General features: G+C 47.6%; 1 protein-coding gene across 1 annotated transcript; it reads left to right on the top strand.

Moving 5' to 3' along the window:
• The first annotated feature begins 14239 nt into the window (after positions 1 to 14239).
• Positions 14240 to 59428, top strand: SRRM4 (serine/arginine repetitive matrix 4). Its single transcript, XM_069557942.1, has 12 exons — positions 14240 to 14760; positions 16261 to 16347; positions 22080 to 22151; positions 25302 to 25328; positions 27644 to 27694; positions 30814 to 30912; positions 33707 to 33863; positions 46720 to 47024; positions 49643 to 49846; positions 52914 to 53024; positions 53986 to 54126; positions 55887 to 59428. The coding sequence occupies exons 1-12, from the start codon at positions 14552 to 14554 to the stop codon at positions 56158 to 56160; spliced, it is 1737 nt and encodes a 578-aa protein (XP_069414043.1). The 5' UTR covers positions 14240 to 14551; the 3' UTR covers positions 56161 to 59428.
• Positions 59429 to 71478: the final 12050 nt, after the last annotated feature.

Below are 71478 nucleotides of genomic sequence, written 5' to 3'. Positions count from 1 at the left end.
CAATCTGGCAGTAATGGGTTTGACTTTTAAAAGGCAGGTAAAAGTCCCAGTGGAGAGACAGAACTTTCCCATCAACTCCTTAATCAGAATTACTGTGGAAGAGCCATCTCTTACAGGTGGTACAGCTGGATGCCTGGGCTGGCATTCAGAAATGGTCACTTCCAGGTAAAGTCAGAAGGCTGGTCTCTCCAGGGATCCCTCTCTCCCACAGGAAATCCTGTCAAAAAAGAATGATTAATAGCAAAGGAGGGGCCTGTGGGACAAGCTTAGCTGTGTCCGACTCTTTGTGACCTCATGGACGGCAGCACGCCAGGCTTCCCTGTCCATCACAACTCCCAGAGCTTACTCAAACTCATGTCCATCGAGTCACTGATGCCATCCAGCCATCTCATCCTCTGTCATCCCCTTCTCCTTCTGCCCTCAATCTTTCCCGTCATCAGGGTCTTTTCCAATGAGTCAGTTCTTCACATCAGGTGGCCAAAGTATTGGAGTTTCAGCTTCAGCATCACTCCTTCCAATGAATATTCAGGACTGCTTTTCTCTGGGATGGACTGGTTTGATCTCCTTGCAGTCCAAGAGACTCTCAAGAATCTTCTCAACACCACAGTTCAAAAGCATCAATTCTTCGGCGCTCAGCTTGCTTTATAGTCCAACTCTCACATCCATATATGACCACTGGAATTAGAGGAGAATAAATGGGAAGGGTGTGATGTGAGAACTTGCTGATGATTGGTGCGGGAGCTTCAGAGGCGGAGTCTTCTAAGAACTTTCTGAAATGCAAATCAAAACCACAATGAGGTACCATTCCACACCAGTCAGAATGGCTGTGATCCAAAAGTCTACAAGCAATAAATGCTGGAGAGGGTGTGGAGAAAAGGGAACCCTCTTACACTGTTGGTAGGAATGCAAACTAGTACAGCCACTATGGAGAACAGTGTGGAGATTCCTTAAAAAACTGGAAATAGACTGCCTTATGACCCAGCAATCCCACTGCTGGGCATGTATACCGAGGAAACCAGAACTGAAAGAGACACAAGTACCCCAGTGTTCATCACAGCACTGTTTATAATAGCCAGGACATGGAAACAACCTAGATGTCCATCAGCAGATGAATAGATAAGAAAGCTGTGGTACATATACACAATGGGGTATTACTCAGCCATTAAAAAGAATACATTTGAATCAGTTCTAATGAGATAGATGAAACTGGAGCTTATTATACAGAGTGAAGTAAGCCAGAAAGAAAAACACCAATACAATATACTAACACATATATATGGAATTTAGAAAGATGGTAATGATAACCCTGTATGTGAGACAGCAAAAGAGACACAGATGTATAGAACAGTCTTTTGGACTCTGTGGGAGAGGGAGAGGGTGGGATGATTTGGGAGAATGGCACTGAAACATGTATAGTATCATATAAGAAATGAATCGCCAGTCTAGGTTCGATGCAGGATACAGGATGCTTGGGGCTGGTGCACTGGGATGACCCAGAGAGATGGTATGGGGAGGGAGCTGCGGGGGGGGGGGGGGGGGGGGCGGATTCAGGATGGGGAACATGTGTACACTCGTGGAGGATTCATGTTGATGTATGGCAAAACCAATACAGTATTGTAAAATAAAGTAAAAGAAAAAAAAAAGAACTTTCTGTTGATTGGTGGAGTTGCAATGGACCAACCTGTCCATTAATTCTGCCACCATCATCGTCATCATCACTATCATCACCAACATGTTCATCAAATAACATATGTTGAGCCTTTGTTATGTGTCCAGAAAACATGCTACGTTTTACATGTGCTAAGTTTTTACAACAGTCTAAGGAGACAGATAATATTAACATACCCATGAACATTTGCCATCCTCAGTTGGGAAAACTACGGTTTGATAATACTAAGTCACGTCCTCTGGGTCAACACAGCCTAGGAGCAGCAAAGCAGAGCTTCAAACCCATGTCCCTTTGACTCCAAACAATGCAGTACTTAACTATTGTTTTGTATTTATTTAGTAGTTTGTTGGAGGAATACATCGGAGAAGGCAATGGAAACCCACTCCAGTACTCTTGCTTGGAAAATCCTATGGGCGGAGGAGTCTGGTAGGGTGCAGTCTGTGGGGTCATGAAGAGTCAAACATGACTAAGTGACTTCACTTTCACTTTTCACTTTCTTGCATTGGAGAAGGAAATGGCACCCCACTCAAGTGTGCTTGCCTGGAGAATCCCAGGGACGGGGGAGCCTGGTGGGCTGCCATCTCTGGGGTCACACAGAGTCGGACACAACTGAAGCTACTTAGCAGCAGCAGCAGAGGAATATATGGTCTGGGTCTGCCTTTGATGGAATGCACAGGGTATTAAGCCTGAGACAGCGATTTGGATGCACCGACTTATTGACGGTATACTTTTAGAAGGAAGGGAGTGAGGAAGCAAGGTAGGGCAGCACAGAACACTAAGGCAAGGTGTGGTTTCAGCTGGAATCTAGCCTTAGCCTGATCCCACAGGGAGCTCTGGGTGTGAATAGCATTGCCTTGCTGCAAGGGAGATGGTTGTTTGTACTCCTAAGCCAGTCCTTGGCTGTGGGATGCCCTGCCACCCCTCAAGGGTGGACATAACCTTCTTGGAAGGGGTGCTCATGAGATATTTGCAGCGAACCCACTCACCATCTGACCAAGAGCTCTCACTACAGCTACCAAAGGACTGATTGGTGGTCCCTGCTCAGCCCCTAACTCACCAAGTGTCCTTGAGTGTACTGCTGGTCCCCTCCTCTGGACCCCAGCTTCTCCTGGGTAAAGTTCCAAAAACTGGCTTAGCTCTGCCAAGTTCTGGCTCTGCGGTCTAGCAACACAGTCAGTGCCCCCGGTCTGCAGTCTCTGTTTCTGTAACCCGGGAGGAGAGATGGGGCCCCTCGGATAGTTTCAACAGTGTAAGGCGAGATGTCTGACAGCTTCCCCCACTGAAGCTCTTTATCTCACTTCTCTGCTGTGTTATTTTAAAACTAACATGCCCAGACCTCAGGAGCTCACTGCCTGCAAGATTTGTGGCTTGTCTGTTCTGTCCTCTCTACAGATTTTAGCGGCAGCGTACTCTCTGCTTGTTATGAATTTTCTACCAAACCTCAGCCCCAGGAAGTGGGGATAGGTGTGCCATGCGTGTCTGTAGGAACACAAAGTCCAGACGGCACCACACTCTCAGATGCTGCCCCCACTGCCGCCTCCACCTCTGTGGTTCCAGCTAGTGTCCAGCTGGTTGTCCCAGGAGGACAGGGAGACATCAATTCACTCCTGGGCTTCTGAGAGAGAAGAGCCAGGACCCAGCAGGGAATGCCCCAGGGCAAGGAGGGTCTCCAGGGACACTCAGGGGCTCCCCTGAGCTCCCTGTTCCTCCCTTTCCAAGAATCCCGTCTAGGGCTGTTTGGGAAAAGAGGATGAGAATCAGCAGTGAGGCTCGAGAACAGTGTGATCACTCCCTGGTAAAAAGTGCCGCCCCATGCTGGAAACTAAGTGCTGAGCACACACTATGCCATTTCATCCTCAAGGCCATCCCGTGAGGGGCCAACAAGTTGTGATTTCACCAGAGAGGGGAAGAGACTTGCCCAGGGTGAGTGCCTAGGCAGAGTCAGTGTGAGGATCCTGGCACCGTGCTCTGGCAGCCCTCCCCAAACAAGCAGCTCGCCCGCTCTGTGCCATCTTGTTTCCTGCAGGAACAGATGCCACCTCCCTCTACTTAAGACTTCTCTCTCGGGTCACTTTCACCCCACACGAGAGTTTCTTATGTACCTGCCCCATGACTTCCTCTGAAACTGTGAGCTCCCTGAGGGAAAGACTCGTGTCTGGATCATCTTGAAATGACCCTCCACCAGAAGTAAAGTGATGCTTAGCAGATGAGTGAAATAAATCAGTGAATAAATGAATAGCTAATGAAGAAATACACGAACGCATGCATAAACAATAAATGAATCACTGCACCTAAAGGAATATATTGGAGGAATCAGACATCTTATGAATATATTTTAAGAGTCAGTCTGCCAGGCTGGGTGACTTCTTCTTATTCTGAAACCCCGCCAGTACAACGCTCTCAGAGCTCACCTATGTCCTCAGTTTCCTCAGCACTCTAGCCAGCTGCTCCCAGAAGGTCCAGTCTGCTGGCTTTCAACACCATCTACATGATACCATCATTCAAGGATGTTTGCCCAGCATTGATGTCTTCTCTGAACTCCAGTCTCAAGCACCCAATTGCCCACCTGCCATTGCCACATAGGCTGTCTAATCAGCATCTCAGAGTTGACGTGTCCGGAACTGAGCTCTGGGGCGCCCTTACAGAACGCCCCTGGCCTGCAGCTGTCCCCACCCAGCTGTCCGCAGCGTCATCCTCCTCGTGGCTCAGACCAAAACCCTTGGAGTCACCCAGAAGCAGACTTGGTTGTGTGCATGCATGCTCAGTCGTGTCCTACTTGATTCCAGCTTCAATATGTGTCCAGAATCCAACAGCTTCTCACCACTACTGCATTGATAACACTGATCCTGGCTCTCGTCTCCTCTCTTGTGGGTTGTTGCAATAATCTCCCCACAGGTCTTCCTGCATTTATCCCAGCTCCCTTGTCATCCTTGCTTAGCAAGCTGCTAGAGAGATCCTTTAAAACCTAAGTCAGATTATATCACTTTTCTGCTTAGAACCCTCCAATGGCAAGTCACCTCAGAGAAAAAGCCAAGTCCTAGCAATAGCCCAGCAGACCATGATCTGAGGCCTCCTCAGCCCTTACCCTTGCTCCCTTTGCTCACTCACTTCCATCCTCAGTGCGGGTAGTGTATTGCAATCTCAGGGTCTTGGCAATGGCTGTGCCCTCTGCCCATTTTGATCTTTTCCAGGCTCACTCCCTCATCATCTTCAAGTCTTGCTCAAAAGTCCCTTTCTCCATGAAATTTTCTGTTTTAAAACCACAGCCCTCTCCTGGTAGTAGCATTTCTGGTTTCCCTTATTCTGCTCCATTTTTTTTTAAATAGCTCTCATTGTCTTCAAATACTCTCCAAAGTTACCACTTATTTCTGCTTATTTTCTGCACTCCTCCTCCCTCTGCCCATGCCAGGAGAATGCAAGCTCTACCAGGCAGAGATTTTTTTCTGTCTTATTCTCTGTGTGTGTGTCCAGTGCCTAGAATATGCCTTATACATAGTAGGTGCTCAGTAAATATTTGTTGAATCAGTGGCTGGATGAAGAAAAAGGAAACAGTCCCAGACAGCACCTCCGGGACATTTTTACTCTCTCAGCTGTTGAACAAAGGCTCCTCTTGCTCCAGGCTGAAGGTTTCCTATTAGGCTGAGGACTTCTGCCCTCTTCTCAGCAGATCTTGCTTGCTTGGTGCTTTCTCTAGCAGAAGGCATAATGATTCCCTAAAGGGACTCACCTAGCACAGTCACTCCCAGGGCAAGAATCTCTAATCAGCAATTCACCCTCCCTGGAGCAATGCAAACCCTGTCTGCAGTTTCAGCTGATGGAAAGGTCTTGAAAGTGCCCTGGGCCAGAGCAAGAGGTGTTTGCCTTGCCCATGGTGACACAGCCTGGTAGAACCAAGGCTTGAACCCAGGTCAGTAGAACTGCAGGACCTCTGCACTTGCCCAGCATCACCAAGTAACCCTTTACAATGTGTTCAAGTGAGAAACAACATTTTGGAATTCAGCCAGTTCCCAAGTTTGGGGTGCCTGCATTTCAGACAGCCCCAAGAAACCAATCCAATCCACCTCTCAGCACTTTGAACCCTCACTAGGCAAGTAGGCAATTGACAGGCCAGCCTGTGAAAGGGGAAGTGATAGGGTGGACTAGGGCTGGATTGGGGGGCAGCAGGGGGCTGTGCTCTGTGATGAGAGTTCAAAACCCAGACAGGTTGGGGGCCTGACCTGCTCAGCTGAGCTGGGTAAGAAGTGCTGAGCTGATTTTTCTCCATACGGTTCTTTCATCTTGTGACCTGAACTTGGGAACTGGACAATTTTAGATGTGCAGCAGGGTTTACCATGCACACATACACACGTTCACACACTCTCAGCCCTGAGAACTGAACTAAACCATTCTCATCAATTACCTGAGGACAGAGAGTGCTAGAGGGCTGGACTTGGACTCAGGATCAAGTCCAAATCCTTTGTCAAGTCTGCAACCTGGCTACTCAGAGTGTGGTCCAGGGAGCAATAGCATCACCTGGGGATCTTGATAGAATGCAGATGCTGAACCAGTAGGTCTCTGCTAGGGCCTGAGCTTGGACATTTCTAGCAAATTCACATGCACAGGAAGGCGTGAGAAGCAGCTGTCCCCGTGGCCCTGAAGACTCTAGCCCTGCCTGCCTCCTGATCTCAGATCCTGTATTGTTTCTGCTCTCCCACATTCACTGCAGCATTATTTACAGTAGCCAAGGCATTGAAACAACCTAGGTTTCCATCACCAGATGAATGGATAAAGACAATGTTACATATATCATATCTATTAATATATCTAATAGATAAAATGGAATTCATTCATAAAAAGGAAGGGAGCCCTGCCATTTGCAACAACATGGATATACCTTGCGGGCATTATGCTAAGTGAAATAAGTCATCCTCAACTCTTCCGTCCTCCACCCCAGCTATCTCTTCCAACTTACAGCTTCCTCTGCAGTTCTGTGAAGTCCGTTGCTATGGCTCAGTACTTGGCCTTTGCACCTGACCAATTCCCATACATCTTTTAGGAAACTTTCCACAGCCATCTCCCCAGGCTGGATTAGGTGCTCTCTCTGTGGTCCTCTGAGCTTCTCTCCATTGGAGAATTACCACATTGTAATCCCCAACTGAGGAATCAATGTTCCTCTTCCAGGTTGGAAACTCCTTGAGGACGCAAATAAGTCTTAGTTACTTTGGAGTCCTTGAAATCTAATACCAAGTAGGTGTTCAGTAAACAGCTGCTGAATAAGTGAATGAAATGATGAGGGAAATGCCAGCCTCATAAAGCTTCTTTGCTTTCTCATTCAGTTCCTGAAGCTGAGCATTGTGGCCTATGCATCCAAGTGGTGTCTCCCACGGTGGTTCTCTGGAATCCCTGGTCTTCCCCTAAGCTCCTGTGCCTTTTTTCCAACTGCGAGATCAAAACTCAAAAGAGTCACAGCTCCTGCAAATTATCCCCAACGAGGTTTAATCAACCTTGAAAGGGACTTGGTACCAAGACCTCAGGCCAGTATAGTAACAGGATCCAGACCAAAGAAGGAGCCAAGGCACAAATTAGCCAAATCCATCTTGCCCAGGAGCTAGCTTAGCCCCACGATAAGCCTCAGGCTCTCTGGTGGACCCATGAGCTGAGGGTCTTGCACCGTCCTTCTCTACTGAAACAAGGAGGCGGTAGGTTTCTGGCTCAGTGCAGAGACAAGGGCAGGTCATTCACAACTCTGGAGGCAAATATAGAACAAGAACCTGGGCATGAACCTTGGATGGGAAGCAACTGCCTTTGCCTCCCCAGGTCTCAGTGTCTTCATCTGAGTAATGGGGATAAGTTCATCAAACTGAGCACCTTACCAAGAGCCTGTCAGCATCCATTGAGACACTGGATTTGCAAGTGTTCTACACCCTGGAAGAAGCTATTGATGGGCCGGGGAAAATAAGTGTCAGGGATGTCATAAATCTAATGGCCAAGTGCCATTTCTATTTGTGGAATATAAGATGCAAGCCAAACCTTAAGATACATCTACTTCTCCAAACCCATGAAGCAAATCCCTGTCTTACAGGAAAACTACTAAGATTCACCTTGTGCCCCCACTTATTATCTCCTTATGTTTTCAGAGTGTTTTCCAGATTGCTCTCCTTTTTATCTCAGCTGATTCTCATAAACAAGCAGGGCAGCTGGTGCTCTTGCCATTTACCGTTTCTGGGTCTCAGTTTCTCTGTCTGTATAGTGGGCGTTCAGAAAACTAAGATCATGGCATCCGGTCCCATCACTTCATGGCAAACAGATGGGGAAACCATGGAAACAGAGACAGACTTTATTTTCTTGGGCTCCAAAATCACTGCAGATGGTGACTGTGGCGACGAAATTAAAAGATGCCTGCTCCTTAGAAGAAAAGCTGTGACCAACCTAGACAGCATATTAAACAGTAGAGACATTACTTTGCCAACAAAGGTCCATCTAGTCAAAGCTGTGGTTTTTCCGGTAGTCGTGTATGGATGTGAGAGTTGGACTGTGAAGAAAGCTGAGCGCCAAAGAATTGATGCCTTTGAACTGTGTTGTTGGAGAAGACTCTTGAGAGTCCCTTGGACTTCAAGGAGATCCAATCAGTCAATCCTAAAGGAAATCAGTCCTGAATATTCATTGGAAGGACTGATGCTGAAGCTGAACTCCAATATTTTGGCCACCTGATGCAAAGAACTGACTCACTGGAAAAGACCCAGATGCTGGGAAAGATTGAAGGCAGGAGGAGAAGGGGACGACAGAGGATGAGATGATTGGATGGCATCACTGACTCGATGAACATGAGTTTGAGCAAGCTCCGGGATTTGGTGATAGACAGAGAAGCCTGGTGTGCTGCAGTCCATGGGGTCGCAAAGAGTCAGACATGACTGAGCAGCTGAACTGAACTGAGAGTGGGCATGGCCATGCTTGCTCCTGGGTTTCTTTGGAAGCTTAAATGAGATAATGTATGAGAAAAGCTTAGCTTGGCATCTGGTACAGAGTAGGTGCTTGATAAATGCCTGCTGTAATTATGATCAAAGGATGTGGAAAAGGGACTTCCCTGTTGGTCCAGTGGTTGAAAGTCCATCTTACAATGCAGGGTGTGTGAGCCGGGGGAACTAAGATCCCACATGCCAAGTGGCAACTAAGTGTGTGTGCCGCAATTATAGAAGCCTGTGTGCCACAACAAAGACCTGATGCAGCCAAATAAACAAAGGACATGAAAAGAGCACTGGACTAGGAGTCAAAAGGCCACATAGTTCAACCCAGAGTTCTAATATCTGTCTCCATGTGCTCCTTGTTTCTTGGGACCTCAGTTTCCTCATTCTGCACAGAGAAAAGTGGAGGCCGGGATTCTCACTTCCCTCCAACATTGTTTGTGTCTGATTCCCCAAATAGTGTTTAACTCAAAGTAGCACTCGAGGCTCCCAACCAGGCTGAGTGAGCACTTTGGTGGAGTCACAAGCTTTGATGGGGGAGGCAGCTCAGGAGACTTTTGCAGAAAGTTCAGCCCTCTTATCGGAGGCTGAGAATCTGCTGGTTGCCATGACTACGGATAGCCACATCTAAGCTCTAGGTCGCTGATTAGCAGGAACCTGAGCAGGGAGGCCTTGAGGAATTCAGCTCCCTCCCTCCTTCTGTGAAGCGGAGTGCACCAGCCCTTGACTTCACTGTTTTAGCTGTCCCCTGAAGATCTCACCTTCTTTTAAGTATTTTTTTTAATGCAACATCAAAGGGCTGTGTGGTAAAAAACAAGGCAGCTGCCGGTACTCCTCAGCAACGATGGAACACAGGATTTTTCTTAAAGCTCTGCAAGGATGTAAAGCTGGAAGCAAGGAAGGAAGATGGGTGGGGCCAAGGGGGTGGGGGTGCCATGGCTGAGGTCTGAGTCCTCTGACGTGCTTTGTGGCCTCAGACGGGTCCTTCTCCCTGGACCTCTGCTTATTTATATGTGAGAAGTTGCATCTGATCTATGGTTCTCACATGAGATCGGACATCAGAATTTATTTGTAAATTCCTTCCTTCATTCATTCAACAAATGTTTCTTGAGCAGGAAGGCACGCTATGCCATGCACTAGATCCTTAGGGACCCAGTGGTGAGAAAAGAGACTAGTTGCCACTCTCAGGAAGCTCACATTCTAACCCAGAAGACAGTTACCAAATAAACTTGGAAAATGGTCATTTCAGATATTCATAGTAATGAGTACTCTGGAGGAGGGAAGGTACAACAAGACTGTGATGGAGGCAGGTGACAAGAAGAGCCTGATTGCTTAGAGAAGTCAGGGAGGGCTTCCCTGAGGAGGTGACATTTGAGTGAAAGGAAGGAGCTGGAAGAACAGCATACCAGGTGGAGGGAACAGAAAGAGCAAAGGCCCTGCTTAAGGGACCTGTTCCATATGAAGAGTAGCAAGAAGGCCATGTGGCCGGAGCAGAGTAAGGGAGAGGTGGAGGCGTAGGAAATGGGGTCTTGAGTAGGACAGCATTGGAGAAGGAAATGGCAACCCGCTCCAGTGTTCTTGCCTGGAGAATCCCAGGGACGGCGGAGCCTGGTGGGCTGCCGTCCATGGGGTCGCACAGAGTCGGACACGACCAAAGCGACTTAGCAGCAGCAGCAGCAGCAGAGTAGGACAGAGACCAAATCAATCAGAGCTTTTTAATCCCAATGATCATTTTGGATTTATTGACCCAGTAGAAGACAGAATTACCTGGGATGTTTCTTTAAGATACAGGTTCCCACATTTCATCCTTAGACAGTCTGATTTATTATGGCTATGATGGGACCTAGGAATCTGTATTTTCAAAAGCTCCTTGGGGGCCTCTGAAACTGTGCCAAGTTTAGCAAAGCCTGGACTACATGCTCCCTGAGTCTCTTTCAGTTTTAAAAAAGCTAAGAGGCAAAGTGTTAGAACACATTGAAAAAATCTTTAATTTTATATGAGGAAGGAATCCTTTCTTGTTTTCCTCACCACTCCCTGTCAACCTGATAGAATTAATTCTATTCTTTGTTTTGTAATCCCGTGTGAAGTACCCAACACCAGGAATGGGAGACCAATGCTACTGGGAAAAAAAAATGCTACCATGTCAGGGAGTGTCAAGTTATAAACTATAGCAACTCCATTATACCTCTACTCATCAAACCATTGTCAGGGATTCCCCATCCCTAATTCTGAACAAAGCTGCTGGCAGCAATGGATGAGGCATTGTCCCTGCCCTTAGCCTCATCCCCCAGTGCCTGGCAATAGCATCCCCCAACTTTCCCCACACTGGAGATAACCCATGCCTCTATTAGCACAAGTCACTGATACCTTCTGCCCAATGCCAGCACTATTTGTCATTCACTGCCAAACTCATCGCATCAACTCTCAGTTTCTGCCTAGGACAAGGTTGCCTCAGGCACATATTTGTGTCTTGGTTTCCTGTAATGCTCCAGAAAGCCCCAAATTGCATTCTTGTATGTGTGTCCAACTCAAGACTCTCTTCAGCAATACACATCCATTGATAAGCACACTGATCATTTTTCTAAGGGAAATATGAGGAATAATAGAAAAGGCATTGATTGAGCCATCTGAGTAGACAGAGATATTGGCTGCGTTATTTCCACCAACTGTTACCATGAAGGGATTAGCTCAAGGCATCTCAAAAAGCTCTTTATAATTTTTTGAAACCAATGAATGTTCTCTTTAGTCAATGCCTTTGCCCTTTCATTTATTCCTTGAACAAATGTTGCTAATTGTTTATCCCACATTTAACCAGCAGCCGAGGATGCTAGTTCTGCTTTCAAACTATAGCAGAATCTAATCACATCTCATCACCTCCGCTGCTGCCACCCTGCTCTGGGCCTGCTCTATTGCCATGGTCTCCCTGTCTCTGTCCTTCCCTCCCTTCCTTTGAGTGTCCTGAGCTCAGGGAGTGAACCTTCTGAGCATCACCCATCTCAGCCACAGGGAACCCAAAGTTTTTCCCATGACCTGTAAAGACCTCATCTCTGATCTCTCCTCTTATCATTCTTACCCCTGCTTGCTGTTTCTTGAGTATGCCAAGTGTCTTTGAACTTGATATTCCTTCTGCCTGGAACATACTGCTTGCAGATATGTGTGTAGAAGTTACATATTGCTGAGCGACAAACTACCCCAAATGTTTGTGGCTTAGAACAACAATTAACAGTGTGAAGTTTTGCAGTTTCCTTGAGTTAGAAGTTTGGCTGGGTGACTGGGTCACTACCTCTCAGACATTAGCCACGGCTGCTGTCTCATCTGATAGCTTGCCGGGGCTGGAGGACTCACTTCCAAGGTGGTTCACTCACACGGCTGGTTGTGCTGGCTGTTGGCAGGAAGTCTCGGTTCTTTGTCACATGGATGTCTCCAAAGGGCTGCTTGAGTGTCCTCACTACATGGCGGCCAACTTCCCTCAAAGTGATCAATCCAAGAGGAAGAAGCAGAAGTTACCTTCATGACTTAGTCTTGAAAGTCACACATCACTTTTACTTCATTCGGTTCATTCAACTTGAGTCACGAGCCCATCCAGTATCCTAGGGGAGGGAAATTAGGCTCCCTAATTGATGGTATGAATGTCGAAAATTTGTAAACGCATTTTAAAGCCAACACAAACTACAAGGTTAGTCCCTGATCCTTCAAGTCTCCACCCTGTTACTTCCTAAGAAAGGCTCTCCATGATTATTTTGCTGTTGTTGTTGTTAAGTTGTTAAGTCATGTCTGAATCTTCTGTGACACGTTGTACTGTAGCCTGCCAGGTTCCTCTGTCCATGGGATTTCCCAGGCAAGAATACTGGAACAGGTTGCCATTTCCTATGCCAGGGGATCTTCCCAAACCAGGGATTGAACCCCCATCTCCTGCTTTGGCAAGCAGACTCTTTACCAATGAGCCACCAGGGAAGTTCCCTCCATGATTACCCAATATGAAATAACAGTCACCCCTCTCACTTTTCTAGGCCCTATACACTGATTTATTCTCTATATAATTTATTACTGATGAATAAGCCATATTATTACTTGCTTGTGCATTTATTACCTGCTTTTCCATGTATAATCCAAACTCCATGATCTCTGGGAACACCTGTGTCTTGTTCACTACATCCCCACACTTAAAACTGGCCCGGAGACACTGCAGGCACCCAGGGAATCAGAGCTGATGAATTTTAGGTTAGCCTCAGCTAGGACAAGAATGGCAAGAGGCAAAACTTGCTGGAGGCTGGGCAGAAATTGCAAGCTTTGAATTGTCTGAAAAGAGCCAAAACAGCATTCCACACGGATAGAGCAGAGGGAACAAAGACATAGAAATGGAACCCTCATCATGGGGGAAAAGTGGAGTTCTGGAAGCATGGAATTGACAGTGAGAGGGCTGGGTAGACCCCACTAGAATCTCCATCTTTCCTGGGCTTGAAGCATCCCCTAGCTCTGCTTCTAAAGATACACTGATAAGCGGCTGACGGAGATGGATGTGTTTTGCTGCCCTCCCTTCAATATTGACCAGGCTCGGCCTGCGCTCCTGGCAGCCCCAAGGAGCAGGGGGGCTTATCAGATGCATTTATCCTGAGTCATAAAGCCAATCTTGATGCGGTGGCTGCAGAAGCTCGGTGCAGGAGAGATGCTAGTGCCTTCGATCAGTGCTTGACCTGGGATCTGCAGGCAGGCAGGCAGGCGGGGAGTGCAGCAAGCGTGCTGGCTGGATGTTGCTAGATCCACCTGTGGCTCTCAGATTCCTGCCTCTTCCTGGTTAGGAGCCAGGAGATTTGAGTGACAGCCCCTTCAGAGACTAAGTAACTAGGCAATTGCTTTTCCTTCTCTGGGACTCAGAGAAGGAGGTGGGACACAGGTCATCTTTCTGTGCAGTTTGGACCTCATCTCAGAGGCAGAGGGGAGAACTTCAGGCCTTCATTGGAACTGCTATCCCAAATGGGTGAGCTCACACCTGCTAAGGACACCAGATAGGAGGCTTGGTTCACAGAGAAGTAAAGGAAAATGGAAATGACATATTTTAGGCCTTTCCCGTTTGCTTATATTATCTTATTTTATCTTCACTACAACTCAATGATATATGGACTGATATTATCCTCTATTTTATAGCTGAGTAAATTGCAGCTCAGAGAGGTTGAGCGACTAATCCAAGGTTCTATAGTTACTAAATGGTGAAGATAGTGTTTGAATTAAGGTATCTCTGTGCCACACACAGATAAGATAGAAAAATGGGATAGAAATGGCAAAAGAGAGTTTGAACTAATCGTAGCTCAGTCAGTAAAGAGTCTGCCTGCAATGCAGGAGACCTGGGTTCAATTCTTATTTGGGGGGGGGGGGCTTCCTTGGTGGCTCAGAGGTTAAAGCGCCTGCCTCCAATATGGGAGACCCAGGTTCGATCCCTGGGTTGGGAAGATCCCCTGGAGAAGGAAATGGTAACCCACTCCAGTATTCGTGCCTGGAAAATCCCATGGACAGAGAAGCCTGGTAGGCTACAGTCCATTGGGTCGCAAAGAGTCGAACACGACTGAGCGACTTCACTTTCACTTCCACTTTTGTCTTGCTTTTGGCCTCCGAAAACGTTGAGGAAGGAAGTGAAATGCTGATTCCCAACCCCTCCCTGTGATTAAGTCAGGATAGCCTAAAGCCCCTAAACCTCAGTAGCTTAACCTAACTAAGGCTTATTTCTGTCATGCAAAGTCTGATGTGATCCAGGCATCTCTCTTCCCATCCAGTAGCTTCACTGTTTGGAAGGTGTGGCCTCGAAAGTCTCTGTGACAGAGAAAGAGAGAGCTGAAGATGGCCCACAGATCTGACTGCCTCACCCCCACGCGGAGACCACTGACCCCTGATGATATTTATGACCCCAGCTTAACTCCAAGGGAAGTCAGACATCTGTGCATGCTTGATGAACATTAAGAATCTCTGTCATATCCTAATGCTTTTGCCTCCTTCTTTCTTCCTCTATAGGACAGAACCCCAGAGCAGCCCCATGGTCTCAGCTCAGGATGGACCCTCGGAAAAGCTGAGCCAGCATTTGGCCTCCAAGGTCTTGGGCACCAACAGCTGGGACAGAGGCAAAGCCTGCCGGGAGCCCAGTCCTGCCAGAGCACGCAGGTGAGACTCTGCCCCCATCCCCCTCTCTGATCTAACACGGAAGTTCAAGTTGAGGCTGAAAAAACGAAGTTTATTTCTCCGACCGCTCTTCCCCTCTGTCTCTTGCAAGTTCCTCTTTGAGATCCTTAAATCAAATCAAAACCCATTTGAGAATTAGTTGGAAGCTATGAGTACTAAGAACACCCTCCTAATTCTGTGTACCATTTCAGAGGATTCGTAGACTCCCGAGGCTAGTGAACAGGTGTCTAAGTAGTTAAATATTTACCCCCTGTGATTTTTATTTTTAATCTGCTAAGAGTGAGTCTCTTGAAGATATAGCTATATGATTTTTGTTGACTGGCAATGCAGAGACGTTAACATGTATTCTAATTACTTATATCGTTTTTTTTCTACTAACTGTAAATACCAGATTTTTAAATGGAATTAATTATGGCAGCATTTTTTGATGTTTTATAAAGAGTTAAGTAACTTCCAAAAGATCAGCCACACAAACAAGTTTGAGAAAGCAGCTGGTTTTGTGGGAAAGCTCTCAGGACAGTAATCACACAGGCCTCGATTCATATCCCCCTCAGACACTTCCTAACTGCGCAGCCTTGAGCAAGGCAGTTCAGCTTTCTGAGCCTGATTTTCTTTGCCTGTAGAATGAGACAGTAAAAATCATAACACCCTCAAAGTGCTTTTGTTAGTATCAAAGTATATAAAACATTTGGTGCATAGTAAGTGGATATACAGTAGCTGTGTTATTACTAATAATGACAATAATATTCTTATTAATATTCTCTTTTCCCAGTGAGGTTCAGCAGGGTTGGCCTGTTTCAATTCTCAAGCAGTTTTTCATCCAGAACCGTATCTTTTTGCCGTGGGATGGATACTGCTTTAAAAAAAAATCCCTGGAGCCTGCCCCAATTATAAAAGGAGATAACTTGACTTCATTTAACTGCAGCCTGAGCATTTGAATTTAATTGAACAGGAAATAATTATTCCTGAGGAGTGGAGGTTTTTGAGGTTCTGTGAAGCGATATGAGATATGTATCTCGTTACATTAGACCTTGGCAAATATACTTTTAATAATCAGCTGCTACTTAACCTGCCTTTTGCCTCCCATTTAATTTCCAGCAGGAACTACAGACACAATGTATTGGGGAGGGAGGATGCTGAACTGCCGATTAATTATTTAAAAACTGATTTATTTACCAAGGTGAGCCATTTGCAAATTCAATAATAAATCTATTAAGGAGCAGTTAACCTCTATAACTCTGTTTTAAATAATCAATTGGTGTTTGGGTAACGTAGAGCATCTGTCTTGTTAGGTCAGCGTTGGCTCCTTATTTGAGGCATTTAACCTGAAGTGCAACCAAATCAGCCATGAGGTGGTGATTAGGTATTCACTGAGGGTCCTTCACCCTCCCAGGAACTGGATCATCTCTCAGCTACAACAGCACCAGTTGGCGGCTCGGGGAACCCTGGGTCCTCTAACGCCTTGTTCTGTGTTCTCCTCAGTGCCTCCCGCAGCAAAGACTTGACGCCGCTACCTTCCTCCAGGGGGAAGAAAAAGAAGAAGAAAGCTACGCGGAAGAAGAGGAGGAGGTGAGGGCTCCTGAAGATGGGGGAAGGGACAGAAGGGTTCCTGAGCTAGGCAGTGACTCCTCTGGGGTTCAGATCCCCTCTTTGCCTCTCAACTTGCTGTGTGACCTTGGGCAAGTCACTTCACTTCTCTGAGCCTGTTTCCATTTCTGAAACATGGTAGAAATACCTACCTCTTGGGGTTTTGTGAGTATTAGACAAGAAAGTTGACATGGAAGCAGCTGCCACAGCGTCTGGCACACAGTAAATGATAGTTAATGTGAAGCATGACCGTGACCATTAGTATTTACTTCTTTATGTATTTTTGGAGAACTCACTTTATGTCAGTGCCATGCCAGGCGCTTTGATCTCATATAGTTATAGTTGTTTTTCTTGTGATGAGAAATCTTAAGGTCTAATCTTTTAGCAACTTTCAAATACACAGTGTTGACTCCAGTCATCATGACTCCTTTCTCTCATAGTTATTATCCCCACTTTAGAGATGAGAAAATAAAGGCTCAGAGAGGAGGTGACAGAACTTACAGACGCTTGATTCTAGGCTCCTCAGCTGCTTCTACCACTACAAAAATGCCAAAGATAATGGACTTTATATATTTTTCCAGCTATTGACTCTTTTGTACCATATGGATTTTTTTCTATACACAACCCTTTTAGTTTTTGTGCATTTAAAATTGTTTTCAGGCTTTCTTCTAGGCTGTGAATCCCTACACTAAAAGCAGGTTCAGTGTTCCAGACCCCAAAGGGTGGTCAGAAAGATGGTTCTTACATGGCCTCAGTTCAGTCGCTCAGTCATGTCCAACTCTTTGCAACCCCATGGACTGCAGCACGCCAGGCCTCCCTGTCCATCATCAACTCCCAGAGCTTGCTCAAACTCATGTTCATCGAGTCGCTAATGCCATCCAACCATCTCATCCTCTATCATCCCCTTCTCCTCCTGCCTTTAATCTTTCCCAGCATTGGGGTCTTTTCCAATGAGTCAGTTCTTCACATCAGGTGGCCAAAGTATTGGAGTTTCAGTTTGAGCATTAGTTCTTTCAATGAATATTCAGGACTGATTTCCTTTAGGATTGACTGGTTTGATCTTGCAACCCATGGGACTCTCAAGAGTCTTCTCCAACACCACAGTTCAAAAGCATCAATTCTTCGGCGCTCAGCTTTCTTTATGGTCCAGCTCTCACATCCATACATGACTATTGTGAAAACCACAGTTTTGACTAGATGGACCTTTGTCGGCAAAGTAATGTCTCTGCTTTTTAATATGTTGTCTAGGTTGGTCACAGCTTTCCTTCCAAGGAGCAAGCCTCTTTTAATTTTATGGCTACAGTCACCATCTGCAGTGATTTTGGAGCCCAAGAAAATAAAGTCTGTCACTGTTTCCTTTGTTTCCCCATCTATTTGCCATGAAGTAATGGGATCAGCTGCATGATCTTAGCTTTCTGAGTGTTTAGTTTTAAGCCAGTTTTTCTACTCTCATCTTTCACTTTCATCAAGAGGTTCCTTAGAGGGGAAAGTTCAAAACCCTCAGTTCAGTTCAGTTCAGTTGCTCAGTCATGTCCGACTCTTTGTGACCCCATGAATCGCAGCACGCCAGGCCTCCCTGTCGATCACCAACTCCCAGAGTTCACTCAGACTCACGTCCATCGAATCAGTGATGCCATCCAGCCATCTCATCCTCTGTCGTCCCCTTCTCCTCCTGCCCCCAATCCCTCCAGCATCAGAGTCTTTTCCAATGAGTCAACTCTTCGAATGAGGTGGCCAAAGTACTGGAGTTTCAGCTTTAGCATCATTCCCTCCAAAAAAATCCCAGGACAGATCTCCTTCAGAATGGACTAGTTGGATCTCCTTGCAGTCCAAGGGACTCTCAAGAGTCTTCTCCAATACCACAGTTCAAAAGCATCAATTCTTCGGCGCTCAGCTTTCTTCACAGTCCAACTCTCACATCCATACATGACTACTGGAAAAACCATAGCCTTGACTAGACGAACCTTTGTTCTCAAAGTAATGTCTCTGCTTTTCAATATGCTATCTAGGTTGGTCATGACTTTCCTTCCAAAGAGCAAGCGTCTTTTAATTTCATGGCTGCAATCACCATCTGCAGTGATTTTGGAGCCCCTAGAAATAAAGTATGACACTGTTTCCACTGTCTCCCCATCTATTTCCCATGAAGTGATGGGACCAGATGCCATGATCTTCGTTTTCTGAATGTTGAGCTTTAGGCCAACCTTTTCACTCTCCACTTTCACTTTCATTAAGAGGCTTTTGAGTTCCTCTTCACTTTCTGCCATAAGGGTGGTGTCATCTGCATATCTGAGGTTATCGATATTTCTCCCGGCAATCTTGATACCAGCTTGTGTTTCTTCCAGCCCAGCATTTCTCATAATGTACTCTGCATAGAAGTTTAATAAGCAGCCTTGATGTACTCCTTTTCCTATTTGGAACCAGTCTGTTGTTACATGTCTAGTTCTAACTGCTGCTTCCTGACCTGCATACAGGTTTCTCAAGAGGCAGGTCGGGTGGTCTGTTATTCCCATCTCTTTCAGAATTGTCCACAGTTTATTGTGATCCACTCAGTCAAAGGCTTTGGCATAGTCAATAAAGCAGAAATAGATGTTTTTCTCGAACTCTCTTGCTTTTTTGATGATCCAGTGGATGCTGGCAATTTGATCTCTGGTTCCTCTGCCTTTTCTAAATCCAGCTTGAACAGCAATACGGTTCACGTATTGCTGAAGCCTGGCTTGGAGAATTTTGAGCATTACTTTACTAGCGTGTGAGATGAGTGCAATTTTGCGGTAGTTTGAGCATTCTTTGGCATTGCCTTTCTTTGGAATTGGAATGAAAACTGACCTTTTCCAGTCCTGTGGCCATTGCTGAGTTTTCCAAATTTGCTGGCATATTGAGTGCAGTATTTTCACAGCATCATCTTTCAGGATTTGAAACAGCTCAACTGGAATTCCATCGCCTCCACTAGCTTTGTTCGTAGCAATGCTTTCCAAGGCCCACTTGACTTCACATCCCAGGATGTCTGGCTCTAGATGAGTGATCACACCATCATGATTATCTGGGTCATAAAGATCTTTTTTGTACAGTTCTTCTGTGTGTTCTTGCCACCTCTTCTTAATATCTTCTGCTTCTGTTAGGTTCAGACCATTTCTGTCCTTTATCGAGCCCATCTTTGCATGAAATGTTCCCATGGTATCTCTAATTTTCTTGAAGAGATCTCTAGTCTTTCTCATTCTGTTCTTTTCCTCTATTTCTTCGCAATGATCGCTGAAGAAGGCTTTCTTATCTCTTCTTGCTATTCTCTAGAACTCTGCATTCAGATGCTTACATCTTTCCTTTTCTCCTTTGCTTTTCACCTCTCTTCTTTTCACAGCTATTTGTAAGGCCTCCCCAGACAGCCATTTTGCTTTTTTGCATTTCTTTTCCATGGGGATGGTCTTGATCCCTGTTCTCCTGTACAATGTCACGAACCTCATTCCATAGTTCATCAGGCACTCTATCTATCAGATCTAGGCCCTTAAATCTATTTCTCACTTCCACTGTATAATCATAAGGGATTTGATTTAGGTCATACCTGAATGGTCTAGTGGTTTTCCCTACTTTCTTCAATTTGAGTCTGAATTTGGTAATAAGGAGTTCATGATCTGATCCACCGTCAGCTCCTGGTCTTGTTTTTGTTGACTGTATAGAGCTTCTCCATCTTTGGCTGCAAAGAATATAATCAATCTGATTTCGGTGTTGACCGTCTGGTGATGTCCATGTGTAGAGTCTTCTCTTGTGTTGTTGGAAGAGGGTGTTTGCTAAAAAATCTCGGAGGCAGTATTTGAAGAAGCCTCCAGGGGGCAGCAGAGAGCAGACTCGGGATGCCTTGGGCCCCAACTCCATGTTTTCAGGGGCTCTGTTTCCTTCACCCCTACTTTAGCCTAGTTCTAAATGGTGAGGCCTGAAGAGGACCCAGAGGGTAATGTGAATGAAGACCTGAGTTCCAGCCATTCTATGGTGAGGGGTAGACTTGGGGTAAGTGGCCTGAGCTTCCTGATTTTAGGGATGGGCAGGAGAACATGTCAAAGAAGGAAGCCAAAAAAAAAGAAGGAAGCCACAGGGATTAGGCTTCATTCATTCATTCCTTCATTCATTCAGTGTTTTGGGGGACAGGTGCTCTGATTCCCTACGTCAGATTGTCATTCAACCCTGCATCTCCACCTGCAGACGCGTTTTATTTGACCTGCAAATTGTTTTTTGTCTTTTTAATTGATGGCCATTGTTTTAAAACCATGAGATTTCATATGAAAATATGTTCTCTGACAGCTACTATTGAAAAGGCAAGTGCTCTGGAAGCCCAGGCCTGCATTCCTACCTGAGACCTTCAGCTAATCTGAAAAGAAGCCATCCTCCTAGGTCAGGTGCTCCCTGACTTACCACAGGCCCCACCACTCCCTACCATCTACCCCCCAACCCGCTGCATCCATTTAAGCTGTCTGAGAGGCAGGTCTCTCTTGGCATTGAGTTTGCAACTCCAGATACGTTTCAACCTTGATATTTCATCAGTGGGAGAATAGGAAACTTAGAGCAAGCAGTGACATGCCTGAGGTGTTCAGTTCAGTTCAGTTCAGTCGCTCAGTTGTGTCTGACTCTTTGCGACCCCATGAATTGCAGCACGCCAGGCCTCCCTGTCCATCATCAACTCCTGGAGTTCACTCAGACTCGCGTCCATCGAGTCAGTGATGCCATCCAGCCATCTCGTCCTCTGTCATCCCCTTCTTCTCCTGCCCCCAATCCCTCCCAGCATCAGAGTCTTTTCCAATGAGTCAACTCTTCACATGAGGTGGCCAAAGTACTGGAGTTTCAGCTTTAGCATCATTCCTTCCAAAGAAATCCCAGGGCTGACCTCCTTCAGAATGGACTGGTTGGATCTCCTTGCAGTCCAAGGGACTCTCAAGAGTCTTCTCCAACACCACAGTTCAAAAGCATCAATCCTTCGGTGCTCAGCCTTCTTCACAGTCCAACTCTCACATCCATACATGACTACTGGAAAAACCATAGCCTTGACTAGATGGACCTTATTCGGCAAAGTAAAGTCTCTGCTTTTGAATATGCTATCTAGGTTGCTGACTTGTGAGTTAATGGGAGAGTCAAGTCACCTGAACCCCAGCCTAGGGCATCTGTTTCCTGGGTAACCCCTTTGTGGCAAGGACCCACGCTGAGAACATCCTGGCAAGATATCCTGCAGAAGTTTGGTCTGACCAGGGAGACAACAGGGTGGGGCAGAGGAGAGGCCTTTAAAGCATACACAGTTTGGGGAAGGGCAGCAGACAAAAATAAATATTGTGGTCCGACCAGGAGGGCAGCTACGGGGTGATGATTGAGAACAGTGATTGAGGGCAGTGATTGAGAACAAAGCCCCTGGGATCAGAGAAGCTTCGATTTGAATTTCAGCTCACTCACTTCTTCGCTGTATTTAGGCAACTGTCTTTAGGGAAGTCACTTCACCTCTCTGAATTTCACTTACTTTGTCTGAAGAAGGAGGGTAGCAATTGTACCTACCTAAGAAGTATGTAGAAGGATTCAATGAAATAATACATATAATACATATAAAACACGCAGTAACATTTAAGACAAAGTATCATCCTTGATATGTGTTCCTGGAAGAGCTGAGGCTGTGTCTGGGAACTGGAGAAAGGACCGATCCTGGCCCTCAAAGCCTCCGTCTCAAGTATGTCTTCTCTCCACGGCAGGTCCCCATCTTATAGCCCATCACCTGTCAAGAAGAAGAAGAAGAAGAGTTCCAAGAAACATAAGCGACACAGGTAGTGCCCTTCCTCTTCTGCACACAGGGATGTCTCAGGTGCGGTTGGGATGGGGGCAACAGTGGGCGGCACTGAAAGGTCACTTGGAAGCTTATCATTCTGTTAATGAAAAACACTCATCTGTGTATGGGCTTGTATTTGTAACTTGTGTAACTTGGGACTCGTGTTGCAAAGACCAGAAACCCACTAACACTAACTCAGGCCTGGGGGGAACTTGTTCTAAGGAGACCAGCCAGGTCTCAGTGAAGAGCTGGAACCGAAGCTAACACAACCCAAGCCCAGCTCCATAGTGCACACAGGGGCACACAGACCCTGTACACTGTTCCCGTCTCTTCCTGTCGCAGGCCCGATCACAAGAAGATACTGAATCTCTCTTGTTTGTTATTCTAAATTCCCACAGAGAGGCCTTTCTGATAGATCCAGCTGTGTCCTAGAGAATGGGATCATGTGAAACATTGCTTCAGGATTGCCCATGTTTTGGGCATACCTGTAGACATCTACTTGTGGACTAAGAGGCATTAGTGACTAAACACACATTCCAAAGGGCTTCCCAGGTGGCTCAGTGGTAAAGAATCCACCTGCCAATGCAGGAGCCACAGAAGACTCAGGTTTGATTCCTGGGTCAGGAAGATTCCCTGGAGAAGGAATTGGCAACCCACTCCAGTATTCTTGCCTGGAAAATCCTATGAACAGAGGAGCCTGGTGGGCTACAGCCCATGGGATCTCAAAAGAGCCGAATACAACTGAGTGACTGAGCGTGCACACACACATTCCCAAAGGTGCTCACTATACACACGTGCATGTACACACACACACACAAGTTTGTGTGGAAAAATAAAAGACAGGAACGCTGTACATGAGAGGTCTCAAATCTGTGGTTCATGGGCCAAGCCAACATTTTACGATACAAAAAATTTTCCAGCACTTCTGTAAAACCAGAAGCTGTCTTCACTGGGCCGATCTTTCCACAGGCAGCCATCCGCTGGAACTGAGGACTTGCTGTGCATTTAGACAGAGCCAGGGGGCCGCACCGTCCCCACCTAACCTGCCTCCCCCATCTACACACATTTACAAAGCTCGTTTGACCCCTGGAGGGCAGAGGGTTTATCTTCGAAAGCTATTTGCTGTGGTTGGCTGTGGATGGCAGGGAAAGAGTGGTTTATATTTTATTTTTGCTTATCTGTATCTTCCAATTTTTCTACACCGGTGGTGGATTACTTGTGCAATTAAACAATCACAACAGAACAAAAGGTAAGAGGTCATTTGGGTTCCCCGCCCCGCCACATCTCACCCCCAAGAGGCTTTTCCCAACCCAGGGGTGTGGTCAGCTTTCAGCCCTTGTTGCCAGAATGGCCTCTCCTCAGTTTGGTCTCACAAATTATGTCCACCACCTGTCCAAACACGCCCACTGATGCTGTCTGAGTTTGTGCTCAGTACACGTGTGAAAGTGAAAGTCACTCAGTCATGTCCGACTCTTTGCAACCCCATGGACTATACAGTCCATGGAATTCTCCAGGTCAGAGTACTGGAGTGGGTAGCCATTCCCTTCTCCAGGGGATCTTCCCAACCCAGGGATCAAACCCAGGTCTACCGCGTTGCAGGCGGATTCTTCACCAACTGAGCCACAGGGAAGCCCTTGTTAACCTGGGGTTTGAAATTCCCAGTGTGGAGTCCTTTGTTGAGGTGAGGGCCTGCCCGTGACCACAGACTGCCAGCTTGTCACCTTCCTGTGCTGAGTGATCTGTCGCAGTTTAGGGGTGGGATGGGAAGAGGGAGCATTTTTCTCTATGGATCTTGGGAACCAAGTGGCGTCTCACTCAATGGCTTCTCATAGGAAAGCGACTTAGCCAGAGGATTAGAAACAGACTTTCTTTGGGGGGCTACAGTTGGCCCAGGGGTTGTCGGAAGTTTAGAGGGAAGGAAGACCATAAAATGGGAAATTAGGAGCAGGAAATATGATCTGATTCTTCTCAACCCCTCGTCTACTGAGCATCACTCTAATCTTAGTCCATTTTCGCCAAGTTCTTGAAATGTTTGGTTAATGATGGCTAACTTTTTGGAACTGGAAGCTAAAGGTAGAGGATGCATTGAACTTTTTCTTCTCCTTCAGTTAACTAAGGTTTCAGGGTTTAAAAGAAAAATCTCTTATTCACATCTCTTTATTGACTACCCATTATATATCATGAATGAGGAGATTCTGGGCCCCAGGAACAAAGCAGTGACCAGAACCCAGTCCCTGCCCTCAAGTCGCTCACATCCTAGTGGGGACAGTGGTAGTCATATTATGAAGAAGTCTGTGCCACAGTGAGGCTCAGCTCGGCAGCTCACTCGGGGCTTGTGGGAACAGAGAGGGGACCAAACCAGCCTGAGGGGACTGGAAAATGCTACAGGAGGTGACATCCGAGAATGAGTTGGAGTTACACAAGTGAAGCTGTGTGGTCCTGGGCAACTTAATTCCTCTGTCTTTGTCAAAGGGCTATCAGTAGTACTTTACAGGTTTAGGGGGAAGACTGGATGAGATTGTGTGTGAGCGATGCTTAGTACAGAGCCAGGACCCCAGTAGGAGTTCCACATGTGGAAACCGGTTGTCCCTTGAAGATGTTGATGATGGTGAATCCACAGCTAGAGAGAGAAAGAACCAAAGTGAGGCTTGGGGAAAGGGAAGAGGCAGAGGGACTCTCTGTCCTGGCCTCCTCATGCAGCCTTTTCCAGAACGGGCTTACTGACAAATTTGGGTGAGGATTGAAACACTGATAATTCAAAATGCAAGCCAAGGTTTCTTATATGATCTTCAAATCGAAAAGAGGAGGAGAGCTCACCAGATGTCCTGGTCCCCGTGTAGCCTGACCACAAGTGCACTGATAGGGAATCCCCCGGCAGTGCAGGGGTTATGATCATGCTTTCACTGCAGGGGGCATGGGTTTGATCCCTGGTGAGAGAACAGCCCAGAAAAAAAAAAAAAAAAAGTTATAAATGTGCTGATACAACCATCCCAGGAAAAGAAACTCAGACTCACATTTATTTTCTTCCCCCACACCCTCTGTTCCTTTCTTCTCTCCTCCTTCCTCATCTTCCCTCCCTCCCTGTCTCTCTCCCTTCCATCCTCTTTCTCTCTCTCTCTCTCTCTTCCTTTTTTTCCCCCTCAATCAGGTCATTCTCCAAGAAGAGAAGGCACAGGTAAGCATCTTGTTGCCTCTGGTTGCTTGCTCGGCTTTCTGCTTTCCTAACCAAGTTTAGGTAGCATCTAGGGTCCAGCTCTCAGCCTCCACCTCTGTGTTCACTCCCTCTTCATCTTCCTGGGCCTCAGTTTCCTCCAAAATGAAGGCCATGATCGGGTTTCCCTGAAAGTTCCAAGCCAACTTTCAATTTCCACTAGGCCATATGGTTGCTGCTAGGCCAGTTCCTACTGACCCTTCTCCCTGGCAAGTCTTACCACCCTTTCCAGGGTCTGTTTGACCACTGGTTGAAATCTGGGTTGGGAACTTCCCTTGGTGGTCCGGCAGTTAAGACTCCACTTTCTAATTCAGGAGTGTGTGTGTGTATGCTTAGCTGTGTCTGACTCTTTTGTGACCCCATGGGCTGTAGCCCACCAGGTTCCTCTGTCCATAGGATTTCCCAGGCGGGAATACTGGAGTGAGTTGCCATTTTCTCCTCCAGTGGATCTTCCTGACCCAGGGATCGAACCTGCGTCTCTTGCGTTGGAAAGTGGATTCTTTACCACTGCACCACCTGGGAAGCCCCCACAATGCAGGCAGTATGAGTTCAATACCTGAGTTCAATGTGAGCTCATTGAGAGTCAGGGAACTAAGATGTGCAGCATGGCCAAAAGAAAAAAGGAAATCTTGGGTTGGGAATGTAGAGAAGCATCACCCCACCAAAGCCTTCCCAGATCCTAGCTAAGGGATAGAGGCCTAGTATTGGAAACACAGGGTGAGCACAAATAAAGCTATAACCTGTGGGGTACTCACTGTAAATTAGATGCTATGCTAAGCCTTGTCCACTGCATGGGTATTTAATCTCTATATGTCCCCATCACAACCCTGTGCAGAGGATATCTTTATTATTTCCATTTTACAGATAAAGAAACTAAGACTCAGGAGATGTGGCCGACATGTCCACAGACACACAGTCAGAGGAGGCAGGGCCAAAACTGCAACCCAAGTCTGCCTGATGGAGGATCAGGACAGCCTGCAGTGGCTTCCTAAATGACAGTAGCACAGCTGCAGCCACTGGCAGAGTGCAAAATCCTTTCATTCAGTCAGTCAACAAGTAGACACTGATTACCAAGGTAATCTATTCACTTAGCCCAACAGCTTAAGCAATGACCCCATTTCAAGGGCAAGGAAACTGGGTCTTTGAGAGGACAGGTAACCTGCCCGATGTCACACAGCAACTCAGCAGCAGAGCCAGGAGGTGAACCTGGTCTTTCAGTGAGGACCTGGGATCTCCACTGCCCAGGCTGAGTCCCAGACACAGACATATATCCCACAGCTCATGTCAAGATGCGATTTCAGTTGGATGAAATCAAATTTCCCCTTCCCGGGACTTAGGCCAATGATGGGTTCCTGGTGACCCTCTGAAGCCAGTCTGACTTGAATTATCAAATAGCGTTTGCCTTTGGGGCCTCTATTTGATGATGCGGAGACCCTGAGTCATCATTGTCCATTCTGCCCACACCCCAGTACTCTGACTTAAAAAAAAAAAAATACTTGAATATTCATGAGCAGAACATTTCAGAATCTGCCAAACTTTAGGAGGCTTTAGAATATCTCCCTGGATTTTCCAGTCTTTTCTTTTAGAAAAGACTAGAACAGTAGTCAAGAGGGTAGACGCTAGGGACCATTGATCTGGGGCCACATGCCAGCTCACCTGTATGATCCTGGTCAAGTTTCTCAGCCAATCTGAGGCTTAGTTTCCACGTTCTATAAAAGCAATACTTATTAAACATGCCACAGGTTGTCTATACATGTTAGTTGCTTAGTCGTGTCCGAGTCTTGCAACCCCATGGACTGTAACCCACCAGACTCCTCTGTCCATGGAATTCTCCAGGCAAGAATTCTGGAGTGGGTTACCATTTCCTTCTCCAGGGAATCTTCCCTACCCAGGGATCAAACCTGGGTCTCTCGCATTTCAGGCAGATTCTTTACCATCTGAGCCACCAGGGAAGTCATAGGTTGTAGGGAGAATGAAATGAGATTGTTGACAAAAGTATTAGTGAGTGCTTCCGCATAATAAAGCCTCAAAACATGGCAAATATGATTGCCTTTACTACTGCTGTTACCATGAAGCTACCAAAACTGATCTTGGTGTCCTTTATTCCCTGTCCTCAGTCTATATGTGTGGGCTGGTTGCTCTGGTTTTAGAAACGATCCGTGTCCACTCCCAAACTGCCTGGATCTAGTGACCACCAAGTGTTAAGCATTTTAACTACTTTATTTTTATCATTCACTGGAATTTTGCATCTTTCAATTGATTGGCCATTTCTCATTCAGCTCCTCCAGCCCAAAAAGCAAAAGAAAGGAAGAGAAGAGGCACAAAAAACAGTATGTACATTCCACCTGCAATGTACTGGCAATCTGGGGAAGTGGGGGACTGACCTCTGAATGGCCAGAGGGTTAGAATTGCCAAAGACAGAAGGAACGGGAGATGGGGCTGGTGGGTGAGGAGGGACAGGAAGGGGAAGACGGAACAGCAGAACTGTGTGTAGACCTGCAGCTGTGGGTTTGGCACGCATGGGTGTGCAAGGTGGTGTTTGTTGTGTGTGTGTGCATGTGTGTCTCTGTGTGCATGAAAGTGAATGGTGTACATGTCTGTGGCCCTGTGTGTGAATTCTGTGTGCCTGTGTGTGCACTGTGTAACATTTGTATGTGGTACATATATGTAGTGTGCACTTTGTAAATATCTGTATATTTTTCTATTGTGCAAACATTTGTGTGCAATGTGGGTGCCTAGTGTGTATGTGTGTGTGATATATGTCTGGGTTCACGAGAATGCACCACGTGTGCCCTTGCTTATGTGAGCATGCACTTAAACAGCGTGCATATCTGTGCTCTGTTTGTTACAGAGTGTTAGTTCCATGCCCTTGGTGTGTGCACTGCTTACTTATCTATGTGCATTACTCCTAGGGATTGTGGGGGGGGGAGGGGTTTACCAGTACACAAGTGTACTGTGCGTGCATGAGTGAGTAAGGGGGCTTGATCATGTGTGTGCACATACATGTGAGTTTCAGCTGTGGTCCCTGGGCTTAGAGCATGGAGATACTGGGGGAGCGCCTACCCCCAGCCTCGGTCCCCAGCTGGTCCTCGGTTTATAGCCAGTAGTAGAAATTCAAATCAGCCAGCACTGCCTGTAGAGTTCAGTTCCCAGTCAAATTAAAAGTAAATTTGGTTACAACCCACCTACTTTATACCCTTGCAAATGTTAGTGCATGTGTTTTCCAATCAACTAATATTTTATCTCCCACCAAGAAGCTTCTAAAGTGAGAATCAAAGGCAATGGGATGACAGTCAGTGAGCTGCAGGGGAGGGAAAAGAGGAAGCAGGCACAGAGCGGGGCGCTCAGCTTTGCTGGCCAAGCAAATGCCTCTTCACCCAAGGTCAGTGCGAAAGAGGGCATTTCAGGCACCATCACGGGGGCCTGGGGAACGCTCCATGAGGAAGCAGCAGAGCTGTAAGTTAGCTCAGGGAAGAACTTCCTGATCATCAAGCTTGTTCAAGTCAAGTCAAGAGGCAGTCACTGGTCATCTGTGTCGAGCATATGTTCATCCTAAGCATAGACAGAGCACCTGTTCTCAGAGACATGAGCATCACTTGTCTGAAGGGCTGCAGTCTAGACAGTCACTAAGCAGGGCCTGGGCCCAGACCCCAGGAGTCCTGGGACAGTCATAAAAAGAAGAAAAAATCACTGAGGTATGGACTGCCTGCCTGAGGGCAGCAAAGTGGCTACCTTGCCCAGCACCAAGTCTCAGAAATCGCAAGTAGGACATAAAAGAAGGTTCTGAAAGCCAGAAAGACAAGAGTCAGGAGAGGGAGAAGCAAGAAACACGAGGCACCCTTGAGATAAAGGTGGTTGTCCTTGCCAAAACCTGTGGTTAGTTAAGGCTGCATTTAAACAGGGAACCACTGGAGTGAGTAACTTCCGCTTGTTCAGCATCCCTTAGAGAGGCCCTAACAGGCGGCAGGCCCCATGTGGGGCCCAAGGACAGAGATTAGGCAGACATTTCTCCCAGTCTCAAGAGCTTACAGTGCAGCAGGACACAGGAGACATGGGACAGGTCTTGGCACCACAGTGGCAGATGAAAGCTCAGGGCACAGTGGGACCCCAGGTGCAGGAAAGAGGGCGTGGTGGTAAGAGGAGGTTTCCTGTGAGAAGGATGGAGGTAACCATTCTAGGCTGCAGGCCAGGCAAGTGGTTTAAATCTCTGTACCTCAGTTTCTGCATCCCTAAAATGGGAATAATAAGAGAATCCACTTTGTGGGTTGTTGTGAGGAGTAAATGAGTCCATTTAAGGAAAATGCTCAGAACCCAGTGCCTGACAGGCAGTGTGTGTTACAGTTTACCTGCCATGACCATCATCATCAGGACATGATTCAATGTGGGATATGTGTGAGCCAGAATATAGCACCTCAGTGTCACTTGAGCCTTGCAAACCAGGACTGTAGATGCCATGCAAGGAGGCTGGAGAGCTAGGCAGGGACTGGTTCCTGAAGATGCTTGGGGTTCAAGGTCAGAGTTTGGACTTGACATGAGGACAGTGCAAGGGTTTTAAACAGAGAAGGGATCACATGACAAGATATACCTGAGTAAGAATACCTGAGTCCTTTGTTGGGATAACCAAGTTACCGTTTAATAGAATCATCTCTAACCACCCCTTGGCTTCCTGACTTGGCCCAAATGATTGACAGTCCTTGTATGTCCCCAGTGACCACTGCCACTGCTATTGCTACTTCTAAGTCATTGTTATTATTTAGAGAGAGCTGAAGTAAGTGGTAGTGGTAGCAACTACATGAACTGTAATTCTTGTTGATAATGACATTTGTAACTCACTCTGAAAGTGGGCTTTTGACTCCATGCTAAGAATCTAGGCTTAATTTTCCTGGTCTGAGTTACAGATTGGCAGCCCAAAAGCCTAAGGGATTCTGCAGTTGTGTTTTGTTTGCCCTAGACAGTGTCTTTTTTTTTTTTTAATGAGCTTGCATTTAAAATAGGAATAAATTACACAAAAATCTCCATTTCTACATTTACCTGAAAAGTTAGAAGATCAGATACCACAGCACTCTTCTGAAGGCAAAGTCACTTTCTTGCCCATGCCCTCTGGTTGGTATTTCTTGAGTGCCCGACTGATTCCCACATTGCGGTGTTTGACTGGCTCCTGAAATGGAGACTCCTGCCTTAGGCAAGGGAGAGGTGATGTGTGCAGGTGGCACACACTCTGCTTCCAGAAGAGTCCTGGGGATCAGGCTGTCTCCCCTCGACGACCCCCTTTCTGCTTCTTTGTGTTCAGGATGGCCAGTTACAAAGATGGGAAGTGAGGGTGATGCAGGGAGTGGGGGGTGCATGACCTTGGACAGTTACTCAAGTGCAAGGGAATGGTGTGTGTCACAAGATCAAAACCTCTCTCTCTCTCCTCTGGTTCCCTCCTTCTCACCCCCACCCCCTCAAGATCGCGAAGCCGGCCCCGAAAATCTCGCCGCCACCGCCATCACCACTGCCCCTCACGGTCCCAGAGCTCAGAGTCCCGCTCCTCAAGCTGCGACAGCAGGTAACCCCCGCCCCGAGGCATCTCCTCACCCCGACCACAGCCCAGAGCCCGGCTAAGACACCGCCACCATCAGCTTTGCCTCCACCGTCACTTTGGGGAAGCCGCTCTCCCAGCAGAGGGGCAGCCCCTGCCTCACACTTGAACTGTCACCACTTCCTTGCAGAGGGGCTGCAGACAGGACTTGCTGCCTCCACTTACAGGGACAGCGGCCACAGGACTTGCTAACACATGGCCAGGTGCTAAGCACTCCTCAAGGTCCGCTGCATGATCCCCTCTGCACCCCTAGGAAGGAGGCACCATTGTCATCCCCACTTTAGAGATGAGGAAACTGAGGCACAGAGAGGAACTTGCCAGGCACTTAGCTGCTAAGTGACAGAGCTAGGACTGAACTGGGGCATCTGGTTCACTTGGCTGTCTCTCTCTCAGGCTTGCTCTAAGCACAGAGAAGCTAAGCGACCTAGGAAAGGCTACCTAGCACAAGGTATCTGGTTCTGTGGCCCTCCCGAGGCCTCTTGCTCCTAACGTTGACCCTCTTTATGCTGACACATTGGCTGCCCTGGCCTGAGCAGGGGAAGAGGCTCTTGTGGATGAGAAGAACAAGAGAAAGAGGGAGTGGGCCTTCGTGGATGTTGGTGTTTGAAATTGTTGAGACCATTGGGAATGTCAAGGGCCCCTTGATGGTACCAGGCCAATTTCCAGATGTCAGAGGCTCTTTTATTCTTTCTTAAATCCTTCTCACACTTGACCTATGTAGTCACGCAGTCACCTCACCTGGGAAGATTTAAAAATCTCGCTGTCCTGGTCCCGCCGCATTCCCGGCGAAGTCAGAATGTCTACAGGAAGGAAGAGGAGGAAGAGAAATGGGAATCCAAATTCCACTCCGAACCAGGCACTGTGCTGCAATTGCAAATAGATTTTGTCTCTTAATCATCCCCGTCACACCATGAGCCAGACCAGAGCTTCTCTGCCTCGGCTGCTCCATGATTGCTTTGGAAGTCTAAAAATACCAGCGCCTGGATCCCATCTCCAGACATTCTGATCTAATCCAGATATGCGTGGAGCAGGTGTGGAAGCAGCGCCTGACATCGAGGACTCGGCCCAGTAGCTGTGGTGTTCCCACATCACACAAGGCTGCTCTGTGATCCTGAGTGATCCAGACAAAACCAAGACCCTCTTGGAAGCAGGTGCAAGCCTGAACAAAACAGGGACTTTGTCCACGACCCCAAAGTGACCCTGCATCTCTCCATCCTCTATCTTTACCAGTGGTAGCCTTAACCTCAGTCTAGTCTCCCCTCCTTCTAGGTAAGACTGGTGAAGACGCCCAATCAGAGAATTACCTCTGTTCCCTGACAGCATCCAGTCAGATCAAAGCCCCAGCTCTTTACATGCTTCCCAGGGTCCCTGACCACATGCTTCTAATAGATTCTCTCTGACCACCACCCACCCGACAGAGACGTCCTCCACTCGCCCATGGTGCGTGTTCTCCATCACTGCAGGGAGCAGTAACAAGATGCTTGTTTGAGCACAGGGTGCCCCCGTTGGCCTTTGTCCGGAGGGCGTTGACACACTGAGCTCGACTGCATGATTGACCTTTACAGATGAGAAGCCTGCGTGTTGGTGGGCAGAGGGGTGACTGGCAGAGCTGGCGCCAGGACCCAGGTCTGTGTGACTCAGCCCAAGCCTGGGTGGGAGGACGGTGCAGATCCTGCTTGCAGACTCTCAGTGGCCGCACTCTACCCTTTCTAAGGCTCACCTCTTCTGAAAGGGGCGCATATCACAGGCCCTCACCCCAGCCTTCCTTCTGCGAGCACGCCTCCTGCTGCTATTGCCGCAGCTTCCCAGTGCCTGTTGCGCTAAGGGACACTCCAGCAGGTGTGGGAGCAACCTGAGAGCTGGCCCTTGGGCCACTCAGTAGAGAAGTGAGAGGCCCTAGAGCAGAGAGGGACACTCCAGTGCAAGAACCAGAGGCACTGGTCCCCACAGCACCCTCGTTCTGCCACTACAAGCTGTGTGATGTCAGGCAGGTTCCTAAACATCTCTGAGCCTCAGCTCTCTCATCTGGGAATAAGAAATAATACCTGCCCTGTCTGTGTCTTTGAGATGGAGAGAGGACTGTGAAAGCACCTTACGAAGGGCTTACAAATGCCATGAAAATCCATAAGGTGTTATTTTTATCACTACTGTGACTCAGAGCTAAATAGTAATGCCGAGTCCAAATACACCCTTTCTAAGGAGTCAGAGATTCCTTTAGTTTCCGACACAGACAGGCAGCCAGATCTACATCTGACAAGCCTGCAGAAGGCATCTTTGTCGTTTTCGTCAGATTTTTTTTTTCAAAAGTTTTGGGTGACAGTCAATAAGATGCCTCTGTTTCACAGATGGTGAAGCCAGATACACAAAGACACACAGATATAAGCAGTTACATTTATAGACAAACACATGAAAACACAGATGGACACACCCAGACGTACACACAGTCACGTACAGACAGGCAAGCAGAGAGACAATCACAGGCACACAAAGCAGAGCAAACTGAATCAGGATCATCGGGACCCTTTCTGTCTTCACAGCTGCATCCCCAGCCCCGACCAGTGCCAGGTACATGAATACACATTTGTCAAACAAACGAGAGAATGAATGAACACGGACAGGTGGGTGAGCAGAGGGACGCATACATAGTTTACGCAGACACACCCAAACACACTCTGCTGTCCTCAGATCCTATTAGGCCTTCAGTCACCTCTCTGCCACGCTCCCCATCAAAAACCCTCAGATCTCTCTGCCCTGCCTCCAGGCACCGTGGCCGGTCCCCCGAGGGAGGGCGGAAGTCCCGTCGAAGGCACTCTCGCCGCTGCTCCAAGACCCTCTGCAAGGCCAGCCCAGAGGCCCGGTCCAGCCCCCAACCCAGCCAGCCCCTCCAGATGCTCAGCTTCCTGTCAGCCAGGGGTGTAGTAAGTATTCTGCACAGCCTCCTCTGCCAGTCTTGGCCGGGACACTTGGGGGAGGTGGAGGCACAAGTTCAGGGCAGTGTATGACACATTTTAATTCAGTTTCGGGCAAATATCCCACTGGTTTCAGACCTCCTTCTTGATTTAACTGAATGGTCATTCACCAGCCTTTGGCAGCACTTGGCTTGGGGACTTGGCAAGTGGGGGGGGTGTGTGGGGTGGGGGGAATGGGGAAAACCTGAAACACCCAGGATCTTTATGAGGGGAATGGTGAAAATACATTCTGGTCTTCAGAGTGACATCTGCAGGAGGGCATGTGTGAGACACCGTAGGAGGTTTCTTTGGGGAAGGAGAAGAGGGGTCTTTGATGTAACAGAGGCACTGCAGCTTTGCAACGAGGTCTGTGTCTTTGACAGCTAGGCTGCAGCACTGATGAGCAGATGGGATTTGATATCACCCATATTAACTCGGCCTAGAATATATATATATGAGAATTTTCCTCCAAGGAGGTGATAGCACTTAACCTCTCATATTCACACAAGGTCTCAGGGAGTTGAGGACTCAGCTGTCTTCACTAGTTGCTTCCACAGGTGGGACCAAAAAGCCAAGGCTCAGAAAGATGAAGGTATGGAGTAAAGCCATAGGGCAAAGCAAGAGTGAATCCATTCGAGAAACTGGCCTTAAATGGGATCATGCAACAGTCCCTTAGGTCAGCAAGGAGGGTCAGCTTCAGACAGTTTGATGCCAGGAAGTCTCCTCAGCAAAGCATTTGGAGTTGGGTCTGAACTCGGCTTCTTAGCTGTGTAGCTTGGAGAAAGTCATCCAACCTCTTTGAAACTCAGTTTTCTCATTGGCAAATTTGAAATAATACCACTTCCATGGGGGGTTGTGGGGGATACCCAGTAACAGAAAGTCTGTGAAAGCCTTTTGTAGACTCTAAAGGGACAGACACAGAAACAGGAGGAGACTCGACACAGACGTAGCTTTCACGTACACCTGACAACTGGGAAGGGTCCTGTCTCCTCTAGCTAGGCGTGGGTGTGAAAATTTCAGAGAGCTGCTCCCTTAGAAAGGATGAGGTGGAAGTAAGGAAAAGCTCTGAGGTTCTTGCTGGGAGGTCAAGGAAGAGAAGGTGATGATAAACATTGGTTGGACACAATAGTTATATCCACAGTGCATTCTGAGAATCTCTTCTTTACCAGTCAAGACATCTGTATCATGAAGGTATAATTCTGCTGTAATCTGCCTTGCTGGAACCGTCCGCAGCTCACCCCAGGCCCTTCTTTTGCAGAGCGAGGGTACCTATAGTTGCTCAGTATTTGCAGATGGTAAATGCTCGTGTTCCTTCTCCCCTCCATGAATGCCTATGAAAGTTCTTCCCAGTAAGGCAGAGTCCAGAGGCCTGGGCTCAAGACTTGGCTTGGCCAGACAAATCCTTTTACTCCTTCCAGCCTCAGCTTCCTCAACTGGAAAATAAGCATGATTATCATACCTGTGTCCCAAAGGAATTGTTGCAAAGGTAGCACATTTAAAATACCAGCAATAAGAGGTGGAAGAATGGTTTTAAGTTAGTGAAAGCCACCCAACCTGTTTGGTCACGGTATTTATGGCAGCCATTCGGTGGCCCCAACTGACACTCCATAAAAAGTGCCACTGGGAGCAAATGGCTTGTATTCTCTCACCTGGGACAGTTTCCAAACCGTCAGGACCAAGGTGTTGCAAAAAGCTGAATTTTAACGCCCCCAGCCCCCAAAACTGTTGTCCTCCCACACCAGTGAGTGAGGCACCAGATTGGCCATTGGCTCTTAGGGCCCAGCCCCTACTAGAAGAGCAGAGAACTCATCCATACCTAGAAGGCATAGGCCTTAAGAGCCCACCGAACCCAGTGCCCAGATTCCAAAAGGAGAATCTGAACTCACAGATGAGAACTGCCTTCCAGGGGCTCCAGCAAGTCAGAGTTGTTAAAAACCTGAGATTATGATTTTGTGATCAAACCCTGGTCCCAAGTCAGGGATAGTTAAAATATTTAAAACTTTGTCAGCTGCACTTTCCTCATCCTTTAGAAAATGCAGATAATAAGCCTCTTCTTCAGAAGCCTTCTTCAGGGGACAAAAGCAAAATAATTTCGTAAGCAGCTAAGCCTGGTACTTGGCACAGGGGCAAAAATAAGCGAATAGTAGAGAGTGTCCAAATGACAACACTCCAGATGCTGGCTCTGTATTTTCCAACTGTGGAACCTTGAGCAAGTTACATAAACTCTCCATGCCTCCGTCTTTCCCGAGTCTGCAGAATGAGGATAATAGTAAGACCTACCTCATAAGAGGGATGTTGTAAGGATGCAACGACTCACTGTAAGACTTTTAGACTGAAGCAGGTGAGCGGTAGGTCCTTCGTTGCTGGCGGTGGATAGAAGTAACAGCAGTACCAAGAAGGGAAGTGGTAATAATAGTGGCAACAATAGCAGCGGCGCTGGTGACAGTAACGGAGCAGGGGGAACGGCTCCAGGCCCAGGCCAGTCTGCGGATGAGTTGAGACCGCAGGTAGAAGCCCTGCTTTCAGTTTCCTTCCATCCTTGATGGCAGCTGTAGCCCACATGGCTGGCCCCACCTTTCTCATGGCTGCCTGACTCCTGGGGGCATCAGGTACCCCTCAAGTCTGGCCCTCCTAGGGCCCTCCACACTGGGTTCTTTCTCATCCTCTCTCCCGCACAGGCGTGGGTGGAGAGGACACCAGGGTGGACCAAAGGTTTTCCAAGAGTCCAAGATTTTCCCGAGCTCTCTGCTAAAGAGAACAGCAAAGTCACTGTCATTGAATCACTTGCTTGACTTGTTCAAATCTACCAATTATCTAAGCATCTATAAAGCGTCAGTTCTGGCGTAGCCCTCAGGATCCAGTGAATAAGAAATGGCCTGTGCCTTCTTATAAAGAAGACAGACAACACTGTAATGGACAATGCACAACAATGGATGCTATGATGGGACGGGGGTAAGGAGGCAGGGAAAGAGGGGACTGGGGTTTGAGTTAGGTTAAGGCAGCGGAGACTAGACAATGGAAACAGGAATTGATTGCTGGAGTCAGGATGGAGACAGAATTCCAGCACAGGAGATGGGGTTCTGGAGCTGGAGCATAAGAGATGTCCTATGCCATCATCACAGCTCATGGCAGGCATCTTGTATGCACAGCTCTTTAAAGAATCACGGTGGGCACATGACATCAAGGGGGCCTATTTACATATGTGAATATGCAAATAATAAATAAGCTGATGATAACCAGAAATCCTCTTGCTTGGCCAGAGCCCTAATCCAAATGGAGGGTCCCAAGGAGTCAGTCCTTTGTGGCCTTATTCATTTCTTATCTACACTCAGTCATCTCCGTTCAAGGCATTAGAGAGACAGATGAATAAACAGGCTTCTGAATTCCAGAGCTCATGCCCTAGTCATCCACAGAATACTGAAGTACTGTAGGATAAATATTGTCACTGGGACTGAGACTGAGTCCGTATTTTAATACTTGCAAACCAGCTGATAAATAGACCCTGTCGCCACCCACTCTCTAGTCAACAAAGCCATCCCTTTCCTCCTCTGAGACCCTCTGGACCTTCTCACAGACCAACAGCTGAACACTGATACCTGACAGCCCTTCAGTGCCAAGCCTGGTTACTTTCAGATGGGGCAGTACTCACACTCGACCAGTTGCTGAATATTTTCAATATCAGCCTTGGAGGTGATAGAAGCAAGTATAATATGCAATAGGACCACAGAGGAAGGACCAGACAATGTCTAAGAGGTCTTGGTATCTGAGAGGACCTTATAAATAAAGGAACATATGAGTTGGGCTTTGTAGGATGAGTAGGAGCTCACCCAGTTGAGTTGGCTGATGAATAAAGGGAACGGTGAATACCACTACATGCCAGGCACAATCACATGCTTTACACAGGTGGTTTTTTTTTCCCCCCCTCATTTGATTCACAAAAAAATTTTTTGAGGTAGGTGCCATCATTCTCACCATTTTTCAGGTGGGAAAACTGAGACTCCGAGAGGCCAAATGACTTAAGTAGATAGCCCATTTAGGAGGAACAGGAGCTAGTATGAATCGTGGCTTATATCTCAGAAGCTTACTGTGATAGCCAGAGGGCCAACTGGATGGCAGAGAGGTTGGTGGCTCCAAAGTTTGGCCACACCCTGTCCCTGTAGCAGAGGGTCCTCAGTTAGGTCTACCCTAACTGGATGAGGAATTTAAAGGGGCTGATCAAGACTGAAGTTAGACTCAGGAGAAGGCAGGCTTCTTTTCTCCTCCTGCCTCCAGCAAGCCAGCAGTTTCCACATAATCCTTGTCGACAAAAACTTGCACAGATTGAAAAAAAAAAAAGCAGAACTTAGGCTCCATAAAGGAGGGCCTCATTTGTGAACAGGAGGAAGCCGGCGAGGATAGTAAGGACGACAGGAGCTTTGGAGCAGATCCAAACATTTGGCGTTTTTGACCTCATCTCCCTGTGAGACTGAGCCATAGCTCACGCTTCCCTGAGCACCTACTATGTGCTGTATTCTACACGTGCCATTGCATGTATTTCTTATAATAGCCTTTGAAGGGAGCTTCCATTAGTACCCTTATTTTATAATGAATAACCTAAAGCCTGGAAAACTTAAGTAAAAGGTACCTATTAAGTGGAGAAGTGAGGATTCAAACCCAAAACATCTGCCCTCAGGGTCCAGATGCTTAATGACCTGACCTCCCTTATGTCATTTTCTTTTGCTGGACATTGTGTCCCAATCTGTACCTTTAACTAATAATCATATCTATTTCATGGAGTAGTTGTGAGGGTGGAATTAGCAGTTGTCCATTTAGTTTTAAAATATGCACTAAGCACCTACTACGTGCCAGGCGCTTGGTGAGTAGCAGTGAACAAGACAGACAAGGTTTCTGCCTTCATGGAGCTTCTATTCTGGGAGCAAACTCAGCCTGGCGCTAGGGACATAACAATATACAGTAGTTGCTAGTGTTATGATTTGTCATCATAATGGCTTAATTAAACTTGCTCCTGATAAACCCAGACATGATGTTTTTGAAACATCCCTGGCCTCGAAAAGTTTAATTGTATCTAAGATCTCAGACAAACTTCAGAACAACTCTAGGGGAATGACAGGAAAAGCCTCCTGTTTTGCATACCAGGGGAAATGAGCCTGAGGGAGTATACATGGAGGGCCCAGCCCTCCCATGTCTGCCCCAGGTTCTTGTACATCCTGCAAAAGGCTTTGAGCCCTTGCTCAAACTGGGAGACTCACTATTCAGTTCCATTCATTGTAGTTTGGAGAGGAGAGGGACTAAAATGCAGAAGGGGCTGGGAGACTCAGGCATGTGGGACCAGTTATCCTTTTTTTTTTCCCCAGTTATTCTTTTTAAATGGAAAATGGAATCACATTGTCAACTTTTACTTTTGCCAAGCAAGGATGGAAAAAAGAAAACCACCCTTTTCTATAATGAAAGGGACATGTACCAGGCAGAAGAGGGGGAATAGCCATGGCCTCAGAAGAAAGGATGAGACTTTAAGTCAGATGCATTTAGCTGGATGAAGAACTCATTCCACTGAACTTATTTTCTCATTTGAATTTGGACTTGTGAAAATTTTGCCTAACTGGAGCCATGTAGAAATTTTCAAGAACAGGTAGGCTGAGGGCTATCAAGAGGGGCTTCTAAAACAGGAAGGGCGAATAAGAAATGGTGAGGTTGAAGCTACCAGTCCCCTTCAGCTTCCTGATGGAGGGAAGGAGAGAGGAGGCAAGATTATGTCCCTGGGCCCAAGGTCAATTTTATTGAACAGCCCAATGGGACAGTCCCCTACCCCGCAGCCCTAAAGGACTTTGTCATCTCCCTACCATCCTCAGCAGATCCCTGTCTTTTTTCCATCCCTCCCCCTCTCAAATGAACTCCTAACAGGTCAATGAATCTATTCTGTTGCTGTCTTCCTAATTAGTGTGCAAAGGAAGATGAACAACAGGGAGGAAAATAAACTTAATGTCTTTGTGAAACAAAAGGGTTTAAAAAAGGGAGGGGGGCGGGAATAACCAGAACCCTCTAGCTAAAAGCTCCGCCATCCAGCTCTACATTCACATGAGAATTTCCGGTCCCCCATATGGCAGGGAGGGAAAAAAAATTTATAGCCATCTCTCTCCATGGGGCCATTTGAAGCTCAGTAAATGGACTTGTTCAGTTTAATTGGAATTCTCTTCTTGATTGTATTTTTGTAACCTATTAGGCCGTGCTGCCTCTTGATCTCAGAATTCAGCTGAAATTAAATTTTGAAGTGTAAGTGAGAGGGTGCCTTTTTTCCCCGTTCTTGATTAAATAATGATTTGAAACAAAAACAATAAATAACAGTGCCAGCTTCCCTGGAGGGCTGAGAGAGACTCCCAGTGAAACACCAGGAGCTGGAGCTTGTGGTGGGGGATTTAATTACTTATTAGAAAAATCCAAGTGTTGATGCTGAGTATATTAAGGAAAAAGAAGAGGCAAGCTTATGAGTTAAAAAAAAAATGAGCTTCACATTCACTTCAGTTCAGTTCAGTTCAGTGCTCAGTCGTGTCCGACTTTTTGCAACCCTATGAATCACAGCACACCAGGCCTCCCTGTCCATCACCAACTCCCGGAGTTCACTCAGACTCACGTCCATCGAGTCAGTGATGCCATCCAGCCATCTCATCCTCTGTCATCCCCTTCTCCTCCTGCCCCCAATCCCTCCCAGCATCAGAGTCTTTTCCAATGAGTCAACTCTTCGCATGAGGTGGCCAAAGTACTAGAGCTTCAGCTTTAGCATCTTCACATTGGTGGGGGCTAAAAGAATAAAGGGAACATACTCATTTGTTTAGTCCCAATGGCCATGAGTTTGTGAAAAGCAATCTGTCCTTAAAGAAAATCTGAGACTGGCAATCATTACCCAAAAGGGAAGAGCGTGTAATAACTCTGGGGTCTGGATAGGGCTCCATGGCTCTGGTCTCCTGACTCCTTTCACTGACAAAATCCAAGAGGGTTTGAAAGGGCAGAGATGGGGAAGATGGGAGGGAGACATGAAATGCACAAGATGCCCTATGTTTGTGCTGCTTTCAGATAGATTCTGGGTAGCGATGAACACTTAGAACAGAGAGTCACAAACTTAGATGTCTCCGGGGCCAGTCCACTAATAGATACAGGCAACAGGGACCCCGTAAGGCCTGAGGACAGGAAAGCACATGCCCCATCTAAAGGAGCAGCTCCAATTACTCACAAACTGATTATTACCCAGCAGGAATGTCAACTCAATCTTGCCAGATCCTCTTAGGTTTCAGCATGAACTAGAAATGGGTTTGCTATGTGAGTATGCCCAACTACAATGTTGACAGATCCTTCAAATTTATTGGCAAACATAAATTTGCTTAGCCAATAAGTGCGCCAAAGAAAGCATAACTTGAAACTCTGAAACAAAGCATAACTTGGCCTGTCAGTTTTCTAGGGGTGATTTGGGGTGTTGAGACATGCTGTCCATTTACGTCCCCACCCCCACTTCACATACTGCCAGTGTCCAGCTTCCAGGTATTGCTCTCTGGCTGCCAAAGACCACTTTGCTTGGCTGGGCGGCAGTTTGAAACTGCTGGAGAATTGACCCGTCTTGGGGGCAACCTTTAACCCATGAGTGGTGAGGAACTGGTGTGTAAATATCCAGCTCCCTCCTTGGTTGAGATGAATTCTGGAGCCAGTTCTGTCCTCTCTCTTTTCTCTCCCCCAGCTCACTACCCCTCAAATAGATTCCTTGGTCTCAAATAAGCTGCCAGCACTCAAATTCCTGTCTCAATTTCTAGGAGGATCCATATGGAGACAGGTGTTATTTCACTTTGAGATTAAACAAAGCTTACAGGGGCTGAATTTTTGTGCAAAGCCCCCAAAATAGGCCTTTGTGAAGACATGGAAAGAAGGACACGACTGAGATGGAGGAAGGGTTCAGAGTGGACCACAGAAGAGAAACCCGGTAAGAGGGTCCCAGGCCTTACACAGGGGCCCCCAGTACCATGAGTGCGTTGTTCCTGCACAAAAGTGGGTCTAGAATGACTCCTCCCAGTGAGCCTCTTGAGGACCGTTTTGCAGCTAAGATGGGGATATAGGAGCAGAGAGCAGTTATGTGCATAGAAGAGAAATTTCCCATAGATGAAGAAGAAGATGAATTGTGAGAGGCCTGGTATCAAAATGAAAGACAGGGAGCAGCACGGGGGGCCGTCCTGTCGTGTCAGCGTCCAGTGGGCAGCAGTTTGCCTCTTCCGTGGCAGAGCGGAAGGGAGTATCTGACAAGGAGAGAGACACTTAGGGACAGGAGGCAAGAGCACAGAGGCCTCTGCTATCTGCCTGTCATTATGTCCTCGACTTGAAGGGCTCCTCTGCATTGTCATGGCACCCCCTTACACACACACACACACACACACACACACACACCCTACACTCTGCCTTTGGCCCCCCTGAACTATATCTTCCCTCCTCTGGAGAAGGAGGGATCCAAGACTAACAGGTCTTTAAACAATCTGGACATCCCTAATGAGTTTGCAAAAATATTTCCATCATCTGGAAACAGGGGCAGAGCCCGCCAAGACTGGTAAAGACACAACCAAGTAGAGGTCAGCTGAAGGTAACAGAAATGAACGTCTTTGGGCTACCACCTCTTCCCCCAACCCTCAAAGTAATCCTTAGAGCAGGTCAGACAGGTCAAGATTCGTGTATCCAGGACCTGCCAGGCATGTCATTAGGCTAGTTGTGCCTTGTCCAAAGGCTTTGGAGTTAAACCCCACTGACTCTCCATTTGTCAAGCCAGCTATGAAAACAGACATGGGGCTGCTTCAGTCCAGAGAAAGGTGTACCTTTCTTTCTAATTTGTCTGACCAGAAGGGGCACCGTTTTCAATTTCCTGACCCAGGAGGAACACCATTCTAGCACCCAAACAAAGTCACTGCGTGGGCCAGCAGCCCTGTTGAGTACGAAAGACCAGACCCAGTTCATCTTTTAACCTGACCTCCCAGAATAGCAGAAGGCGGCAAAGGAAGTAAAGAGACCCAGCACTGCTTGTCTCATCTGGAAGGCTCCGCAGGTCTGGAGCTTCTCACCTTAGCCTAGAGCTTACGCTGTTGAGCATCTATAGACTCTTGCTTTCTCTGAGATTGTAGGCCCGAGGAGGGCTGGGTTGGGGGAGAGCTTTCTTTCTCTCCACCACTGACCTGGACCTAAAACTTGATTATAGAAGTTCTCTGTAGCTCACATGCCCAGCCCTGAGCTGGTCTCAAGACCCCAACTTTCAGCCCATCCAGATAGAGACAGGTAATTATCCCACCCAGTAACAGTGCTGTGGCAGACAAAAGCCACTCATTTTTGAATGAGTGAAGGGATGAATGAAAGAATGAATGAAATAGAGAGTTTTGTGTTATCCTGGCCTGGGACTCAGAGAAGGCTTTCAAGAGGAGGTGATGCGTAAACTGGAGGATGAATAAATTTATCCATGTGAAGTAAGGAACAGAGGGAAAATGTTCTAGGCAGAGGAAATGGCATGTGCAAATGGCCTGGGGTTGGGAAAGCAAGATGTGGTGGCAAAACCAAGAAAACTTCCCAATTGATTGCCTTAAGGTTGCACAAACCAAAACTGGGGAGGGGCTGTATGGAAGAGATGAGGTTTGTGAAGGACACAGGATTGGGTTGTAAAGGACACTGTCACGCATGTCAAAGAATTTAGGTTCATTCAAAGAAATGGGACTTTTAAGAGAGGTTGGTATTTTTAGCATAGGGTCAAGTTAGTGAGGACATTTCAGTAGTACGATTATCTCTGTTTTCTGGCAATGATAGAAAAGCATGATCCCTTATACAGTTCTCAGTTCTGTTACGTGTGGATAGTGATTGTGGTCAGGTGGAGGGACACTGAAAGTGTCACTATGAGCTCAGTGCATGGGATTGAGAATGTGAAAAAGGCAAGGTCCCTGTCTATATCCATTAGCCTTGAGGGGCCTTACATTCAGGAAGTCCTTCTTCCTGGGTACCCAGGATGCACCGGGACATATGCTGTGAAATTAGTAGTCAAGGTGGAAATGAGTACCTGGGTGGAGAAAAGCCTGGCCTGGATGCCTCCAGGTAGCAAGCCACAAGATAACGAAATCCATTATATTCATTGTCCAGCCTGGCTTCCTTCAGGAAGGGCTTACCTGAATCACTTGTGATACACTGGCTACCAAACACTCATCATCTCTGAGGCAAAGATTCCATGAGCCCAGACCAAACCACAGCCTGAGAGTCCAGGTCCCAGGGTCCAGCTGCCTGTGTGATGCTTTCTCATTCCTGACAGAGGTGGTGGAAATACACATGTAAACACTGAACTCACAGAGGTGGTAAAGGTTTGGCATCCAGCCTGCGAACTAGAAGACAAAAAGGAGCTGAATGGAAAAGGGGTCTTTACATTAAGTTTAAAAGAAATCTCACACTAGAAAGCCCCACTTGGGCAACTTTATTTTAAGATCCCTTGTCCCAGAGCAAAACTAGCCAGATTGTCAAATGGGAAGTGGCAGCCGCACTGGGTGAAAGTTGGTAAAGCTGGACCATCACCTTGTCGGTGTGCAAAGCCTCCTGGGAGAATCTGCAAAGGAAGTTCTGCCTCCCCAACTCCAGGAGCTGATATCCTGAGCTGGTGAAGCCATTGCTATTATTCTGTTCCAGTGTCTCTGTATCGCACCCTCATGACCATTTGCTGAGAAGACAGAAATATTTCCTTAAGAAATCCCTAGAGCCCCCCTTCTTTAGGCTCAAAGTTCATGGGGGAAACTGGGCGGGGGAAGCAAGCTTTTGATGGCGAGACCTATGCTAATACTTGCAGGGCCTGGGACAAGAGTATAGAAGGAGAAGCCACACACTAAATGTTTTAAATCAAGACAGCAAACTTAGATGAAGTATGTTCTCCTATCTTGGCAAACATATCCTTGAAATGATCGGGAGAGTCAGATTTGGATTTAGAGCCTCGGACCCCTCGGAGTGCCGGACCACAACATGACAGTGTGGAGAGAATCTGCCCCAACGCCCTGGTCCCTTCCATTCTCCCCCTACATCTTGCTTCATCACCGTGACGGACCTCTCACACACGGACATGGACACCTCAGTCCAAACGTCCAAATTCCATTCAGATAGCCATGTTTGGACCTACAAATGTGCACACTTGAAGCATGGTCTATCCCTGGGAGAATAGATCATGGAGAGCCTGAAGAGACCCTGGAAGGGGACTCAGCAGCCATTTAAACAGAGAATTCCGGGACTTCAGGTCTCCAGAGACTAATCTCAAGGAAAGGTTTCCAGGTAGCCCCGCAGATTTCTCGACCCATGGGAATGGTTGTCACTGGAGGAGACCCAGGCAGAGGTCCCTCTTGCCCACAGCTAAGCATTGTATATTGATGGGGACCAGAACTGAGCCCACTGTGTCATCTGAGCTGAGACTGGTTTGAGTGTTTAAAGAAAACCATCCATTATACTTCTAAACACTCTATAGCCTTCCCAAGGGCTGGCTCTCCATCGCCTCCTTTGCTTCTTCATCTGTTCTAGATCAGCCACACCCAGGATCCTGGGGGCCCTTCTGCATTCCCAGTCACTCCAAAGCCAAATCTCCAAGCCCCTCCCAAAGCTGTCCGTTACAAGCACATCCTCCCTGTGCCCCACCCCCCATCTTGACATCTCAGATTGATGCAAACTCTAGCTACCATCTGCATTGTCAGCAAGGGTTTCTTGATCCAACTTGGGCGTTAAGGGACTGGCAAGGTTAGTGTTGATGGCCTGAGGTCCCCTTACTGAGAAAGTCAGCCAGAAGTGATGCTTCACCTGTCAAGAACACTGAAAACCCAAAATCCAAAGTTCAGGGCCAAGTGCGAGGATGTACAGAAAGGTGTGTGTTTTTACTTGTCATTTGCGACTCTAATGATGGACTCACCTTGCCCGCTCTTCCCTTTCTCTTACACCTTACCTACCTACTAAAGGAGGAGTTCTTGCTTGGTAAGTGGATATAATCCGCAAAGACATGAGAGAATTTATTAGAAGCCACTCGAGAACCTTAGCTACCTTCTCCAGGGGGAAAGGACACACGCAAATATCTGTAGAGAGCTTTTTTTTTGTTTGTTTTCAGTCAGACAATTTGACTTCCATTTTTTTTGTCCCCCCACCCTTTCTTTTCCCCTTTAGTTGAAAACTACTAAAATATCATTTTGTGACTTTGACTTTATATTTTAAAAAAACCCTCTCATCTTTATTTCATTTCTTTTCCCCATGTGATATTTGTTTAGGGTTCTATTTGGGCAACTTTTTCTTTAAGAGAAAAAAAAATCAAATTCATTGAAGATTTGGTTGACATTTAAAATTTTGGCTTTATCTCCTTTTGTCGTTTTTAAGTTTCAAGATGTATTTTTTCAGGCCCATAGCTTCCTTTCTTTCCCCCTACCTTTCTTTATTTTTATTGTTGTTTTAGGTTAAGGGTGTTTACACACACCCCCTTTCTTTTAAGTTGTCTCTTTTGTTTGAGTTAATTCATTAGAAATTTTGTATAATTTCCTTTTTCTTTTGTTTAATCTGGATCGCATGCTTTTTCTCTGCATGATACCTAAATCTTCCAGTTATCCTAGCAGGGGGTTTAAAAAAAAAAAAAAAAAAAGATCTCCTTTCTGTGGTATTCTTTCAGGAATTTGTGCTTTTGTTTTTTGGCGTCTCTTCTTTCCTCTCCTCTCTCTCTTTCCTTTCGTTACAGTGCATCATGATGGTAAACATTTCTTGGTTATTTAGACGCAACCCACAGGCCCGGCGCTCAGCAGTGTCCAACGGGTGTTTTTGCTTTCAGATCGCTGGGCCGGGGTCTGCTGCTGACCTCTTTACCAAAACAGCCAGCCCGCTCACCACCTCCCGAGGGCGCTCCCAGGAGTATGACTCAGGCAACGACACCTCCTCGCCACCCTCCACCCAGATCGGCTCAACCAGGTCTCGGGGTCAAGAGAAGGGGAGCCCCAGTGGGGGCCTGAGCAAGAGCCAGGACCCCAACAGTGGAAACACCTCTGATTCAGGGAACTCCTTCACCACTTCCTCACCCCAGAACAAGGAGGCCACTTTGGAGAACCTCTCCCCCACCAGCAGGGGCAGAGAGTCAAGGTCAGTGCACCTGGATGGGGGGAGGAGTTCTGACTGAGCTCCACCATCTCATCTCTCACCCTGGCACTGCACCACACACACACACACACACACACACACTCGAAGCCAGGAGACTTTTATTTGCAAAAGAGAGAGAAATTAGAATAATGGGGGGGGGGGATCAAGGAGATCAGCTTCAGGTATAGCTGGCTCCAGGGTCTCAAAAATGTGTCATTGAGAAGTTGCCTTTCCCATCACTTCTCTCAGCTGTGCTTTCCCACTCTTGGCTTTATTCTCAAGCAGATCTTCCCAAAACATTGGCAAGTATGCCATCCAGTTAACATCCTGTCAATCTAGCCAGCCAATGGAAGGGAAATGCCTCTTTTCCCAAAATTTCAGCAAACTATCAAGGCAAATGCTCATTGGCTCTGCTTAGTCCAGCTTGCTCACCCAAGACCACACACACTGCCCAGAGGATGCTGTGTTCTTGGCTAGAATTTGTCACATGCCACCATCAGAGCTAATGAATTTTCCTGTGTACAGGAAAACTGAAGGAAGCCTGGTTCTCTGAAGGGAAAGCAGGGTACTGTTAATCAGAAGGAGGAATGGAAGTTGGGCAGGAAAAAAAAAAAAAGATGTCAATTTTATCAATAATTCCAGGAGAAAGTCTTAACATTAAGTCACTATCATTTAAAAATATACCACAGTATTTACTTTAAAGCCATTATGCAGGAAATACTGAACATAGCAAGGACAACAACAGTAACAAACTATTATTTATGGAGCCCTGACTAAATGCTAGGTATTATGCCAGGTGCTTTCCACAGATAATCTTCCTTAACTCCTTCCACAACCTTTATGGGATAGGTACTACTATAACTTTCTTTTAGCTAATGGGGAAACTGAAGCTAAAGAAACTCAGTTAATAAGGGCTGGTATCAGGACTGAAAATAGATTTGTGTCTCCAGAACTGCAGTTAAGCCTGAACAGCATCTAGCAGGTACCTGCTTAATCTGATCTACATGGACAGCAGGATTAAATAATTTAGACCCAAACTTTCACTGTGAAATATAAATGATCTTTAAACCCATTGCTGTTTATGTCATGTCAGCTATGAGCAGAGGGCAGAGTGGAAGAGACATCAGTTCTAAATCAGGGGAACCATAGACAGTAAAAGTGGGGGCTGGCAAGGGACCAGGGACATGGGCTTCAGAGCTGGACAGATCAGGATTTGAGACTCTGGGTGGCCTTGAGCAAGCAACTCGCCCTTCTGAGTCTTCTCTGTAAATAAGGGGTAATAATAGTACCAACTTCCTAAGGTTGTTGGGGGAATAAATGAGGTGATGCTTGTGAAGCATCCAGGATGCTAAGAGGCTCAGCATGTTTATTCCATAGCTGTTTATTGATGACCTAGGACATAATGTCTCAGGCTCTGTCCCAGGTGCTGAGATACAGTGTCCAGAGAGACATGAGTTCTGTCTCCAGAAAGCTTGGTGTCTGGTCGAGGGAGATAACAATTATAAGACCAAGCAAGCCATCTAGGGGTTGGGGAGGCATTGGGGCTGGGGGTTGTGATAACACAATGGAGGTGACACAAGCAAACCGAAGGGAGTCGAAAGCCTGAAACCACGAGTAGGAGTTGGTCAAATGAAGAGGAGAGGGAACAGGGTTCCAGGCAGTGGGAATGTTCTAAGGCATGCAGACAAGGAAGGGAACAGGACTGTTCCAGGAGAAACAAGTAATCCATTATGGCTGAAGTCAAGAGAGGAAAGTGCCAGAGCTGAGACTGGAGGCTGAGCAGGGGCTGGGTCACAATAAACCTATATTAATGTGATTTGAACTTGACCCTTGGCCCAATCCAAAAGAACATGACCTTACTAAGAACCAACAGGAATCCAGCATGGCTCTAGGCAAGGGGAGGATATGACAGGACCCCGTCCTTTGTGTGAGTTTGAACAAGCCTCTACCCTTCTTTAGGTCTCCATTCCCCCATCTACAAAATGGGCTACACCAGTTTCCCGAACTTAAATCAGCCAGTTTTTGAGTTGTTCCATATCCAGGTACTTCTGTTACTTTTATTTACTTTAATAAACTCACTTTTTAATACAAGGAAACTTATAGTACTATCTTAAATAGAAAATTTTTATCTCTTGTCCTAATAGAAGGCACCTGTGAAAATACATATGATTAAAACAAAGTATTTAATTTTAGTTACAGTTGCCTACCCAAGGCTCTGAGTCTCAGGCCTGCTCTCTCTCTTTGCAAGTGTTAAAAGAGACAGTAAAAACCCACTAGTACCCAACCCAGGCTTTCTCATTAATATAATCAGAGGGACTGAAAAAGACAGGAGAGAAACTAAATCTTGCACCATGGGATTTGATCACACCCACCCTGCCCCCTCTCCTTTGGTGTGTTTTCTACTCTATCTCTACTCGTCTAACATCTGTGGTCTGGGAAATCTTTTCAGAGGTAGTAAGAGGGGGAAAGGTGTCGGTGGGGGCGGTGGGGGGTGGGGGGGGGGGGCGGCGCTGGTTGCAAAAGCACCACAGCCAAGGCAAAGGTAGGGAGGTGAGTATCAGCTCAAGACACCCCCAGACCAGTGGGAAGGCCAGTGCTAACAGTGGTTCTCCCCCATGCAGAGGATTTCAGTCACCATGTCTGGAATGCACCGAGGTGAAGAAGTCCAATTTGGTCCCATCCACAGACCGGAGCTCCCCCATGAGAGGGTGCTCCCGAAGCTCCTCCTACGCCAGCACACGCTCCTCCAGCCACTCCTCCCGATCCCCAAACCCCAGAGCCTCCCCCAGGTACACCAGGAGCCGATCCACCTCCTCTGGGAAAAGGTGAGTGCAGTTTGGACCTAGAATCTTCAGCTAGCTAGGGTAACTAGAGATGTCCTTTCAGCCCCAAGGAACAGGAATGGAACAGATTTGAGTTCAAATACCCATTCTATCCATTACTAGCTAATGGCCTTGGGTGTCAGTTAACCTCTCTGATCCTTAGTTTCCTCCCCTACTGAAATGAGAACTGTAATATATCTTACCCTGAAGGATTGTCCTGAGGACTATTAAACACTTAAATCAGTACTTGGAACATAATATCAGTTTTTATTGCTGTTATTGTCATGAGGATCCACTAATGTGTATCAATTATCTTCTGCTGCACAAAAATTGCCCCAAGGCGTCCCTGGTGGTCCAGTGGTTGAGACTCTGTGCTTCCACTGCAGGGGGCACAGGTTCCATCCCTGGTTAGGGAACTAAGATCCCACACGCCATGGAGCACAGCAAAAAAAAAAAAAGAAAGAAAGAAAGAAAAAATGCCCCTAAATGTAGCATGCTTATCAGTGAGTTTTGACTTCATTCCTGAATCTGTGGGTCAGCAGTTTGGGCTGGACTCAGCTGGTGGGTTGGCTGGGGGCTGGCTTGTTTGGATGACCCCAGCTGATTCATCTCTGCTCCACGTGGCCTCCCATCTTCTAGCAGGTTTGTCTGGGCTTGTTCATGTGGTGATGGCAGGGTTCCAAAAGAGAGCAGTAGTATGCAAGCCCTCAGCCTAGAAGCAGCATGATCTCTTCAGCCGTTTCCTTAACCACTGCAAGTCACAAGACCAATCCAGATAGATAGATACAAGGGATGCTCCTTTTAGTGGGAGGAACTGTAAAGTCATCTTGCAACGGGAACGGATACAAGGAGAAGAATTGGGCCCATCTTTGCATTTTACCACTCAATGCCAATAACCATTGGTTATTACTTGATTTTCTCATGTGGAATGATATAGCAGAATGCAGAGACATGAGATCTCAGGAATTGAAAGATTGCATCCAATCTAATCAACCCATGGCTTCATGGAGTCCAGCGTCCCTCTACAAACAAGAACTTTCAACAGCAACCAGACTGTTTCTCTGTTGCAACCATATAATCAAAACACAGTTACTTACATGTAGGTGTTTACCTCAAGACCAGTTCATTCAGAATAAGGGGGCAAGGAATTCAACATGATAGAGTGACATAAATAGAAGAAAAAATCAGGCAAAATGGAAAATGAGAGAGAGAAATAGAATTAAATCAGGAAGAAGGCTAACTCCCAACGGCAGGTCCTACCTTTCTGTATAGTCAGCCCTCTGTACTTGGGAGTTTCACATCCCTATTTATGAAAGACCAGTGTATTCAATGTACTCTGCCATTTTATAAAAGGTTCTTGAGCATCTACAGATTTTTTTATCTACAGGGGCTCCTGGAACCAGCCCCCAAGGTCCTGAGACTATGGAGGTGTGCTGCCAATGTGACTCTGAGCTCCCTGGCAGATGAAAATGGGAAATTGTTCCTTTACATTATAAACAAAAAAGATAAAAATTGAACTAGTTGCCTGGAAGAGCAGTTATTTCTGATTTTTAAGTATGAAAAATGACTCATCTGGTTCCACAGAAAAAGGACAGTATGTACCACAGTGGATAGAAATGCCTGACATCCTCTCAAAGTGTTCAAAAACATGTTTCATCTTCACAGTCTTTACTAATATCTCTCAATAGATGGGGAAAGAGCAAGTTGGAAAAAGCAAATTTTTCGGGGGCCACAGCTGGACATACTGACCTAGGACCTATTCCTTGTCCACACTCCTTTCCTCACCCTGGACAGTATGTCAGAATAGAGTCCCAGAGCGATAGTTATTATGATCGCCTAAGAAAGTAGGACTTCCGTGGTGGCTCAGAGGTTAAAGCGTCTGCCTGGAATGCGGGAGACCTGGGTTCGATCCCTGGGTCGGGAAGATCCCCTGGAGAAGGAAATGGCAACCCACTCCAGTACTCTTGCCTGGAAAATCCCATGGAGGGAGGAGCCTGGTAGGCTACAGTCCATGGGGTCGCAAAGAGTCGGACACAACTGAGCGACTTCACTCACTCAAGAAAGTAGGAAGGGACTAAGGAACACATAGGTGAGGGCAAGTTAGAGCAAGACTTCTTTTCAAATTGAAAACAGATAGGAAAACTTGGGATAGTGTCCCCCCTACTCATCCCTGTGCCCATGGCAGACACTGCTAACCCATCACAGTGCTCTTTCCCACTGAACACAGACACGGCCGCATGATCCCTCCCAACCCTAGCAGGAGCAACTAGCAGATCAGGTCATCAACTGTGAAATGAAAATTAATTGAAAGACTGAGGAAGCAGGGTAGATGTTTCCGGGAAACTGGTGGAGAAACCAGGGATTGGTTTCTTTAAAAGTGGGAGGCATTAGCAAGAGGGAAGAAGTCTGGAAACAGCATAGAGGCTAGTAATTTGCATGCACACAGCATCGTCCAGCAGAAGTCAGGAGCATCTTGTAGCCAAACAGACAGTGACTAGCTGAGTGACCTTGAACAAATCACATCATCTCTCTCTGCCTCTGCGTCCCCATCTATAGAATGGGATTGATAACAGAGTCTAACCCTAGGAAGTGCTGAGAATTAAATGGGATAATATACACAAAACATTCAGTTCAAAATCTGGCACATAGTAAAATACATAATAATCATATAATAATAAACATTTCCTGTGTGCTGGCTGTACACAAAATGCTAAGTAATTTACCCTAATTTACTTGTTTAATTGACAATTCTAATTGGGTAAGTACTTTTGCCATTTTACAGATCAGAAAAGTGGCCCAGATAAGTGAAATCATCTACCCAAGGCAACACAGCTACTAAATGGCCAGGATAGGAAGAACTCAATAAAGGGAAGTTGTTGATAATAATTATTATTAACCATCCAAAAGGGAGGGGATTTCATCCTCAGTAAGGGCTTGGGTTCCTCCGCCTGACCTCCAGAAATAAAAAGGCCCGGTGACCCGCTGAATGAAAGGCTAGACAGACGGGGCAAGCCCGGGGGAGCTCAGCAGGCCCCTCAGCGGCTGTCTCCTCTCCTCTCCTCTCCTCCAGGTCCTCCTCGCGCTCTCCCAGCTATTCCTCCAAGTCTGGCAAGAGAAGCCCGCCTAGCAGGAGCTCTAGGTCACGCCGCAGCCCAAGCTACTCCCGCTACAGTCCCAGCAGGTACAGGCCCCGCCCCCAGGCACTGACCCCACCCCCCTCAAGCTAGGCTCCACCTCCGGCCATGCTCCTTTGTTCAGGTCCAGAATCTGCCTGCAATGCAGGAGACACCGGTTCGATTCCTGGGCCAGGAACATCCGCTGGAGAAGGGATAGGCTACCCACTCCAGTATTCTTGGGCTTCCCTGGTGGCTCAGCTGGTAAAGAATCCGCCTGCAGTGCAGGAGACCTGGGTTTGATCCCTGGGTTGGGACGATCCCCTGGAGAAGGGAACGGCTGTCCACTCCAGAATTCTGGCCTGGAGAATTTCATGGACTGTATAGTCCATGGGGTCACAAAGACACGACTGAGCGATTTTCACTCCCTCACTCACTCCTCTCCCACATCCTTTCTCTGGAGCATCATCTCCCTAGATCTGTTCAGTACCTCTCAGGTCAAGCCCCGCCCGCTTATGGATGGGAAGATGACTCAGCATTCCTAGTGGTTCCCTATGTCCTATCCGAGCGGCGTTCAGGCCCCCAGAACCTCCCTGCATCCTCATGTACTTACCCCTAACCCTCAGCCATACCCCGGAATTCATATCCCCAGCCCTCAGCCTCTTCACACTAGTACTACCCCACATCCCTATATCCAGAGCCCCTAATTCTCACTTCTTACTCGGCACCTGGGCTCACCCACCTAACCTTCATATCCTGACCCCTGCAATGCCCACCTTCAAAGGCTGACACCCCTCCCCACGCCCAGCTGCACCCCTCCTCAGTAGCCAGTCATCCACGTAGACTCTCCCATAGCTATGCTATCTTCCCTCCGGCCTTCCTGGGGGCCCATGCTGACCCTGTCCCTTGCCCCAGCAGGGTAAAGTGGGCAGGAGGGCAAAGTGGGTGCCCTTCTCCCACACGCTCACACCGAAAAAACCAGGGCAGCCTCAGCTCCCCAGTAACCACCCCATCGCCGTACCCCTTCAGGGAGCGGAACCCCAAGTACAGCGAGAAGGATTCGCAGCAACGCGAGCGCGAGCGAGCTCGGCGGAGACGTCGGTCCTACTCGCCCATGCGGAAGCGCCGGAGAGACTCCCCGAGCCACCTGGAGGCGCGGAGGATAACGAGGTGAGGCCAGGAAGCCCGGTACCACCTCCACCTCACTTGCACTCCCTTCCCACCCGCCCACCCTCTGGAGCCTCCTTTGGGCTGCATTTCAGGACTGTAGGAGCTCAGGGACCTCCCCAACCGCTGGAATGAGGTTTCAGTTCAAAGCCTGGGGCGAGTCAGCACCCCACCACCCGGAGGGCTTGCCAGAAGGGGGCGGGCGCGGTGGGCGGGGCTCGAATGAGGTGGCAGGCCAAAGGGTGGAGCCGGCCTGAGGAATCGGGTGTGGCCAGAAGCTGCGGAAGCTGCGGGGATGCCGAATGTTGGGCTGGGCCATAGAATGGTCTGGCCTTGCAATAGGAGACGCAAGCAAGGAACTGAATGAGGACATTGCATGGGGGTGGAGCCAGGCAGTGGCAACAGACCTCTACCCTTAGACCCACGCACCCAGAAGCAAGGCTTGAATACAACTGTAGGTTGTATACTCTGAACCAAGTGTAGAGAGGGCGAACCGGATTGTTTAGGTACCAGAAGCCGGGGGGGGGGGGGGGGGGGGGGGGGCGGGGGGGTGCGCTAGTGGGTAAGGGGAAGACCAGTATTTTGGAGAGGAATCTTGGCTGTGCCACTTTCCGGGTGAGCTGGGAAAGTCTCTTCACCTCCCAGAATCTTTTTTTCACCCATAAACTGCTGGAGGAAATAACTCCTAGAAGTGTCAAAAGGATAAAATGAAAAGGGGCAAAGAGATATGAGTGCAATTTACACACTTAAATGCAGAGCACTAAGCCCACTGTGTGCCACTGTGATGGACTGGATGGTCAGACTTGGTAGGTAAAGATTTCTGCAACAGGTAAAGCCTCAGATGAGAAAAGCCCCAGAAGAGAATCCTCAGGCCTTGACATGGAGAAAATGGCCGAATGCTGCCCTAAAAGCGGCGTTTGAAAATTGGTGGGTCTTCCTCCTGGTCCTCCAAGGGTCAGCTCCTCAGTCCAGAGACCCACAAGGAAAGGAGAACCCTGGCTGCCCATGCCTCTTCACTAGAGATGACCTGAAGGAGAAAAAAGAGCTTGTGCCCCAGACGGTAAGGCAAGGTAATGGTGTCATGTCTCAGACGTCTCACTGAACAGCCTGCCTTGGCCTGAGACATGCGGTGGGAGTCCTACACTCTCTGCCTTGACTTTCAGAGGTATCCTTGGAGTGGACTTGGAGGAAGTCTAAGAAAAAGGGAGTGGTGTTTCCAAAGGCTCTCTGGGTTCTGTACTCAACCCCAAATAACCCACCTGAGTGAATCCATTCGGTGTTTTCCAGGCTTCCATCACCCACCACTTTTGCCTTGTCTGATTAAGTGTACTGCTTACTTAAATTTCTTTGAATAGATACGCCTTTTTTTTTTTAGGTCCATACATTTATTTCAAAACGAAACTTGATACACTACAATAAATAGAAAAATCAAGCTCTTTTGCCATAAATAGAAGGTTCTAGTAAAAATAAAAATAGCAAAACAAAACTGTGATTAAAGTTGAGATGTAGATTCTGGGGCCAGCTGGATGCTCTCTCTGAGCCCAGCCTTGAAATGTTAAAAAAGCGAGATTATCACTGTTCAAAGCATATCAGCACTAGACTGAGACCACCTCCTTGATGTTCTCAGGACTGCAAGAGAAGAGTAACAGGAATTTTTTTCCCCCTAAGGAGCTGGGACATGTCTCCTAGGACAATGCCTGTGCTCCCGGGATTGCAGCTGGGAGGAGTCCTGCCCTGACACTTTCCCCCTCTGATCTCTGCAGTGCCCGGAAACGCCCCATCCCGTACTACCGGCCCAGCCCCTCTTCTTCCAGCGGCCTCAGCAGCACCTCCTCCTGGTACAGCAGCAGCAGCAGCCGCTCAGCCAGCCGAAGCTACTCCCGGAGCCGCAGCCGCAGCCGGAGCAGGACCCTCACTAGCAGCAGCTGCAGCTCCCGCAGCCCCAGCCTGGGCTCCCGGAGCCGGAGCCGGAGCCGGAGTCGAAGTCGGAGTGGGAGCTACAGCTCAGCAGACAGCTACTCCAGCACAAGGCGCTAAGCCAGGGCCCTCCCGTGAGCCCACTGCCTGTGGAGCCCCTTTCACTCTGGCAGCCTCCCCCACTCCCCGACCACCCTGCCTTCTCCTTGGTGACAGACAGCACTGAGGGCTCCCAGGCCCTGTCCTTCCTACTCTCCTGGGGAAGAGGAAAGGAGGGTGTGGGGGCTTCAGTCTCCATGTGGAGCTACTGGGAGCCTCCACCACACCTGCTGGGGCTCAGCTCAAGCCTGAGCATGTGGAGAAGACTACCTTCTTTTGGCACAGAAAAGCCTCAATGGTTTATAAGGAGCGGTGAGTCCATGACTCAGAAGTTTGGGTCTGGCCAGGAAAATGTGGAGAGAGTTCTGCTAACCCACTGCTGCCAGGCTGCACACCGAAGACCAGCGGTATTTATCACATCTGCCCTCATTCTCCTCTCACCCAATCTCGTGGCTACATGTATATGGACCCCCGTGGATCCCATGGGGTGAGGGGTGGATATTAGAAGAGAGCAGGGTGATTCAGGTCCAGGAGAGGGGATCAGGAGTTTTAGCTCCCCGCATAGGCCAGAGCAAGTGCTGAAAGGCTATTGGGTCCTAGAAAGGGGGACACGTGACTAGGGGACATGGACATTTCACTTGGTAGTAGGTGTCAGGAGCTAGGAGATGAACTCTCTGTCATGAGTCTAGAAGCAAGAACGAGGGTGGATAAGCCCACTGCTCCCAGTATCTCCTTGTGGTCGGGAAGAGGGGCCCAGTAGTTTCTAGCCATGGAGAGGTCACCACGCCATTTACACAAAATGCCTCGTGGTGGCTCACAGGGACCCTGCGACCTCTGAGAAAGGACACAACGGACAGTCAGGACAGCTGGGTCTGCAACCCCACTTCCCAAGTTTGCCTCGGCCCCAGTAGCTGGCAACAGCTTAGTTCCACGGGACCATCTGCTGAACATTCCCCAGTGCTGTGGCCAGCTGCCAGTCCCCAGCGCCAGCCAGTCTGGCCTTACCCTCTAGTTGGCGCCTGCCTGCCCCCTCCCCACTGCCCAGAAAGGGCACCCTGGATCCTACCCAGTGCAGCCAAGCACCTTCTCACCCACCTACCACCCTCAGCCTGAGGCACCCATTTTGCCCCTCGGGAATTTTGCCAGGATGGGGCACAGCAGCCCAGGTTTGGGGAAAAGATCCAAATCCAGAGAGTCTGGGGGAAAGGAGGTTAGATGCTCCGAAGCTCCTGCTGGTTTCCAGAGCTCTTACCAGCTTGAGAGAAGCCCACCCTCGTTTCTGCCCTCACCCCACTTACCCCCAGCACCCCCCAGGGCTGGGCAGTGAAGGTAAGCTGATCTGCAGCACACAAATACCACCAGCTGCTTCACCCACGGAGGGCACTAAGAACAGGGGCATGAGGGAGAAGATCCTTAAAATAAACTCTGGGGCATCCCCCTCACCAGCTGACTGGCTTTCCGGAGCCTTGCGGTGAGGTTCCAGTTTGTGGTGGCAACAGCAGCAGGGCAGGGCGTGCAGGGAGAGGGTGAGAGGGACAGCGCCCAGCTTTGGAACCTGGGGCTCTGGGAAGCAGAGAACCAAATATTCTTTATCCCTTGTGCCCTGAGGAGGGGAAACATTTGGGGGAAAAAAAATCCTGTTTCTCAGAAGCAGTGACGTCCTCCCTCCAGCAGGAGAGGGGAGCCAGGCCCCGGGGCAGCAGCGGGGGACCGAGCCTCTCCATGGCACCCGCTGGCCCAGAACTGGGCCCCGCCCGCCAGGACCAACGGATGCCAGCGCGGTCACTGGAGGCCTGATGGCAGGTGCCTGGGGCAGGGGCAGGTGCCCTGGGAGGGCCTGTGCAGCAACTGTAAATAACCCTCTTCCCTGCCCAGGAGCCCGAACTGGACTCCAGTCTCCCTTCATGGAAACAAAGGCTTTCTGGAGCCACGGAACCTCCTTAGCAGGACAGCAGTGAAAGACTCAAGAGCCCCCGTCCAGACTGCCTTCATACACGCAATTCTGGGGGACCGTTTTTGCCTGGGGCTCCTAGCTAACCTCTTATTTATTTATTTATGTTTATTTATTTATTTATGGGATTCCCTCTGCCTCACTCTCTTTTTCTCTCAGTTGCCATTAGCAGTATTCAAGTATTTATTTATTTATATGGAGAGGGTGTGTATATCTGTGTGTGTGTGGTGTGTGTGTTTGGGGAGGAGGGGAAACGTCTCAAGTATTTTTGTGCATCTCTCTTTTTTTTTTTTCCCTTCGTGTCTCTGGGTGGGATTTGAGAGGCTGGATGTGGGTAGGGATGTTTGCCTTTTCCCTGAAGGGGAGCGACTTAGAGCTCTAAGCTTGGAACACACTGGACGTAGGACAGAAGCACTTCAGGCCAAAGATACATGACTGTGCCCAAGTTGGGTGAAGTTCAGGCCTGCACCCCAGTCCCCTGCCTACCAGTTACCTAACTGAGGTGCCAGAAAGATGAAAATGGTCAAGAAGCTTATGAGCTAAGGTGCTGACCTGACGCTGTAGAGTCACAGCTGACATGGGGGTTAGAGTCTAAAGTTAGCACATAAGGCAAAAGCTTCAGAGTCTAAATCATCTGTGAAAGACCTTCAGTGAGGCACCCAGTGTGAGGCATACGTGCACCTCTAAGTCTCACCCTTATTCCAGGGAATATATTAGTGGGTGAGGTCATTTGCTCTTCTGAGCCTAAGCTAAGTGTTTTTATAGAAGTTACACATGCTTCTGAACACCCCCTTAGCTAATTTCTCCCCATCCCCTGTGAGCGCAGGGTTGCCCTAGTGACAAGGTATCAGCCATCCTGAGAGAGAGAGACAAACCCAAAGCAAAAGCCTTTTTCTGTGACCTCAGGAGAGAGCATACTACTATTTCTGAAGTTGGAAAACAAACAAAATGAAAGGAGCAGCCAGAGGTTCCCCCCCGCCCCCAACCCCCTTGAGAAGGCCATTTCAAAACCTGTCTTGGGAACCAGGATCCAGAGGTCTTGACCAGCCCTGGCTCTCTCATCCACTAGCAGCTGAGTAGAGAGGGTGCCCGCCCTTTCCAAAGTCACTCTTCACTGCCTTGGCATGAGACTTTTTCAACATCCCTGATTGTTTTCCCTGGCAATGTGACTTTACTCTGTTCTAACCCAAGCAAAGGAGTACCCCTAGCCTGGGAAAGCTTGCAAGAACTTAAATGCCTCCTGGGAGAAAATCTGCCCTTCCCTGTCACTTGATGTGTTTCTCAAATTTACTTTACATTTCCTTTTCTTTCCATCCAAAAATAAAACTCTTAGTGGGGCACTGGTAAGCCTTATTTAACCAGCACCCCCACCCCAGCACTGCTGTTTCTCTGCATCCTTCACCCTCAGTACACTTCTGCTTCCAGGGGATGATACAGACGGCCTGCTGCTCATGGTGAGGACTTATTTTACAAAATAGTATGGGAAATGGGAAGGAGAGGTGGCTTGAGGTCAAACAACATGCGGCCCTTTGACCCTCCTGCTCTGGATAGTCCCTGGATGTGTGGAGGCAAATTGCTTCTTTTCTCTGGGCCAAAGTTTCCACCTTTGAGAAGTAGAGGAGTTTTTGAGATACAACCCAGAACATTGACCTGAGGCCTGGGCAATTCTTCAAAGACCTGATGAGTTCACTGAGGCTTAGAGAAAAAAGGAAAATATCCTCAAACGTTTTTAGGAGGTTCTCAATCATGAGAATAAAGCCTAAAAGCAATGTGTGAACTCCCATTAGTAGATTCAGAAAAGTGAATTCAAATCCCCCACCCAAGAACATTCTAGTTGATCCAGGTTGGACTGCATTCCTGTCTCCATCTGTTCCCTTCTTTGAAGGAAAGTCAGTCTTTCAGAAACAAAACACACAAATTACAACGTTTGAAAGACACAAGGCTCTCAGTCTCAGAGAGCCCCCATCACTTTATTTACCGAGACCCATCTTCCTTTCCAAAAGGCTTTGCTTGAAGAGGTGAATATTTGGGGTGCTCCCAAAGGTTCGAAAGTCCATTTTTTTTTCTTCTCAAGTCTCATTTTTATCTTTTCTTTTGCTGTATTCCTTTTCACAAATATTCAAAGTAGCCTCACATGCTTTACTTTCTTTTCCAGCTGAATAGAAAATTGTGTCTGATTTAAAAACAAAAAGAACAAAAAAAGACAGAATCCTCAAACTACATCCCTTCCATTGGCCAACAGTGTCCAGCTGAGGACCTTAGGGGAGACACAGCATCAATCGGGTGATGCTTTGTTGCGTCCCCTTCCTTCTCTGCACCATGGGCCAGTGATACCGATGGGGTTGCCTTCTCCCCTCTGTCTGTGGCTGCTGTTTTGCATTATTTTCGGTTTTCTGAGGGTTTTTTGGTTTTGTTTTTTTGTTGGTAGTTGTTTTGCATTGTAAATACCATAATGGGGGCCCCTCATCAGAACATGGCTTAATGAATAATTTATTTCCTATTTATTGAGTGGTATTGGGAGAGGTGAGAGACCACCTCTTCTTCGGAAATGTTATTGGAAATCAGTCTGTCTCTCAGCTCCACTGTCTGCGGTGGGGACGTTCTCGCCCAGGTAATGAGTGCTAGAATCACCCGGCAAATTGGAATTGGCAGAAACGGAGGCTTCAGTCATACAAATTAAGCTCAAATGGAACTAAAACACTGGTTATCTCCGGGAAAACCTCATTTAGATGGAAATTAATTGAAGAATGAAATGCCTGTGCACAAACCAACTTCTATTAAAAAGTCACAACTCCTTGAAAAAGAGAGAGAGGGAGCGAAAAAAAGAGAATGAAAATTGTAATTCCTTTTCTCCGGTCAAGGAAAGCTATGCCTCATCTTCTAACGAGCCGAGCCAAAGAGACTGGAACAGCGTTCTTGTGTGGTTCTCTTGCCTATATGTGTCTGTCTGGGTGAAATGGAGTGGTTCTCGGGTCTCAGTCTTATCATCTGTAACGTGGATCTTGGCCTAAGTGTTCTTTGTAGAGTGGAGGAAAGGGTTCTAACTCTGAGGCGGTGAGTTCCAGACTGTCAGATGTAGAATCCCTCGTCGTGTCTTCTGCTGACTATAGGTTGAAGGGTCAGAAGAAAATAAAGAAACAGGGTGTGGACTTAATGTGCAGAGTGAGTTGGGAGCAGCTGAGTCCTGGCAGAAACAGGAGGCCTCCAGGTTCTGGCACCTGGGAACTTCTGTGACCTGGTGAAAGCCCCCTGTGTGAGCCTGAACGTTGCTCCAAGCCCAGCCATCTAGCACACTCAAAGCACAGGCCCGGATGACTGCTGTGCTCCGGATTTCAGACCCCGTGTGTTGTGTCAGGCCACGTTTACCGCAGCTGCTCACACCAGCCAGCGAGACTAGTCATGTTGCCGTGACCCATTTTTCAGATGAGAAGACTGAGGCCCAGGAAGGGGGCACTTGACATGCCCAGGCTCCCTTGAGCTCTGATCTGCCCGACCCCATGCCCTACCCATGCTCTTCCTGGTAGCTCTTTCTTGCCAGGCGTAGGCTGTGAGGACTTCTCTTTGTGCTATACCTCGTCTCTCCTGATCCCCAGCTGTCTCCTTCAGCAGTCGTTGGCCAAGGACCCAGTAGAATCTACCACAGCAGCCCTGGGAGGGGCTTTGATCCACCCTAGAGCCATTTCTCCACATCGGGGGCTGGAACTCCCACCTGGAAAACCCCAACCTGGGAGACCCACCAGCAGCCCAGCTCAGCCCGAGCACCCGGCCTCTGCCCGCCCGCCCACATCAGAGGGGGGGAAGCCACTGTGTCCACCGGCATCTTGGGACCCTGTCCTCCACCCAGTGACACAGCGGCCATGGTTTGTTTGATATCTGGTGTCCACAGCTAAGCATAACCTTCCCAGGGTTTCTGGCTTTTTTTTCAGCCTGTACAAAACATGTCTCTGTTCTAATAAAAGGGTCCATGGTATGGTGTTCTCATCCTTGGCCTAGCGTCCTCTGTCTACATATGGTGCCCAGAATCAGAGGTAGGGGGACAGGGTGGGGACAGAAACCAGCCAAGCAGCACCTGCTGTGTGCTACACATCACCCCAGTGCTCATCTTGCTCCTTTCTTCAAAGCAAGCCTGTAAGTATTTGGGGTTCACGTATACATTCATAGCAGCCACCTTTCCCTAAGCCTTTTTAATCTTCATCTTTGGCACCACCTATCTTAAGTATAGGTGTTAAGATCTCTTTTCTACTAAGAGGAAAATGGAGGCCCAGGAAAGCAAAGCCACCAGCCCAAGACCACAGAGTCCATGATAGGCTGCAAGTGGACTGACTCCGGACACATCTGTTCTCTGCTCTGCCCCACAGCACACCTGCTCATGCAGTAAGTGGCCAGTTTTCTTTGGTAAATTTTTTCTCTGAGGTCTTCGTGGTCAGGAGGAAGCTCAGTCCGGGGCACAGATATGGGAGTCCAAAGACCTAGATTCTAATCTGGACCCTAGTGGTATGCCAGGGAGCAAGGACCACACCCCACTGGGCCTTGGGTTATTCATCTGTAAAACAGGGACAGCAACAGCGACCTCCCTGGGCTGCTCTGGGAACCAAATGGGATAGTGGTGCTAAGAAAACAAAATAAGGGACTGAGCGCATGGAAAGCACAATGCTGGTAAGCGTGACGACTTTTCTGAATCGAGCCTGAGCTAAAGGAGGGGCGCAGAAAGACAGCCTAAAGCAGCCAGCTCCGAACAGTGGGGCCCCCAGGACCCAGTGCAGGCCTCCACAAATGTTCTCGCTGTCCCATGGGAAAGTTTCTTACCATAGAAAACGGGTTGACAGGGCAGCCGGGTGAGGCAGTGGACAGAGCTGGGACTCTGGGGAGCCAGGGAGCCCAGTGCACGGTTGCCATGGAGAAATCTCAACTCAGGGCTGCCGTGTCTCTCAATTTATCCAGAGAATCTGAATTTTTAGATTGAATTTCTTGATTTTTAAAATGTTCAGAACTCATTCTTTTTTCAAATACTATGTGGGTCCAAAAAAATTGTGTACATGCGTGCACACACACACACACACACACACACACACACTACATATCATCCCAGGATAACATCCCAGGGGCCAGAGAGGAGGATGTGACTCAGCCCCACCTTCACCCCTACCCCCAGGGCTATTGGGAGGTGGTTTCAGTCCCGTGTTTACACATGAGTGGGTTGTTAATTAGCTCAGGAGGAAAGATCAAACAAAACAGGCTACCACCACCCCTCCAGAAATCTCCCTTGGGAATCTTAGATGGGACTGCCTCCCTGGGGAAGATTCAAAACTATCACATCACATCACCACTCCCTGCCCTGCCACCCCCTATCCCCACCACCCACGCGGATTTCCTTCTTCCCAAATTGGCTTGGTTAAGGCAACCACCAGTGTCCTCTTTTGAGACTTCATCAATAAATAATGATAATAATAATTATTAATAGTTTTTATGGATCAGTTCTCATGTGCCAAGCCCTTTGCATACCTTTACCTGTTTTTTCTAATAACCCCATTTAGCCTCATTTGACAGAGCAGAAAATTGAGGCTCAGAGAAGTTCGTGTAGCTAGCGTATGTTTGAACTGAGGTCTGTGGGCTCTGGCGCCATTTCTGCTGCACCTCTCTGCCTAAGAACGTATGAACCCCATCAACTTGGAGCTAGCCCTCTCTACAGGCCCCTGACAACTTTTTCCAGAAAATGTGTGCCAGGAGGTGGCCAGCCGTGGAGGTCTTTACCTTCTGTCTGTGTTCTGACTCCCAGTTTTGGGTTACGGGAACCCTTGGGTTTGTTCTTCCTAAAATCGGCCTGAACAGGCACCCCAGTCCATCCTAGTCTCCAGGGGGGAGAGCCCTGCTTCCGCAAGCGCCTCCCCTTCAGGCCAGGTTGGCGACTGCCCAGGGATGGAGCAGAGGCAGCGGCCACCCTGACCTTCTGCAGCCCCAGGGGCACACATAGCCCTTCCACTGGGTGAAGGCACTCAGACAAGCAGGGGTGGGGGCAATATCAGAAAATAAAACTTCCCAAGAGGCAGGGGCCCCTAGCTTGCCTCATGACCTTAGCAAATCAAGCCCTTTCTGGGCCCTAGTTACCCCACCTGATTTGGCTTAGACCAGCGGTTCTCAGTCCTGCCTCCACACCTGTGACCTTTATCAAACTACCCATACTCGAGTCCCACTCTCACCCCAAATGAGAATTCCTGAAAGTGGTTGCCCATTAGCAGCAGTCTTTTTTAAGGTTTCCCAGGTCATTCTACTATGAAGCCAGGGTTGAGAACCTCCGAGTCAGATGGCACCTAAAATGTCACCTGCCAACCAGATCTGACATTCTGAGGGTGGTACGAGTCGTCATCACAGACAGGAATGGAGAACGCAGGCCAAAAACGCTCACTCTTGTAGAGGACCTGCTCTGTGCCAGGCAGGATGCCAAGCACTTCACAGGCATCGACACAAATGACTTATGTGATTTCGTCTTCACATCCTTATGAGGTGTGTACTATTTTAGGCTGATTTTACCGATGCAGAAACTGAGGCACAGTCAGGCGACCTCAGATCACATGGCTAGTAAGTGGCACACGCTGGATGCTAGAATGAGGGTGAATTCAAAGGGACACCTAAAACAGCCTTGGAGAGTCAAGGAAGGCATCCCAGAGAAACTGACATCAGGGCTAAAGCCTGGGAAGTGAGTGGAGTTGACCAGGCCAGAAAAGGGGCCCAAGAGAGAGGAGGGCGGGGCTGGGATGGCAGGCAGGAGCAAGCGCCTGGGTGCGGATCGGGCGGGGTGACCTCACCTGCCTAAAGTCTGGCTCTGTCCCCGCCTACCCTTGCATTCCCCCCATAGCACTATTACTATCTGAAACTAGTGTGTTTACTTGTTTACATGATCGCCGTCCATCTCCAAGAGGTCAGAAGCCTTGTCTACCTCATTCATCCCCCTCTCCTGTATGCCCCGCAGGGAGTGCCAGGCCGGCCCCTGGCTGGCTGCCATATAGTTGAATCTGCTTGGGGTTGCCAGCTCTGCGTCTTCCAATTCCCATGCATTTTTAAGCTGGTTAATTTTTACTTCATGTTGGGGGAGGGGTGGATGGGGAGTGTGGCTAGGTGGACAAAAGCAGCGACATGTCCCACACAGGCTTGTGCACACGCTGTCCCCACTAGGGGCTGTTTCCCTCCCTGGGAGAGAGGGGAGGCAGCATGGGGTGTGAGGCGGACAGATGTGGGCACCTACTATTCACCCAGCACCGTATGAGCCTCTGGGGTATAAGTCCTGGGATGGAATAAATGGTATATTTTTAAAAGGCAGTGGTTGAGAGTGAGGACTTGGGAGTCAGAAAGACCTAGATTTGAGCTTGACTCCGCTACTTCCTAGCTGTGTGTTTCTGTGTAAGTGACTTAACCTCTCTGAGTGTCAGGTTCATCACGCTTCCAGTGGGGACAATGAAAGCGTCAGCATCATAGAGGTGCCATGGAGAGGCACAGAGGTGATGCGTGGAAGCACTTAGCCCAGGGCTTGATTGAGTCAGTGTCACTGTTACTGACCCTAAAAGTGTTGGGGGTTGGGGGCAGGCTGGCTGAGTTGCCTAGACACCCTCACAATAAGTTTCCAGGAGGATTCTGGGTCACCATGGCAAAAGCTCAAACAGCCTCTCTTCTCACCTTTCATCATCTCGAACACCAAATTCTCAAGAGAGGTGCTCCCAGCTGCTGCCCTCCATAAATATCTCCTCCACCTAGAAGAATGCAGAGTCTCCTAAGAACTTGGCGGGCTCCCCACATGTATCCCTACCCTGACATTTTGTCAACATTGTATACCAGAGTGGTTCTCACATCCATCCACTAGTAGAAAGACACGGGGCACTGTTCTAGCATCTGTACCCAGAGCAACAGAAGTTTCCACTCCTCTGAATCCTGCCTCTAAACCTCCTATAATTATACCAACTTGTGGCCAGGTGACTTAAGGCAGTTTTTACCTTTTTTCCTCTTGCCAATATAACTTGTCCAATGGTTTCTCAAGGTGGAAGACTGGGTCCTTTTAACAATCTACTCTGGAATCTAAAACCAAAATAAACAATAGCAACCACATTAAATACATTCACATTGCCAAATGGAATGGGGTTGGAATGAGTGTACACACACACACACAGAGGATGTTTTCTCCTTGGAGTCTCTCTCACCTCAAATCATATCTCTGGATTAAGTAATCTTAACCTGAGGGAATCCATGACCTCCTGCACTTGGCTTCAGAGAGTCTGAATCATTTGACATCCCACGCAAAGTTTTTATGTCTGAAAATATCAGCGTTTTGGTGCAGAGAATGACATATTTCCCACCAATTTTCAAAAGGAATCCAACTTTAAATCTTTAGGAATCTTCTGCAAAATCTATCTTTACTCTCTCAAGATGTGGTAGAGTTTCTAGGTGTCCCCTATAGCCCTTTCATCTTCAGTAATAACCCCCCACCCCAATTTTTAACTGGGTTCATGGCTACCCAGAATAAAGAATGCATTTCCCATCCTCCCTTGCAATTAGGGTGGCCATGTGGCTAATTTGGCCAATGAGAAAAGGCAGAATTTTTGTATGGTAGCCTCCAGAAATTTCTATAGAAGAGATTTATTGTGTGCTTTTTCCTTCTTTCTCATCCCTTCCTCTTGCTGCTGGAATGTGGACATAAGGGCTGGAACTCAGGTGGCTCCCTGGTCCGTGAGATAGCTTTGGAAACGGAGCCCATAAAGAAGGGCCAGCAAGACGGAAAGGTGTCAGTAGTGAGATGGAAAGGTGGTATCAGGCTCTAAGGACTTTGTGGAGCAGCACCATCAAGGCAGCTCAGACAGAACATCTCTGGAATTTAATATTAGGAAGAACTAAACCTCTCTATTCTTTCAGCCATGGTTGTTTTGACTCTCTTGTTCTCAGCTATAGTTCATTGTAACTCATGCTGCTGCTGCTGCTAAGTTGCTTCAGTCGTGTCCGACTCTTCACGACCCCATGGACTGCAGCCTACCAGGCTCCTCCGTCCAAAGGATTTTTCAGGCAAGAGTACTGGAGTGGGTTGCCATTGCCTTCTCCCATTGTAACTCATATTCAAGGTGAAACTAAGCCAGTCCTGAGGAGGTATCTTGTTTATATATCTCCTTGTCCACCTCTGTACATCCTCCCCAGTGACTCCAATCTTTCTCTCCCTCACAGCCCAAACCATGAGAACCCTCTTGGGCTGAGTCCTCCTAAGAGCTGTCATTCCCAGACCTAAAAAAAAAACTGTTTCCAAAGCAGCTGCCTGATGTCATGGTCCCCAACTAGTCAAACCAGCTCTTGCTCTCACCTCAGAGATACATGGGGAAAGGCCCTGGAAATTATAAACTCTCCAATTCTCCCCCTAAAATTTCAGAGTGACCCTCTGCTAAGTGTTTCATAATGGCACTCAGCACAAGTGTCCCAAACCAGGAGGAATAGATACCACTTTCCCAGCCAGGTCTCTCCGTAGAGGAGATAGAATGACTTCCTCTCAGACTGACACTGGCACCAAGAAAGCTCTTTGGAAGCAATTTGAAGACTATTCATCAGAATAGACCAGGATGCCAGGACTGGTAAGGGTCAATCTTCATCTCAGTCCCAAAGAAGGGCAGTGCTAAAGAATGTTCAAACTACCAGACAGTTGTGCTCATTTTCCATGCTAGTATGGTTATGCTCAAAATCCTTCACACTAGGCTTCAGCAGTACTTGAATCAAGAAATTTCAGATGTACAAGCTGGGTTTAGAAAAGAGGAACCAGTGATCAAATTGCCAACGTTCGTTGCATCATAGAGAAAGCAAGGGAATTCCAGAAAAACATTACTTCTGCTTCATTGACTACACGAAAGCTTTTGACTGTATGAATCACAACAGACTATGAAAAATTCTTAAAGAGATGGGAATACCAGACCATCTTACCTGTCTCCTGAGAAACCTTTATGTGGGTCAAGAAGCGATAGTTAGAATCTTACACAGAACAACTGACTGGTTCCAAATTGGGAAAGGAGTACCACAAGGCATATACTGTCACCCTGTTTATTTAACTTCTATGCAGAGGACATCATGCGAAATGCCAGACTGGATAAGTCACCAGTTGTAATCAAGATTGCCAGGAGGAGTATCAACAATCTCAGATATGCAGGTGATACCACTCTAATGGCAGAAAGCTAAGAGGAACTAAAGAGCCTCTTGATGAGGGTGAGAGAGGAGATTTAAAAAGCTAGCTTAAAACTAAACATGAAAAAAACTAATGTCACGGTGTCCAGTCCCATCACTTCATGGAAAATAGAAGTGGGAAAAGTGGAAGCAGGGACAGGTTTTCTCTTCTCCAGCTCCAAAATCACTGGATGGTGATGACAATTGCTTCTTGGAAGAAAAGCTATGACAAACCTAGACAGTGTATTAAAAAGCAAAGACGTCACTTTGCCGACAAAGGTCTGTATAGTGAAAGCTATGATTTTTACAGTAGTCATATGTACAGCTGTGAGAGTTGGACCATAAAGAAGGCTGAGCACGGAAGAATTTATTCTTTTGAATTGTGGTGCTGGAGAAGACTCTTGAGAATCCCTTGGACCGAAAGGAGATCAAGCAAGTCAGTCCTAAGGGAAATCAGCCCTGAATATTCACTGGGGGGACTGATGCTGAAGATGAAGCAATAGTGAGGGGCAGGCAGGCCTGGTGTGCTGAGTCCGTGGGCTCTCAAAGAGTCAGACATGACTTAGCGACTGAACAATAACAGCAATGCAGTGCTAACGAAGAAACCCCCAGTTCCGCAGTCTTACAGAACATAACTTTGTTTCTCATCCAGTAGGGAGATGCCCCTCACTGATGAGTTGGTGACCAAAGTGCTAAGGAAGGAGGAATCACCTGAAGGTCCTGCCTTCATGAAGCCAGGATCTCCCTGGGGTAAATTATAGTAAATGCTTTGATGCTTTGAACTGGAATTGATAGACATCACTTCTGCTCACAACTCGTTGACCACACGGGCTAGGCTAGTCACATGGGCAACCACAGTGGTGTTATTGCTACCTACCAAGTGCCTGGAATTTTACTGAATCCCAACGATGTGCCAAACTCTGTTTCATGTGCCAAGGACAGAGCCCTAAACGACAAAAGTCCCCACACTCAGCCCTCATGAAGTTTTCATTCTAATAGAAGAGGCGGATACAAAATCATAATAATAGAGTGGTGAGATGTCACTGTCAGTTAGTAGCCAGGGCTCTGAAGAAAAAGAAACCAGCTGATGTGAGAGAACATGATAGGAGAAGGTTTGTTTGAGTGAGTGACATTTAAGTAGAGACACCAATTAAGTGAGAAACTAGAAGTGCGGAGATCTGGGGAGAAGTGTCATAGGCGGTGGGAAGGTCCTTGGATGGAAATACATATGACTCTTTTGTCCCAAGGGCAGAAAGAAAGCCACTGGGACTTCAGCTCAGGGGTAAATGGGAGCAGGAAATCAGATCAGAAACATATCCAACAGCCTTTACTTCCTCCGTAAAATTTTTCAGCATCTAAAATTGTTTAAATTGTTGATTTGATTATGTGCTTGTTGATGGATGTGAGAGCAGAGACTTCTGCCTTATTCATTGCTTTCTCTACCCCCCCAGGCTAGTGCTGTGTGCATAAGAACTTAATAAATACAGAGTGAATGAATCAATGAGTAAATGAACGAACTGAGTCTCTTCACTCCCCTCATCTGCTCATCCTCACATGTCATTGGATGACGCCACCATCCACCCAGTTGCCCAGATCGAAAAATTGGGCAATGCAGTTGATGCAACCCTCTCCTCCCCTCCCATCCAATCACGTGCTCAAGATGCTTCTCTTTACTATATTAAGGGTTGTGTTCACCTTTGCCTCTCCTAACTGCAGCAATTTTCTTTGCTGGCCTCCCTGGAGTCTTGCCCCATACTACACTCTCTATAAGCAGCTGCTGATTTTTCTAGAACTCACATCTCATCACATCACCTTCCCTCTCCAAACAGGTCAGTGGATCTTCAAAGTACTCAGGGGACTTGCCTGGTACTACAGTGGTTAAGATTCAAAGCTTCCACTTCAGGGGGCACAGTTCAGTCCCTGGTTGGGAAATGAAGATCCCATGTGCCTTGAGGTGCAGCGCAAAACAAAATTTAAAAAACAAAGTGCTCAGGACAAAGTCTAACTCCTTGGTGGGGTCGACAAGGCCCTACATCATCTGGCCCACACCCACCTCCCCAACCATGTCCCCTCATAATCTGTGCAAACAATAACCCTGTGATATAGGTAATATTATCATCCCTGTTTTACAGCTGGCAAGACAGAGGTTCAGAGAGGCTAAGACACTTGCCCAGAGCAGCACAGCTAACAGGGCTCAAATCAGGGTCTGATGTATACCAAGATGGCTTATCCCAGGCAGCCTCCAGGCTCCCAAATATCAGTGTGTTCTGGCGTCATTCTACTGAGAAGGTCTGGAAGGACTCAGAAAGTTCTAGAGAGGAAGGCCCAGTGAGGAGAAGGTGGAGGGAGGGGTGGGCCGTGACCTGCAGGTCAGCTGTGGTCTCTTGGATCTGGCTGGGTTTGGAGAGCTGGTGCTCTGGCTGGGCACACAGTGGGTGCCAGGTGGCCCGGCTCACTGGGCAGTTGAAGGTACAGGCTCAGAAACCAATCAGCACAGATCTGACTCTATGCCTTAGACGTTTCAACATAAAACAGAGTTAACAATATCCTAGGCTTAACAATATCCTGCCTTCTAGGGTTGTTATGAGGATGAAAAGAGAGAAGACATACCAGGCATTTAGCAAAGCTTGGCACTTAACATGTCTTGAATAATGGTGGGATCATTACTGTTTTGTTATTCTGATTGTCGTTATTCACAGAATGATGAAGTGATTAGGAGCACAGGCTCTGGAGCCAACCTGCCTGGATTTTGAATATCAGCTCTGCCACGGAGTAGCTCTGTGACCTTGAAGGGTTATTTAACCTCTCTGTGCTCCATCTGTAGTATCATCTGAGAATGGAGATGATGACACTAACTTTGGAGCAATTTGGCTGAGGATTAAATAAGTCGATACAAAAAGCACAACTAGTACAAAATGTTACATTTTGCTATTTACATTAGGATTATTATAATTACCTTTAGAGGCGGTTAGAGGAAGCAGTATGGAGAGAATTTTGGAGTCTATGGTAGGAGGAAGCTAGAGCTTAATAAAGAAGCATTACCTACATGGGAGGAGGGCATGGACTGGTTTAGGGAGGGACTATGTGGGTTGTTTTTTATTTATTAATAAAAAGAAGAAAGAGCACTGATCTTGAATTTCAGACACATCTGGGTTCAGAACCCAGAGGCTGGTGGCCTCGGACTAGTCACATCATGCCTTAAGCCTCAGTTT

The sequence above is a fragment of the Ovis canadensis genome, chromosome 17 (genome assembly GCF_042477335.2).
Source record: "Ovis canadensis isolate MfBH-ARS-UI-01 breed Bighorn chromosome 17, ARS-UI_OviCan_v2, whole genome shotgun sequence".
Lineage (NCBI taxonomy): Eukaryota > Metazoa > Chordata > Mammalia > Artiodactyla > Bovidae > Ovis > Ovis canadensis.
This window is presented reverse-complemented; position numbering and strand designations above follow the sequence as displayed.

Bases quoted from the DNA above. Each gene is read 5' to 3' on its own strand.
- SRRM4 (XM_069557942.1), top strand. From the start codon at position 14,552: ATGAACATTAAGAATCTCTGTCATATCCTAATGCTTTTGCCTCCTTCT. The intron at 27,695-30,813 runs GTATGTACATTC...CACCCCCTCAAG, and splicing joins GAGAAGAGGCACAAAAAACA to ATCGCGAAGCCGGCCCCGAA. The intron at 53,025-53,985 runs GTACAGGCCCCG...GTACCCCTTCAG, and splicing joins TCCCGCTACAGTCCCAGCAG to GGAGCGGAACCCCAAGTACA.